This window comes from Dipodomys spectabilis, unplaced genomic scaffold, assembly GCF_019054845.1.
Source record: "Dipodomys spectabilis isolate Male_0828 unplaced genomic scaffold, ASM1905484v1 ptg000069l, whole genome shotgun sequence".
NCBI classification, from domain to species: Eukaryota; Metazoa; Chordata; class Mammalia; order Rodentia; family Heteromyidae; genus Dipodomys; species Dipodomys spectabilis.
The window spans coordinates 12,385,866-12,457,954 of record NW_024870746.1 but is presented as its reverse complement, the minus strand read 5'-3'; the positions used below and the strand labels follow the sequence as shown (position 1 = coordinate 12,457,954).

Sequence of the window (72,089 nt, the reverse complement as noted above, 5' to 3'; positions counted from 1 at the left end):
TGGCTATCAATGTGCAGAAAACTAAAGCTAGATAACCATATATCACCTTGCACCAGAATCAAATCTATATGGATCAAAGACCACAATGTAAAGCAAGATACTATGAAAATATTACAGGAAGGAGTAGGGAAAACCCTAAGCCTTCTAGGCATGGGGAGAAACTTCCTAAACAAAGATCCAGAATCACATCAAATCAAAGAAAGGCTGTATAAATGGGATTATATCAAACTGAAGAGCTTCTGCCTAGCAAAGGACATAGCTAGCATGATAAATAGAAAGCTCACAGAATGGAAGACAATCTTCATTAGCTATGCATCAGATAAGACCCTCATATCTAAAATATACTTAGCACTCAAAAAATTACCCTCCCCAAATAAACCCTCAAAAAACTCAACAACTTAATCAATAAATGGGCAAACGACCTAAAGAGAGACTTTTCAAAGGAAGAAAAAAGAATGGCCAATAGACACATAAAGAAGTGTTCAGAGTTCCGGGAAGATGGCGGAGGAGAAGCTGGAATCTGAACAAGCTCTTGCATAGAAAACAGTTTCAGAGTTCCAGTGAACAGTCCCAAGCCAGAGAATCACACCAAGTGTGCCATCACAGAACAGAGAGTTAGTCAAGAGAGGGGAAGCCAAGCAGACACATCTGAGCAGCTGCCGCTGCGGCGGCAGGGTCGCAGCGGCGACCACCGCCGCGGAGGCATACCTGAGACGCAGTCCGGGACAAAGGAGCCAGACGCAGCGGTCGAGCGGATTCTACTCAACACCAGCAAGAACGGACAAGGAGCGGACAACTTCATCCTGCACTTTGCAGACCAGAGACGACCCGGGATCCAAGACTCCCCGTGAGTAGAAGCCCCGCTTCCTCACTCCTTCTCTGGGAGCAGAGGAGGGAAGGCCACCCCTCCCCCCCCCAGCACCGGTGATCTCCATCTTGGATACCGACAAAGCTCGGAGGAGCGGCTAGCTCCAGCTCAGGCCTTGGAATAGAGCTAGTCATTTGGCAGTTCACGGGAACAGACTCAGTTCCATCCAGGGAGGGGTCGCCCAGCTCAGGCACCAGCCATTGGAGTGGCTCTCCTCGCTGGGTGGCCAGAGCCAGAGGCTGCCCCTCCCTCTAGCAGCCACCACAATCAATTGAAAAACAGAAACCCTGAGAATGGCTCCAGGCTGGGTGCTGTGAGTTTTTTTTTTCACAAAATAGCCCCAGGGAAAAGCTACTGTTCCTTGAAAGACCTCAACTCTACCCAGAACCTAGCCTCATCACTGCATCCCCCTCTTTTGTGATTCTCAAAGCAGATCACCCTCCCAGTAAACTAACCTGGGAGGGGGATCTCAAAATCTTGGGTAAAGCAGAGCATTTTTTCTGCCTGTTCCAACAAACTGACTTAAGAAACCAATCAAGCCACAGGACCTCAAGCTGACCAGAGACTCCAACCAGACTCTGGTTACAGACAAAAGGGAGATACAGGACTCTTCCCACCCCTCCCAAAAAAAAAAAAAAAAAAAAAAATCAAAGAACTTTTTTTTTTTTCTTCTTCTTCTTTTCTTTTTTTCTTTTTCTTGTTTTGTTTTTTTTTTCGTTTTTTGTTACCTTATATATATATAAAAACATTTTTTTTTTGCTTTTCTAAAACTTTTATTAATCTTTAATTTTTGCCTCTTCTGAAAAAATAATTGTTTTCCATTAATTTTTTTTTTCTCCTCTTATAATTTTTATTTTAGGAATACGTGAATGTGTGTTTTCTTTTCTTTTCTTGTCTTCTTTCTCTTTTTCATTCATTCTTAATTATCTTTTTGTTTTTGTTTTTTTTCTAGCTCTACTGAACTTCTGATCTTTTCTTCTCACTTTCCTATCCTTTCCAACTTTTCCTCTTTGTTCACCTTTATGTGACTTAACTCTTGTCCTGCACATCCTCAGATAAACCCGTAGTTAACCAGTAGACCCTATCCCCCATTGAGTACACACTTAATCCACAAACTTATTACTCAATTCAAAACCTCTGAGACTTAAATTCATTAATAACAGTACTACCTCTTTATACCTATATAATATTTTAAGCATTTTTTAAAAGTTTTTCTCATCTCCTCTATGTCCCTCCCTTTCTCTCAACATATTCATATCCCTCTATAAATAGATGGTCTTTTAATCTCTAAAATAACATTAATTTTTACGTCTCTATTTTTTTTCTGGTCTCTTTTCATTCCCCTTTCCCTTTCTTCCCTTTTCTCTCTCTCTCTACTTACATCCTACCCAACCTATTTCCTGCATTGTGGTTAGGACATAGTTAACTCTCCCTGTGCCTTCCCACACCAATCTATTCCTATTTTTTACCCACATCTCTCCCTAACCCTAATAATTTCTGGTTTTCCAAATTCTTCTCTGCGGTTCAAAGTCCTTTAACATATAGTTGTTTGATGTCGAATAGATGTATCTGTTGAACTAGATTGTATCTGTAGACTATTGACTGTACAAATGCAAACTTTGGTTGATGGTTGCCTTAAGATAGTGTTCTAGCACAAAACTGGTGCTATCTTCATCTCAAATGGGCAGAGTAAGCCGGAAAAACACAAGAAAAATGGCAAATTCGGGTATCTCAATTCCCAATCCTGATAATCAGGGGTTAGAACAGATAATGAATAATCCAGAGGAGAGTTCCCAAACAGCTCTACAAACACTGCTGGCAAACATGATAAATGAAAAGTTTGACAACGTACAAAGGACTCTGTATGAGCGTGATAGGGAGAGAGAGGAGGCATCCCAGAAGTTTATACAGGAATATCATAAGCGTGAGGAAGCTACTCAAAAACTGATACAGGATTTGCGTGAACAACTTGAGAATACTCAAAGAGAAAGGGAGGAATGGCGTGAGCAGGCTGAGAACACTCAAAGAGATCTGCAGGAATCCCACGAACGGGAGGAAGCTAATCAAAGAGTAATACAGGAATTGAGAGACCAGGTAGAGAACACACAAAGATCACTAAAGGCATTCATGGAATCCATTAACAAAGAGATGAAGGAAGTCAGGGAGACCACAAAGGGAATGCTGAAGGGAACCCAACAGAAGGAATGGGAGCCCAAAGAAACCATAACCAATCAACTAAGTGATTTGAGGACAAACACTGAACACCAAATTAAGGAAGTAAAGAAATTCATACAAGACCTAAAACAGAGCTTCAACAAAGAACTTGAAGCCATCAAAGCTGACCAACTAGAAGGAAAAGAGATAAAAAACAAAGTAGAGAGTCTTGACAGCAGGTTAGACCATGCAGAAGATCGAATCTCAGGGATTGAAGACAGCCTAGATATTATAGAGAAAGAACATACAACCATCCAAGACAAGTCCAAGAAATATGATAGATCTATCCAACACCTGGAAGACACCATCAGAAGGCCAAATCTAAGGATAATGGGTGTAGAGGAGCACCTAGAAACAGAAGTTAATGGTCTAGGAAATCTGTTTAACAGGATCCTAGCAGAGAACTTCCCAAACATGCAAAAAGATAGGCCAGTCCAGATACAAGAAGCCTTTAGAACCCCAAATAGACCAGACCAGAATAGGACATCCCACCGTCACATAATAATCCACACAGGATCAACTCAGAACAAGGAAAAGATCCTTAAAGCTGTCAGAGAGAAAAGGGTAATCACTTATAAAGGGAAACCAATTAGAATCACCTCAGATTTCTCAGCAGAGACAATCAAAGCAAGAAGAGCCTGGAATGATGTATGCCATGCCCTAAAAACAAACAACTATCAACCAAGAATACTGTACCCAGCTAAACTCTCCTTCATAACTGAAGGCCAAATAAAAACCTTCCATAGCAAAGAAAAATTGAAACAATACATCTCCACCAAACCAGCCCTACAAAAGATTCTTAAAGATGTCCTACACATAGAAAACCAACAAGACCGCAATAAAGGCCAAGAAACTGCACCCAAACTGAGAATCCAAGAACCATAGGAAGAACCCAGTTTTCGCAGCCCCCAAGAAGGTAGATAACATGGCAGGAACTCCCAAATACCTCTCAGTCCTATCTCTTAATGTTAACGGACTGAACTCTCCAATTAAGCGACATAGACTGTCTAGTTGGATTAAAAAACAAGACCCTTCTATCTGCTGCCTGCAGGAGTCACATCTTGCCCGTAAAAACAAACACATTTTCAATGTTAAAGGCTGGAAAAAAATCTACCAAGCAAACGGACCGCATAAACAGGCGGGAGTTGCAATCCTAATATCAGATAAAATAGACTTCAAATTAAAATTCGTGAAAAGAGATAAAGAAGGTCGCTACATACTAATTAAAGGATCTCTCCTTCAGGAGGATATTACAATTCTAAATATCTATTCGCCAAACAATGGAGCACCCAAATTTATCAAAGAAACACTACTTTCCCTCAAATCCCATATAGATCCAAAGACATTAATCGTTGGGGATTTTAACACACCACTCTCCCCACTAGATAGATCAACTCGGCAAAAACTCAACAGAGAAACCGCAGATCTAAACAGCTGCATAGATCAACTAGACTTAACAGACATCTACCGAACATTTCACCCAGCAGCATCAGAATACACGTTTTTCTCAGCAGCACATGGAACGTTTTCTAAAATAGACCACATTTTAGGCCACAAAGCAAACTTGTCTAAATTCAGAAACATTGAAGTTATACCTTGCATTCTCTCTGACCACAAGGGAATAAAGTTAGAACTCAACACCAAAAGCCACCAAAGAAAGTCCGGTATCACATGGAGGCTGAACAACACACTGCTGAATCATGAGTGGGTCATGGAAGAGATTAGAAAGGAAATTCAAATGTTCATGCTATTCAACAAAAATGAACACACAAAATACCAGCTCCTCTGGGACACAGCAAAGGCAGTACTCAGAGGCAAGTTTATAGCTCTGAGCTCCTACATCAACAAATTGGAAAGATCTGAAACTAACAATTTAATGACACATCTAAACCTCCTTGAAAAAGAGCAGCAAGATAAACCCCAATCCAGTAGACGGAAAGAAATAATCAAAATTAAATCAGAATTAAATGAATTAGAATCCAAAAAAACTATAGAAAGAATCAACAAAACAAAGAGTTGGTTCTTCGAAAAACTCAACAAAATTGACAGACCCTTAGCAAATCTTATCAGAAAAAGAAGAGAACACACCCAAATTAATAAACTCAGAGATGAGAATGGAAACATCACCACGGAAACAAGCAAGATTCAGAACATTATAAGGGAATACTTCTCAAAACTTTATGCTAATAAGTTTGAGAACTTGACAGAAATGGACCTCTTCCTAGCAAATATTGACATGCCAAAACTAAACCAAGATGAGGTAAACTATCTTAACAGGCCCATATCAAGCATTGAAATAGAAACAGCAATAAGAGACCTCCCAGCTAAGAAAAGTCCAGGACCAGATGGTTTTACAGCGGAATTTTACAAGGCCTTCAAAGCAGAGCTCACACCAATTCTCCTCCAACTCTTCAATGAAATTGAAAGAGAAAGCTCACTACCGAACACATTCTATGAAGCCATCATAACCCTCATCCCAAAACCAGGCAGGGACTCATCAAAGAAAGAGAACTATAGACCCATTTCTTTGATGAACATTGATGCAAAACTTCTCAACAAAATTTTGGCCAACCGACTTCAACAATTCATCCAAAAAATCATACACCACGATCAAACAGGATTCATTTCAGGGATGCAAAGCTGGTTCAATATACGCAAATCAATTAATATTATTCATCACATCAACAGGAGCAAGAATAAGAACCACATGGTTATCTCAATAGACGCAGAAAAAGCATTCGACAAGATCCAACACCCCTTTATGATGAAGGTTTTGGAAAAATTAGGAATCCATGGAACATTCCTCAATACAATAAAGGCTGTATATGACAAACCTACAGCCAGCATTATACTCAATGGTGAAAAACTAAAGCTATTTCCTCTTAACTCAGGAACAAGACAAGGATGCCCACTCTCTCCACTTCTCTTCAATCTAGTATTAGAATGCCTAGCTACAGCAATAAGACAAGATGCAGACATAAAGGGGATCCAAATAGGGAAAGAAGAAATAAAACTCTCCCTCTTTGCAGATGACATGATCTTGTATTTAAAGAATCCCATAGACTCCACTCCCAAATTACTCAAGCTGATTCAAAACTTTGGCAAAGTAGCAGGTTATAAAATTAACCCACAAAAATCAATGGCTTTTCTGTATGCCAACAATGAGAAAAGTGTGGCTGAAATTAGGAAAGCAACTCCATTTGTAATAGCCCCACAAAAAATAAAATACCTAGGAATTAACTTAACTAAAGAAGTGAAGGACCTATATGATGAAAACTTTAAAATCTTGAAAAAGGAAATCAACACAGAACTTAAAAAATGGCAAAACCTCCCATGCTCCTGGATTGGAAAGATTAACATCGTGAAAATGGCAATACTTCCCAAGGCTATCTACAAATTCAACGCAATACCTATCAAAATTCCACCCTCATTCTTCAAGGAAATAGAAGAGGCAATCCAAAAATTCATATGGAACAATAAAAGACCCCGAATAGCAAAAACGCTCCTCAACGGAAAGAACACTGCTGGAGGAATATCAGTACCAAATTTCAAACTCTACTATAAAGCCATAGTAATCAAAACAGCTTGGTATTGGCATAAGAACAGACCTCAGGACCAATGGAATAGAATTGAAAACCCAGAAATGAACCTACAGACCTATAGCCATCTAATCTTCGATAAGGGAGCTAAAACAATAGAATGGAAGACAGACAGCCTCTTCAGTAAATGGTGCTGGCAAAACTGGTTAACTACATGTAGAAAACTAAAGCTAGATCCTTATATATCACCCTGCACCAGAATCAACTCCAAATGGATCAAAGACCTTGAACTCAAAGCAGACACTCTGAAAACATTACAGGATGGAATAGGAGAAACCCTGGGTCTCCTTGGCACAGGCCGAAATTTTCTGAATAAAGACCCGGAAACACAACAAATCAAAGAAAGGCTGGACAAATGGGATTGTATAAGGTTGCAGAGCTTCTGCAGGGCAAATGACATAGCTAGCAAGATCAATAGAAAGCCCACGGACTGGGAGAAGATCTTTACTAGCCATACAACGGACAAGGGTCTCATATCTAAAATATACTTGGAACTCAAAAAATTAAACCACCCAACAACAAATCCTCAAAGAAACAACTGCCCAATAAGTAAGTGGGCGAAAGACTTAAAGAGAAGCTTCTCTGAAGAAGAAAGAAGGATGGCCAATAGACACATGAAGAAATGTTCAACATCCCTAGCCATAAAAGAAATGCAAATCAAAACAACATTGAGATATCACCTCACTCCAGTTAGAACAGCAAAAATCAAGAACTCTAACAACAACAGATGCTGGAGGGGATGTGGACAGAAAGGAACCTTACTTCATTGTTGGTGGGAATGTAAACTTGTTCAACCACTTTGGAAAGCAGTATGGAGGTTCCTCAAAAGACTCCACATAGAGCTCCCCAATGACCCAGCAATCCCACTTTTGGGCATTTACCCAAATGATCACAAACAAGGCCACACTAAAGCTACCAGCACAACTATGTTTATTGCAGCATTATTTACCATAGCTAAGACATGGAACCAACCCAGATGCCCCTCAGTAGATGAATGGATCAAGAAGATGTGGTATATATACACAATGGAATTCTATGCCTCCATCAGAAAGAATGACATTTCCCCATTTGTTAGGAAATGGAAAGGCTTGGAAAAAATTATATTAAGTGAAGTAAGCCAGGCCCAAAGAAACATAGGTCCCATGGTTTCCCTTATTTGCAATATCTAGTATAGGTATGAGTCAAGCGGAAAAAGTCAAATAATGTGATGTTAGGAAAACGAAACCTCAAATATGTATTTTAATGTTTTTGTTTCTTTCATGCATGTGTTTCTAACGCATTTATAAGATTATCTCTTTGTTGCTTTGTATGTCCCTCCCCCACAGTGTAACCCCCGCTTTCACTATATTTGATGTCAGTATAACATGTGGAGGAGATGGGGACAAACAAGTCGTTTAAGGATTCAGGTGGACCTGTTGCAACAATGAGAAGTACAAAATGTCATGTCAAAACCAGCTTTACAATGTCGGAGTGGGGGGGGAGGGGGGGTATGATTGGGTGGGAGGGAGGGGGGAGGCTGGGAAGGGAGGTGAAGGGTAAACAAAGGAGGAGGCTGCAATGCTTGGTAAGAAATGTATGCATTATCCTGCCCATGTAATTGTAACCCCTCTGTACAGTATGTTCTCAAATAAAATAAAATTAAATTAAATTAAAAAAAAAAAAAAAAAAAGAAGTGTTCAACATCTCTGTCCATAAAAGAAATGTGAATGAAAACAACATTAAGATTCTACCTTACTCTAGTTAGAATGGTCATTATCAGAAAAACTAAGAATCACATATGCTGGTGGGGATGTGGCCAAAAGGGAACCCTATTACACTATTTGTGGGAATGTAAACTTGTTCAACCACTCTGAAAAGCAGTATGGAGGTTCCTTAAAAGACTAAACATAGAGCTTCCCTATGACCAGCAATTCCACTCCTGGGAATTTATCCAATGGACCACAAATCAGGTCAAACTAAAGCCATCAGCACAACCATATATATTGCAGCATTGTTTACCATAGCCAAGTATAGTCTTTTGGTTGGCAGTTTGGGAACCTTCACAAAATAGGGTAGATACATGGATCCTTGGGCCTCATCTACTAAATCAGAACCTACCTTTAGAAATAATCTGAAAGAAGCTCTATTCTATGGGAAGAGAGTGTTGAAAGTAGACTTTTTAGATAAATTCAGTTTTACAATGACATGAGACCATGGGTAGTAATGCCATAGCTATTTATTGTTTGGTTGGGTTTTCTCATACCTGGTGATCAGGGAAAAAAATATTGTATTGTAAAGCAGCAAGTATATTGAAGGCAAAAATAGAGTACAGACTCTCTGTGGAGAGAAGTCTTGAAGTTAGGACTCCTTCCATCAGAAAATTGTGTTAGGCTCCCAAGGTGGCCCTAGATGTCCAGCCAAGAAGGCTTTGATAGTCTACACCTTAACCTATGTTTATAATTCAAGGCCCTAAAGATAAGATTTGGGGCCAAGTCCTGCCCATCACATTTCATAAATGAGGATTCAAAGGTTCTAGACTAAAAAGACATTCCTATCCCATAACTCTGCAAATTGATTTAGGATTTCCATTCGTTTTGGTAGGTGAATGTTCTTGGATTCACACTCGACTTACCTATAGCTGAGTGACTGGCATCTTCAAATTGGAGAAGTGGTTTGGTATGTTCCTGCAGCTGTATGTCTTGTCTCCACTGAAGCCAGATTTCACTCATGGTAATTCTGCCTGGCCCTGCCAAACCTCTGGGTAGTAGTGGGGGTGGGGGCATTCTGTCTTAAGAAGATCCACCTGAGTCTATTTTGGGCAGAAACTGGCTCCTATTGAGGTTAACTGCCTAACATAGGAATGGAAGTCCTCCCCACCCCCGCAAGGAGTTTGTGGGGAAGCTTGTTAGAAGTTTGTTAGGTCACTGTTGGGCTTGATACTCTTAACACCTGAAGGGCATTCACAGATCACTGCAGCCCAGATGTTAAGACATATGTATAATCTTTTCTCTCTCTCTTTTTTTTTTTTTTTGTCGTCATGGGGTTTGAACTCTGGGCCTGGGCGCCGCCCCCTCAGCTTTTCAGCTGAAGGGTAGTGCTGTATCACTTGAGCCTTTGCACCACTTCCAGCTTTTTCTGCTTACGTGGTGCTGAGGAATCAAACCCAGGGCCTCATGCATGCAAGGCAAGCGCTCTACCACTGAGATAACCTTCCCAGCCTATTCTCCATTTTTGATAAGTCATCTGAGTTTTGTTTAGTTCTCTGGGGTAGTTGGTTTATTTTGTTTTCTTATAGAGGAATTGAATCCAGGGCCTTTCCTGCTATACTAGGCAAGTGTTCTACTACTAAAGCCACAATTCCAGTCTATTTCAGAGGCTTTTAAGTTAAATTGTAATATGTATGACAAAAAATGTACAAAATCCTACATATATCAGTTGTTTTAAGCCACCTTTTTGGTAGCATCTACCATCTTACAATTTATTTATTTATGTATATATGCATGTATGTATGTGTGGTATGTATGTGTGTATGTATGTGTGTATGTATTGTGAGGCTTAAACTCAGAGCCTGGGCACTGTCCATGAGTTTTTTCACTCAAGGCTAGCACGCTATTATTTTGAGCCACAGCACCACTTCTGGTTTTCTGGTGGTTAGCTGAAGATAAGAGTCTCACCGACTTTTCTGCCCTGACTAGCTTTGAACTGCAATCTTCAGATCTCAGCCGCCTGAGTAGCTAGTATTACAGACATGAGCCACTAGTGCCCAGCTGCACCTTCTAATTTTTATAGTGTAAATATTTCCACTATGGTTGATTTCAAGCTACCAACTGTTCCTAGCTTACAAAATGCCAGCATATTTTACAACCAGCTTTCTGTAGTCTGTGTGAGCCAACTGCAGCAAACCATTGGCTCCCATAGAAGAACATCCTAAAGTGAGACTGGTCTCAGTGGTAGGAGTCATAGGGTTTACTGATATAGTGGAATGAGAACTGAGCACAGCAGGATCATCAGGAGTCCATGACTAAAAGGATGAGACTTGGATGTTTTCCAAGCAAGAGAATAGCTTGGGAAAAAAAACTGACGTAAAATGGAATACTGTATTTGATATAAAGGGAGAAGATCAGTGTGGTAGAGCTTAGCATGTCTCCAAAGCCAATAAAATAGCAACTTACTATCATTATTGTCATCATTTAGACATAAGAAAACTGAGCTGCAGACAGATTGGGCACAGAAGCAAATTGACAGGGTAGGATATGAATATAGGAAATCTTTCTCCAAAGTCTACTGTCCTTCAGTTGAAACCAAAGGGAAATGTAAGGGCCAATATACCCATGCAGAAAATGGTGAATTTGGGACTGACTGCTAAAAGAAATACCAAATGTACTCTTTAAGGGATCTCTCAGTTGGCAGTTCCTATGCCATTTCACTAAGATAACAGTGGGTAAATTGATGAAAAGTATAGACAATCTCATCATCATGAATGTGCTTAAAAATGGACACAAATTTATATGTGGTATCTGAAAGTTCACAGAAACCTTGACATCCATTTGTATTCTCCTTTGTGCTTCAAAGATCACAGGAAAAGAGCCTCTATGGGCTATAGCTCCTTCACCTGTGTCCTGCCTACTTAGATACTTTCCTGGATGTAGTTCTTACTCACTTGATCATCTTACTAGATTGCAATTTCAAGCTTCCCTTGCAATTGCAGGAACAGAATATTCTGTGTGTTGCCAGGGTCCTGAGACCAGGTCATTTAAAATACTTCCAGTAAGTTGGTTGGCTAAAGTCAGGAGATGATTTTCATTATCCTGACGCTTGCCAACTTTGTTGTGTGTCCCAATACAATATCTGAAAATCTATTAGCATGACATTTTAGAGTTTTCCTCAAAGACCCATGCACTGGTGATACTTTTTCAAAAAATATGCCATTAAAATATCCACCTGTCTTTCACTAATTCACTTTCTTAAATCATTTCTCATGTAGTAAATTATATTTCTAAGTAAAATCCTAATATACTTACTCTGCCTTCTTTATAAATACTTTTGAATTTAAAAGGGGGATTCAGAAAAGTGCTATAAGACCTTTGAAGAGAAATTGCCATTGAAATACACAATATTATAATTATGATAACAATTATTTTACTGCTTGTCTGGCATCGATCCCAGCATTGTCCTTCCTCTCACTCCCAACACTTTCATCTAAAACAAGGAGGGACAACTTTAAGTTAGATGAATAGCAACAAAAAAATAGACCTCTGGGGGTATTGTCTGCTCCAGTAGCCTTATGAGACTTATCATAGCTTTTTTCTAATACCTTACACATATGTACATTGGCTCATTAAAACTCCTGAGAACTTTGTTAAATATTCTGGAGTTCTGTAAGCTAACTTTCAGATATTAGAAACTAATAGTATAAAATGCTTTAAACAAACCATAATAAAATAGTGAGCAACCCTACAAACAGGGTGTTTGTATAGAAGAGCAAATGATTCTAACTGGAAGAGCAAATGCCTCTGCAGCAGAAATATAATCTGAACACTCTTTATAGGAAATTGTGGGGGCTGCCTTCAGGCTACAGACTTGATATGCATTGGACCATTGCAAGGTATAAATGAAGTGTGTGTTGAATAAGTAATGAATGGAGATTGAGGCACAGTGATACCTGGCATTGTAAAAGTCACTTTCAAGAGACATCCAGCCACTTATGCCTAGATTAAGAGAAAGGAAATGTCTTTCTGATGACCTGCTTGAAATAGGCAGATGTAAGGAGCTAAACTAAGTGACAAACACTTAAGGTCTTTTCTTTAAATATCTTCTGTATCTTTAGCTACTTCACCTGGCTCAGTAGACTCTCAGCTACATAAAATATTATTCACTGGAATCCAATGACTCAATAGGTCTGTAAAATGTGATAATGTTTTCACATTAGAAAAAAACACTTACGGGGCTGGGAAGGTGGCTCAGTAGTAGAGAGCTTGCCTTGCGTGCATGAGGCCCTGGGTTTGATTCCTCAGCACCACATAAGCAAAAAGAAAAAAGCCAGAAGTGGCACTGTGGCTCAAGTGGTAGAGCACTAGCCTTGAGCTGAAGAGCTGAGGGACAGCGCCCAGGCCCAGAGTTCAGGCCCCAGGACCGGACCCAAAAAACAAAACAAAACAAAACAAACCACTTACCTGGGAGAAATGATATTGCCAGACTCCTTGTTTTGTATTAGTCACATAATAGGTGATTTGCCCACATTAGCTCCTTCAATCCTCACTACAACTTTTTGATGTCAAATAAGATGCATGGTAGTTAAATGACTTAATCAGTGTCACACAGGACATCCTGGCTATGGCTTTTCATGTTAGGAGAACCCTTAAAGTTGGGCATTCTGATACATTGCCATCAGGAGAATGAAATAGGAAGATAATTGAGCTTAAGTTTAGTCTGGGATACATAAAAGAGAAAAAGGAAAAGAAAATGAACAGGATATTTCAGTTGACATTCATCCAGAGGAGAAATCTTACCCACCACAGTATGAACATAATAATACAAAAAATAATGCTAATTGATTCAACTACTCATGCACTTTGAACTTGAATTTGAATGATTATAATCATTTCTTAACATAAACTGGTGTCTGATATGCATGTGGAATGCTTAGCAGCTTCATGATAACAAACCATAACCTTATTCTGTCACCAAAGACAAGTGACTTTTGCCCTCTCTCAAGATTGGAAGTGTCAGGAGATCAACCCCTCTACTGCTGTCCCTCATCTGATGGTTAGTGATACTTCACAGATATGTAGTGCCTTGACCCTTTGGGGAGATACTTCTGATTTATATATTTTCACTGGAATTAAACTTGATTTTCAACTTTTTGATAACTCATTGTTTATTGACTTCTTTTCCTGAACTTCCATTTGAGTCTTCCTCTCCGTAATCAGTGTTATCAACTCATCAACCAAGGAGCCTTCTACGAAGACCTGATTCTGAGAAAACCAAAGACAAGAGACCCACTGTTGAATAAGAAGTCCCCTTAGAAAGCACAAATCTAAACAAATGGGACCTCCATCCTCTCAGTGGTAGAGTTCGTCCCAGACACTGATGTCAGACTCACATTTTGATCACTGGTTCTTGAGCTATTGCAGCATGGCACATAGAAACAGGCAGATTTGTGGGATGTTCTTTCCTTCAGGAGCACTCGGGCTTGTTTTTAAAATATATTAAGCCAAACTGAGAAAAGGAGGTCCCCAAAAGTAATGATGAGTTATGGAATATAAAACATTTATCAGACATCAGTCACCTAAAAATCAATGCATATTCTACAAAAGTAAGAAAAGTAAGGGAAAGGGGTGGGTTGGGGAAGATGGGTGAGAATGGTGGAAGGTGATATTGATCAAAATGCATTGTATTCATAAATTGCTTTGTTGGATCACAACTGCTTTGTGCAAATACTTATGATAGCAAAAACATTTTTTAAAAATCTACATTGTTGAAGTCTGAGCTGGGTGACATAGATGGACATACTGTGTAGTTATCAGAAAACCAACACTTCCTCAAGACAGAGAATGCAGGCAGCCATTGCATAGTATTCCCCTCAGATTCTTTTCTCCCTTTCCATAGGCTTGGTTTGGAGGCCAGAGAACAGTTCAAATGTGAGTCTTCCATTACACAATATTTGAAGCAATATTTGCAGGAAGTATATGTCATTGTTTCTTCCAGTCACTCCAACATGACTGTCTCCCAGAGGTTATTTTCCATGTATTGACTTTGCTGTGGAAAGTGAACTGTGGTGAATTCTAATTCTTTTTCCCATTGGATCTGAGCTTATATGTGTGATTCACTTAATACACAGACTATTCCAGAAGTGATATAGAACATTAGAGGTTACATGATTTAGAAGACATGAAGCTTTTATCCAGGCTCCTTGGAATACTTGCTTTTGGAAATTAGTTTTCATGTCTTGAGGAAGCCCAGGCTCCTCCATAGAATGGTCTACATGGTGAGGAGCTGCAGTTTCCACCACCTTCAAGTGACTTCCAAGGCAATGATAAGAAATACTTACCAGTCACTTTAGCAAGCCATCTTAGTAGTGTGTTCTCCAGCCCCAGTCACAAGATGTCTATAGCCAGGCACTGGTGGCTTATGCCTGGAGCCCTAGCTACTCAGGAAGCTGAGATCTGAGCTCAAACCAGCATGGGCAGGAAAGTCCATGAGACTCATCTCCAAATAACTACCAGAAAACTGGAAGTGGCTCTGTGGCTAAAAGTGGTAGACCGCTAGCCTTCACCAAAAAGAGCCCAAGGACAGTGCCCAGGCCCTGAGTTCAAACCTTATGACAAAAAAAAGAGGTCTAAGAAAAATATTTCTGCCGGGAGCCGGTGGCTCATGCCTGTAATCCTAGCTATTCAGGAGGCTGAGATCTGAGGATCACGGTTCGAAGTCAACCTGGGCAGGAAAGTCCATGAGACTCTTATCTCCAATAAACCACTAGAAAACTGGAAGTGGCACTGTGGCTCAAGTGGTAGAGCACTCACCTTGTGTTGAAGAGTGCAGGGACAACACCCAAGCCCAGAGTTCAAGCCCCATGACCAACAACAACAACAGAGAGAAAGAGAGAGAGAGAAAAGAAAAATATTTCTTTTTACAGTGGATCTATGACTTGTCATGACTTGCTTCTATTAATGTGCTTGAAACAAACTAATGAGTGAAGCTAATAACTTTTTGTTGTTTTAAGCTACTAAATTCTGTAGCTTGGTATACAGCAACAAGCCACGGGCCAAAATAGTCAATAAAGTGATATTGAGCACCTAAAAATTTGTGAGGATTAGTGCTACTAATGGGGACTGAACCAAAAAACACAAGGACAGGATAATATCCTCATTACCCCTTTCTTTCACTCACTTGTCCTAAGTAGAACACTCAGGAATTCTGAAGGAAGATCTCAGTTGTTGGTTCCAAATGCAGCTGCTGTTCCAGATGTGGCTTGCTTGATGGATCAAATCAATATTACTCCTGCAACCTGGTAAGTAGCTATTGATCTGGCAAATGTTTTTCTCTGTGCCTGTTATGAAGACCAAGACTTGGTAAAGGATAGCTGGTGGACCAAATATACATGACTGGATTTTTTTTTTAAAATAAAGTTTTATTAGAAGTTAGTTAAACTCTATGATTGTTTTTTGTGCCACAGTTGAGTAAATATGATAGAGAACTCTCCTGTAAAGCCTGAGCTATTGATTCTCTGGCTCTTTACGGAAAATCTTTCCTGCCCCTCCTCCTCCAGGAAAGGCCACTAGAAACAATCTGCATTCAGCTGGCAGCACCACTAGTTTGTTCACCTTCTCTCCTGCCTCAGGGCTATTTCAACTTTACCTATATCATAATCTAGCCCACAGGACCATCACCGTCTGCCCATTCTACCAGACATCATAAAGGTTCATTATGTGAATGATACCATGCTGACTGTACCTGGTGGACACCATGAAATAACTAATACAGATACATTGCTAAAAGACACCATGCATTGTAGCAGACTATGGACATCTGAGTCACTTGCTTGTTCACCCTACATGTGTGCATGATCTCATACATTCTGTCATCATATCTGATGATGGAAAAGAAGGAAATAAATCCTCTTAATTGGGAGATGGTAAGGGAGGGGGAGGAACAGAAGTGGTGGAGCCAAGGGTGAACAAATGCAGCAGAGATCCTCACTAGACAGGTTGAAAATAGACTATAAAATGTATAGGGGAAGGGGATCAGGAGGGAAAAACTGTGAGAAAACCAGGGAAGTGGTGACACTTCAAAAAGAGATATACTACTTATGTAACTGTAACCCCTCTGCATATCCCCTTTAAAATAACAATTTAAAAAAATCTCCAAAATGTAGGGGGTTACAACTAGTGCAATTTTCAGAGGCTTTGTGATTTGAAGCATGATAAGATGCTATTTCCTATCCTAGAAATAGTAACAAGTTGTTACATCTGAAGCCCCTTATCACTAAGAGACACAGGAGCCTTTTGGGGTGTGGGGAAGAATGCATATCATCTTGAGCACATTGCTTCGATGTACTTACCAGACAAGATGAAATATTACTTTTGAGTGAGGTCCAGAATAAGGAAAATCTCCACAGTAACTCAAGCCTCACAGCAGCTGTTTTGATGTTTGGATCAGTTGATCTCATGGTACTAAGACTATCTAGATTATACAGGGATCCTGTATGTAGCCATTGATCTACTAAATGGCATATAGAAGAACACACTATCAGGAGCAAAAGCTATGACTTCCTCAGAAAAATTTTCTTCTTCTTTTTGATAGCAGATTGAACCTAAAGCAATTGGATGGTAGACTGTCACATAATGAAACCTGAGTTGCCTGTAATAAACCAACGATTGTCAGCCCAGCAAGGGTCCACAATATGCATGAGTGACAGCATTTCATTGCAAGGGGAAATGGATTAGGAGAACAAGCACTAGCACAATGAACAAGCAAGTGACTCAGAGGCCCATGATCTGCTACAAAACATCTATGGACTCACAGGATATTTCCAATGACGAATGGTCTAAAATAGTATTGGGTTTTATTTAAGGAAAGGTTTACCTAATACCTTCGTATCATCCTCAACTATGTGGCTACATATAATTGCAATCATTCTCTAGAGTGACCAGAGAAATCAGTGAAGGGAAAATTTTTCCAGTGGGCACAACTTCCAACAGCACAGCTAGTGATTTTTTTCTGAGACAGCTAGAGACATGGATCTACATTGCTTCATGGACAGCATTTAAGGTTTGTGTGGCTAGTCAGAAGCTTAGAAGGAACATGGAAGGAATATTGGTTTACAGGAAAGCCTAAGGAAGAAGTAACAAGATACACTTCCTTGAATAGGCACAGAATGTCCCATGTGAATGTCCATCAACACCCAACCTCCACATAAAAGGATCTTAATAAAGGGCAACATGATACATCCTGTCAAGGTCTTTTTCCTTTCCACAATGAGTTCATGATCAAGATAGTCAAGGTGGTAGATATGGAGAGTGTTCATCAATTCACCAACACGAACTCCTACTTACCAAGCCTAGTCCAGCTACAGCAATTTTAAGTTCAACCAACCCAAAGTGAGGCCAACAATGAGACCCTGAAATATCATGCTAGATTCTTAAGAATCAGGTTGCTCTTTGTTGGCGAGGTAGTTAACATTGTACCACTTGCCTTTTCTAGCTACAGTGCTATTTCTAAAATTGGGATTTGTAAACTTCTGGCATTTTTCTTTTATCATCATAGTATTTGACATTACTTCTAAGAAATGGTGTGCAATAAATTAAGAGTGGGAACAGGTTTACGCTCATAAAACTCAATGGTCTTACCATATTATTCATCACCCTGAAGCAGTAGCAAGGTAGAATGCTGCTTTTGACAATTTACTGTCAGATGAATGAAAATGTAATGGTAGTATAATGTTCTGTAAGATGCAGCAAGTTCTCTATATTACACACACACACACACACACACACACACACACACACACACACACACATCGTTCTTTCTCTAGTACCTAGGATTCCTAGGTCCAAGAATCAAAGGATGGAATGGGAGATAATCCTCCACTTTTATCCCTAATGTTCAACTTGCAAAATTTATTCTTTCTACTCAAATTTAGGTTCTGCTGGTCTAGAAATCTTCATCCTTAGGAGAGATTCTTTAGCTGAGATGTAACCATGGGCCCATAGTTGATACTACCTGCTGGCCCCAAGTTGAGACTAGAGTTAGTGAGCAAAGTAGAATTTTACTACGCTAGCTGAACTGACTGCAACTATCAAAAGGAAATTAGGTGACTACTATTACCTTATAGACTAAAAAGTGTGTCTGGAATATTTGGCTATCCCTTACACTGTCGTGTACTGTAAATACTTTGCTCCTTTAACAAGTAAATGGGAAATAACCCAAAATAAGCTCATTTTCCAAGTCTGGGTTTGCTCACCAATGAAGATTCATGTCACCCAAACAACCACAAAAGCCTCATCACCTGACATGCTAAAGAAAGTGATCAGTACTAACTGGCTATGACCACAAAATCAGTTATAGAAATGAAGATGGTGAGTATTATGAATACATTTCTTTTTTTTTTTCTTTTGCCAGCCACTAAGTTTGAACTCAGGACTTACCTCAAGACCTCATGCTTGTTTGCTTAGCTGGTGCATTTCTACTCAATCCATGCCTGCAGCCTAGCTCTTTGATAGTTATTTGGTGAAGTCTCATGGACTTTTTTGCCTGAGCTGGCCTTGAATCTGCAGTTCTCCAGATTTCAGCCTCCCTAGTAGCTAGGAATACATATTTCTTATTTTGATATAAACACATTTCTTTATATATTTTCCAATTCTTTTTTTCCCCCCTCACTCCCTCACTCCTTTGTTTTAGCTTCCTGGGGTTACTATAAAAATAATACCACAAACTGTGAAGCTTATAACACAGAGACTGATACTCTCCCACAGCATGGGAATTAGAAGTTCAAAATCAATGTACCAAATAGGTCACTTCTCTTTGGGGCCATACTGGATTTTGTCTTCAGTATTTGCTAGGGAAGCACTTACCACAGAAGCCATACCTCCATCCTTGAGTTACTTATTCTGTTTTAGAGGATTTAGAGGAAAGCCTGGCCCTTGCACTTCTCTCCTAGTTTTTGGTATTTGCTGGTGCTCCTTGGTGCTCTTTGGTTTATAGATAAATCATTCACTCCACTGTTTCCCCATGATCACATGACATTTTTTTCTTTATGTTGCTGACCAGACCTTTCTGGGCATGCCATGCTGGGCATGCCATGTTGATTATTCATGATGATAGCTATTGGATTAAGCCCATCTTCATCCAATATGACCTGTTCTTGACTACATCTGTAATGATCCTATTTCCAAATAAGATCATATTTATACTAGAACAGCATTTGGGTTTCAACATACCTTTTCAGCAGACACAATTTAACTACCATTTTTATCTCAGTATTTAAAATACATCAAATACTGATCTTAGTTAGAGAAAGATTTAACATCACTCTCAAATACATAAAGTAAAAAGGGGGCTATGTAGTCTATTCTTTGGGGGGACTTAAGTATGTTTTATCTGTAAGCGATCATTGCATCTTATTAGGTAGAAGCTTCACTTTGCTAATACTTCTATTTGGATGTTACACACAGTTAAAAGAAATGCCAATACATGCCAACAATAGATGGCCTCAAGTAATTTGGGAAAGTATACACTAAGTCAAATGAGGACCCTTCCTGTTTCACATTGGATTTCACATTGCTTTAGCTTTTACTGACCATCTTTGTCCAAAAGTAGCTGGTATGCTCTCTTCCTTGACATGTGGTCTTCCAATCCTAATTAATATTCAATGATTAGAAAAGTGTCAGCAACTGAAATGGGTGTATAAAGAGGAGCTGGAGCTGCTGCTTGGATTAAATTAAGGCAACAATACTTACTGTATCTTTTAAAAAATTATTAGATATATTACAGATTCATTTTATTAAATTACTAAGCATGAAATCTTTGTTGGTTCTTGTTGGACAATGCGTATATTAGTCAGAAATTCTGCTTTCTCAGGAATACAATTATTTCCTAGCCCAGCCTTAAAGCTGTCAGGCAACTAGTGAAGGCTAGGAACCTGGGGGATCTGATTTCTAGAACAATGGTTTAGCTAATCCATAGTGTTGTCAGGAAATAGTTAACTTTCCTCATGAAGAAATGGAGGCTAATGATTCAAAGCAGATTAGGAGAAAAGATTTGAGTCCACTTGCAGAATTCTTGGTATGCTGGTTGCCTGGATTCCTGTCTGCCAGAGGACAAACTTTCTCTTAACATCATAAACTTCCAAAAACATAAACAACTTCCGTGTAGCTAAAGAGTAGAAACTAAATTGAGTCTTTTCCTGGCCTTGCAAAGAAGGAAGAAAGGAAGGAAAGAAGGGAGGGAGGGAGGGAGAGAGGGAAGGAGGGAGGGAGGGAGGAAGGAAGGAAGGAAGGAAGGAAGGAAGGAAGGAAGGAAGGAAGGAAGGAAGGAAGGAAGGAAGGAAGGAAGGAAGGGAGGGAAGACAGATGAAAGGAAGAGAGGAAGGAAATTTACTATTAGAAATTTAAGATATGGAAAAATAGAAAAAAATCTGACAAATTATTATTTTATATCAAATTACATTTCAGAACCTAACTCCTTAAATGTGCTACTTCTAAAAGCCCTCAGTTAATTTGCTAACTTTTCTAACAAAAGAAAAAAAGTTTAATCATTTTTGCTAGACAAGCCAGTGAAGTCAAAATATTTTGTTTTAACATTTATAAGCAAGTGTCCACAAACATATTTATGTCAAATGTAGTCACGTAGAACTAGACATGCCTGAATTCTTCAGCTCTTATTCACACCAGGCAAAGTCCACCATGCTGCAAAATTTCCTGGCAGCCAATTCCCTCTAGGCATGTATTTTAATGAAACATAGAAACATTATTGGATTGTATTCTTTCCCTATCCCCAAGTATGTTGCTTGGGGACCTAGCTAGGTATTAACAATGTGTTGTTCTAGGTGGGAGTTTGGCTTGCTGAGGCCATAAAAAAAAGAGGGCAGAGTAAGTTGTTAAAATGTACTGCAATGCTGAGTCATCAAGGATGTCAAAAGAACAGGGGATAATGAAGGTGAATGGCGACTATGAATACCCAAAGACCCATAATGGCCGACTGTGGCAAATGTTTATTAAATAGCCATGGGGGAGCCTACCAAATTCTAATGGCTCAATCTGACAATGATTTGATTGGGAAAGCTCAAAGGTGAACATGAACCCTGTGAGGTCACTTTCCCTGGGTAGAGAGAAAGGCAAATGGGCAGATGAATCCTGGAGCTCTTTTATGCTTTCTTGCATTGTGCTTTCCTATCTCCTCTCCATTTCCTTCCATAAAAATGTGTTCTAATGATGTGACATGTAGATATTACCAGAGTTTAAGAGAAGCTTAATCTTGAGAGTTGAGGTAAAAGAGGGAGCAAAAAAGACACATCCCCAAATGAGTTTCATTTATATAATGAAAATAAATTTTTACACAATCAACAGAAACACAGCAAGGTTTGTTTTTTTTCTTTGCGAAAAATATTTTTAAATAAATTTTTGTCTTTTTTTTTTTTTACATTCTGATATACATATGTAACAAGGTTTATGGCACTGTAACTAGAATCAAATCCAAAAAGGAAAAGGTGGGAAGGAAAGTAATTGATATTGTTGAATTCCTTTCTCTCTCCAAGCTGGCAAATTTGAACTATTTTTCTATCATTGAGTTGCCAGCTCTAACTTATCTGCACACTCAAAACACCATATTATTGCACAAAGAGCCAGTGAAGGCATATGGTATAATGGTCAGTTCCTTGCTATTACCAAAATGAAAACAAAGACAAAAACAAAGATCTCTTAAACACAGAGGAAAAAGAAAATCCAGAGCATGAAACACATCAAATAAAGAGTATCCTCTGTCTTCTGAGAAATGTATTCTTAGACCACTTACTGCCCTGATCTTCTCTTTATATCCATGAGCACAATAGCGCTTGGTTTAGAGGATTTTGTTTCCTGTATGGATGGTCCAGGTGTGTCCCAGGCCTTCTATTACTTTTGGTTCTTTAATTTGTTTAAAGGATGATATCTTCTGTCTATGAACCTGCACAGACTATAGTCTTATAATCATAAACTCTACAAATAGCTTAAAAGGAAAATGGGGAGAAACAAGTTTGATTACATTTTTATTGTTGGCTTAGAAAAGTGAGCTCTTCAGTCTCCCTGCTTTCATCAGTTTACAGGGAGTGAATCTCAATGGCATCAAAAGGTTTATAGTCTTCTCACACTGGTTAAAAATAAAAAGTCTTTAAACAAGTTTGTTGCTATTCACAAACTTCATCCCCCCCAACTAAAAAAAAAAAAAAGAAAGAAACAAACAAACAAAAAGGAAAAGGAAAATAGAAGGAAAAAAAAAAAAAGCAGACTCAATCTTCCTCCGCTTGTCTCCTAGCGGCAATCCTTTCCACACTAATCATGGTCACACAACAGTCTCCACACCCATCAGCTTTGGGGTAAGGATTCGTGGTGTTACACCATTGTTTAGGTCCTCCTCAAACTCCAGCAATTGCCCCATAAAGTTAAGGTTTGGGGAAATAATTGGTCGTTTGCCCTTGACAAATTTGTAAGCATCAGTCATGGTCATTCGAGTGTGTTTCATCAAGTAGGCAATGACGATGGTGGCAGAGCGAGACACGCCAGCCTGGCAGTGGATGAGCAGTCCCTTCCCACACTGGTGAGCTTCCTCTGGAAAGAGAGAGAGAGATGGGAGGTGAAGAGAAGGAGAAAGAGACATGAACAGGTTTAACTTGTAGCTGAGGTTGACAATGCCTTGTGTGGTACAGAATGGGTTAAAATGGTTTCAAAATCAAGTGTCATACATATATTAGTAAGTTCTGTATGCTTAAGTTACAACTCCTAAAATTGGCTACCATCAGTAGTTGCATGAGCAAGTAGCTATATGTCTACATTTAAAGAGAGAATAAAGGAATCAGGCACAGGAGCAGTAGACTCTAGTCCTGGTAGCACTGGACAGAAGCTAGACCTACATTCAGCATGAAGAACTTGTGTGCTAAGTAAGGTACCATTTAAGTAGACTCTTAAAGCACTGGAGCTCTCACTTAAATATCTGGTTCCTACTCTATTTTTCTAAAACAATACTACTGCAAAAAGAAAAGAGAGAGAGACAGAGAGAGATTAATGAAGGGAGAGGAAGTTAAAAAAAGAGGGAATGAGGAAAGAAGAAAAAAGTATGCACGCACAAAGATGTAAGTGTGTACATGTGGATCTGTATAATCCTTCTTCTAATTAGAGATGTTAATATCACTTGTGTTCTTGTGTCACTAACAAGGTCTCTCTTACCTGTAATATGCAAAAAGAAAAGAAAAAAGAAGCAACACAATTGCTCTTTATATTACAGAATAGCTCTATACAGGAAATGTCACCACATAGGGTTTACTAAATCCTGAGCAGAATTAAGGAATAAACGTCAACTAGAGAGCTATGAGATTCAGCTTCTACCAGAAAAGCCAAATGTTGCAAAGTTAACCAAAGACGTGGGGTGTTCTGAGCCAAGCATCGCCCCTCGCCTAAGTGTTCAGCCTCCTCTGTGACCACGAAGTGGCTCCCTTGTGGCAATGATTGGCAGACAAGGGGATTTCTATAATGGCCAAGTCCAGAGCAAAGGACAGAATCAACACTTCCCAAATTCTCATGTTCAATGCTGAAAAGCTCAGGAGACTAGCCCGTGAGCGTTGAACAAAACTTAATGACATTTTTAGACTAGAAGGCATCCTGAGAAAGTCACCCTGAAGGAATACCAATCAGATGAAAAGATCAGAAAGGGGGAGGGTAAAGTGGCAGTGAGTTAGTTCTACCTTTATTACTGGCTACTAACCAGTGAACCAAGAAGTTGGATGTAAATTTTTATCTTAAGCATCTATGGATGAGACTTACTTATGAGAGATCACAGTATTTTAAGATTATAGTACTTTTATAATTTATTCTCTTTAGTACACCCCATAAATGGATCTGAAAGCATGCTATTGAGAATGAGATTCTAAATGCGAAGTCTGACTAACTCTACCACATGAGTGACTATGAGTCCTGTGTATAACTTCTTAGAGCCTAAATCATTCTGTCTGAAAAATGGGAATGTTAGTATCTAACCAGTCTCAGGAAATGTGGGAATAATAACACTTGATTCAGGTTTAACTGAAGTAGTTAAACCCTAAGCTTGGACTCAGCTTAGTTTATATTGAATGTTAAGTGGATGTTTATAAACTCTGCTGTGTTTCCCCTCAAACAATACTATAAGATTTCAGCTCATTCAATAAAATAACAATGAAAACAAAATTGTGCCTATGTACTGTTGTGTGATTCCAAATTGTCCTTCAGACCAAATGTATTTGTTATTGGTTTTGTTTTCCTTGTACAAAATCAGGTAAGCCTGAATAATCTACAAGGAATGTGAGCACTTTAGTTGAAATCCTCTTAGAACCAACGTATCTAATGCCATTCATGAAATGGAAAATGATTTCTCAACTTCCTCCACCTGGAATTAAATCAAGTGGAATCACAGTTCTAATATCATTTATGAACCAGGAAGTTTCTCATCTACTTACTGACAACGATTTCTTCCTCAGGGCTCAGGGCTTGGCTCAGATATTATTAACAAAGGACCTTAGGCATCTTTGTACCCAGGATTGCCAGTGTGGACCAATTAATAAAGCATTGTAAACATATTCCCAGTATCCTATTTTTAAAGAAAAAATGGGGAGAGGGGGCAGGGAAACCCCTCACCTGGAAAATAAGGAACTTTCTCTGATATTACCATTCCTATGACCTTAGAAAAGTCAGTTTAATTTTTAGTCCAGTGACCACTCAGAACTTCCTTCCAGATTAAATCCTCCATGGTTGTATGTTGAAAGTACAATTGGCAAGGAAAATTGGGCAAGGTAACCACAGCTGCCAACGTGCCAGCAAATCCACCAGAGCAGATGGCAATCAAACCTAAGGCATTTTTCTGACAAAGGAGCATCAAAAAAATAAAAATAAAAGAGCATATTCTTCCTGAGGCATAGCCATTAATAAGGAAAAGTACTGGGTCATCTCTTGCTGGAAATAAGGCTAAAATCACTTGAAAAAAGAAATGTTTAGTATCTGTTATATGCTAGTGTTCTCCAAATGATCACTTGAGAGTTACAACAATTTAAAGCTACAGCAATGGCAAAGAATATATATATAGAGAGAGATAATAATAATCATTATTATTAGAATGCTGCTCTGTTCTTGAGGTTAGAGCTGTGAGATTTTGCTCTACAGAAATGACAGGGTAAGCTTACAATGGTGACCTTTCCTACTTTGGTAAGTTTGAGGCAAACTGTTGAAGGGCACCATCTTACACCAGCAGTGATGTTCACTCCTATTGTTACCCAATCTTTAGCAACTGAGAAAAAGGAAGCAGATTGGGAAAACAATTCTCTATACCCTTCTCCTTCTCAGCTGTGATTATGCAATACAGAAAGAGGTTCACTGCAGCCATGGCCTGAGTGTTAAAGTCGTTGTCAGAACCAACCCTTTATCCTATGCTACCTTCCAATTACTCATCAGTGGAACTTAAGGTAGGAAAATGAAATCCTTTCATAGCCTGCATGAAGGTTAAGCAGCATGACAGCAATTCCAAGTAGAATTTTCTTTTCTTTCCCCTTTCTTTTTGTTTTCTTGTGCTCATTACTGGGGCTTGAACTCAGAGCGTCATACTTGTGTTTGGCTTTTTCACTCAAGGTTGGCACTCTACCCCTAAAGCCACACCTTCAGTTCTGGCTTTTTGCTGGTTAACTAGTTTCATGGACTTTAATGCCTGGGCTGGCTTTGAACCATAATCCTGAGGATTACAGGCCCAGCTGCAGGTGAGATTTTCATATTGACTACATTTTCTTTCCCACTAATAAATTATATAGCAGCAGTAGCAACTCTGCCTCCACTTCCTAGTGCCCCCGTGATTCTTCTGGTCACAGAACATGTAAGTGTTCTTTATGCATATAAATATCTGTCATTCTTTCATTGAGAACTTGAGGGATGACAATTGTCTAGTTGAACAACAAAACTCAATGACTATTGTTCCGGTTTGAATATGAAATGCCCCACACAGGCTCATGTGTGGAACACTTGGCCCCAAATGGTGCTGCTGTTTTGGAAGGTTCTGGATACTTTAGGAGGTGAGGTCTACAGCTGAAGTAGATTACCAGGAGAGAGCCCTTGGGGTTGGAATCCCTATTGCTCTCTGTTTCTTTGTCTCTGCTTCCTGTCTACCATGAGATGAGTAGCCTCTGCGACATAATCCCACCATCATGGTGTTCTGTTTCACCACAAGCCCAGAATCAAGAGTTGAAGACATCAGGTTGAAACCACTAACACCATGAGCTAAAGTACATCATACCTGCCTTCAGTTGTACTCTCAGTCACAGACTGGGAAAGCTAACACAACTGGATTTTTATGTCTATCCAGATGGTTCCAAGATATTCTGTGTCTCCATGGGCTATGAATTAGGAAAACACTTAGGCTATATGAGGTAGCAGAGACCAGACCACCTCAGGAGCAGCCTTTGGGTTGTGTTTTGTTATTGTTGTTGGGCTTTGGTTTTTTGTTGTTGTTGTTGTTTTGTACCAGATTGGGGCTTGAACTCAGGGCCTAGACACTGACCCTTAGCTTTGTGCTGAAGACTGGTGCTTTACTGCCTGAAACACACCTCCACTTCCAGTTTTTGCTGGTTAATGTGATAAGAATCTCAGACTTTCCTGCCCAGGCTGGCTTCAAACATGATTCTCAGATCTCAGCCACTTAAGTAGCTGCATTTAAAAAAAAAAAACACACAGGACTAAACTTAGCCTTGCTATCAAAGCAAAAGCTAGAGAGAAAAGGAGACAAAGGTAGTTACCAATGAACTCAAAAGCCTCTTCAAAGTACTGCCGCAGGTTCTGTTTGTTGCTGTCGGTGGCGGGCAGCCTCTTGTAGTTGAACAGGCCTTTCTCATAGTGGTACAGGGGAAGGTGCGTGGTGACGTTGATGATGTAGCCAATGTTCAACCGTTGCATGGTGTCTAGGTCCTGAGCATCCTGCTCATTGCCAAGGAACAGGAAGGGCAGGATGGGTGTCAGCTCTGCGTTCTCAATGTCAGGGGTGGTGGGGACAGACTGAGGTAGCATGCTCGAGATGGCAGACGCTCCGCCTCCCACCTCGCGGCACTCTTGGAGCTGGAGGGAGTTGTCACAGAGGTTTTCATGGTTCTGCTTAAAACTACTGAGTCCACCTGGAGCACAAACACAGAAAACCAGAGTTGACTGCCTCTAATCGGAACTAGCACAGAACAACAACTTCCCAGTTGCAATGAATATGCATTGTTGCTGGTGATGTGAGTGTGTGTGTGTGTGTGTGTGTGTGTGTGTTGTGTATACACACATTTTTTTCCCCAAAATAAAAACTGGAAGCCCATTTAGAGACCAGGACCAGCTTCACAAGTTACTCCATGGCATGCTTTGGAAATGTGCTCCTTAGACAAAAGAGGACTTTTTTTTTGTTGTTTTTGTTTTTTTAATCTTCCATTATATTTTTATAAGTTTTTTTTATTGTGAAAATACCATACAGAGGAGTTACAATTACATGAGCAAGGTAATGAGTACATTTCTGAGGAACAAGTACCAGGCATCAGGCCATTTCAATAGCTGCAGTGTTAATGTTAGTGTTGTTACTGTTACTTCTATGATTGTACAAACTTTAAAAATTAGTAGAGAAATACTTGGGAAATACAAGCTAGGGTCAGATGGAGTAGGAAATCCTTAGGGTCTCCATGTAGATTCTGGCATATAGAGCTTGACTTCCAGTAGAAGGAAATCGAAGGACAGCTAGTCCTTGGCATTTGGTGTTTAGAAGGTTGTGGGTATGTTAACCCACTAAGACCCTAATGGACTCCTGAATATACACTCTGAGCCCAAAGCCCTGTACTGCCTCCCAAATTTTTGGGTCTAAAACATTAAAATGTTTATGTGTTGCCTATTTCATTTTCAAAAGCTAAGTGTCCCCCCGATAAGGGCAGTCTCATTCATGAGAATGAATCTTAGGAAAAGCATTTACCCAAAGACATTCAGTTATATACATAAAGATGTATATAAGAATATCTGACTGATGGAAAATGTTAATAACAAATAAAAAAAAGAGAAAGCTATATTACCTTTATTCCATGGAGTACTACGTGGACTTTAAAAGAATAGTTGTGGAAAGTAAAATGAAAGTCAAATGTTTCTATTTAACATTAAATGAAAAAGGAATTTGTTTAATAATTTGTTTAATGTTTAAGCTAGAAAATTTATGAAGTTTATTGTTCCTTTTTTTCTTTAATATTTGTTACTCCCACATGGATACCCTGGACAGATTATTATGAGGTTCCACTTCTATGGGAAAGGGCTATGAAATCTGGGCTGATATTCTTGCCAGGAAATGAGCTCTACTTCTAATCAAGCTTAACTATATACATTCAGGCCTACTCTTTGTAATAAAGGAGGCATAAGCAACAGCTATTAGCTGAAAGCCACCACAACATTTGCCTAGATAGATAGCTGCCTCACATCTGTTGGATATCCCTAGAGATAAGGGAGGAAACACTATGTGGGAACAGGATATAGTTCTACTGAAAGACGAACAGGAAGTCAACCTGACTGCCAGCTTCTCAACCTAACACATGTCCTTCTCCATCTCAAGGCTCATCTTTGGCAGCCATCATAGGAAGCCCCAGACTGAAACCAACATAGAGTCTCATGACTTTGTTCACACTTAACTGACATAGCACCAGTGGGGCAGAGCAGGTAAGCCATCTTTTCATGTTAAGGAGCCACAGAAAATTCAAAAGGTCAATGCTATTATCAATTTCCTCATTAAAAAAAAAAGTAAACTCAAATCCTGTACCCTTTGAAAAATAAAAGGCAACATCTAATTTTGACTGATTTCTACAATAGAGCTTGATTCCTTACATATTGCTATTTTATTATGTCATAAAATAACAATAAGAAGGTTTGGGACCAGAGAGAATTTGTAAAGAAATGAAAAGAGGAAGAGGAGAAAACAGGAAGAGGAGAGAGAATGAGGAGAAAGAGAAAGAGGAGGAGGAAAAGAAACAGCAGAAAAACTTCCCCAGTGACTACCTGGAAGACATTAGAGTAAAAACTATCTATTGCCATGAACATAAGCTCCACAAACGGACTCAAAGGAATTATTTTAAAATATGCTCAGCCTTCCCTCCACAAAAGCCCCAGTAAACAGTTTCACACTGATTTGATGATAATTCATTCTTTTCTTTTAAAAAATCCATTGTGACTCTTTCCCCCCTATACGTTGAGAGGAAAAAAATGACAAACTCAAAATAAGGGAGTAAAGGAGGACGAGGGACAGTTTTTCTGTTCTTACTTAGGGTACAAAAGCTGTAGTTTATCTTAAAAGCCTAGGGTTTTAAAAAAAAATTTATTAAAAAAAGCAAAAAAAAGTATGTAAGGAAAGCCACACAACACACACACACACACACACACACACACACACACACACACACACAACACACACACACACACAAAACCCCCATCACAGAGCTTTTTAAAATTCTGTCTCCACACCTCCTTTCCCAATGACGTCAGCTGGAGGCTCCCCACCTGCCCAGTTACCATAGCAGTTACACAAAGACACACAATGACATCAGTTGGCATGATATCAGCTCTTTGAGTGCAAACAATGCAAGAAGAACTACTTTGTTTAAGGCCTTTGGTGCAACTGTGTTCTGGGGAGTCAATGACGTAATGCTAACAGGTGGCATGGGCCTTCCATTTGCCTAATGGGGGAAAAAAATCCCATGGGGGATTGCTGGGGGTGGGGGCAGGGGGAGTGGAGGGAATCTGAGACAGACACAGAATGCTTCAAATCACAGGGTGTGTGCTCATGTGCAGAATTATGTGTATACTGTGTCTGAGCCATGTGGGAAGCTCTGCTTATACAAGACTTGGAGGAGGGCAGATAGAAAAGGGGATATTATCATCCAAACTCAATGAGGAAATTCTCATGGAGGGCAGGAAGAAACAATGGCCTGTTCCATTTCCAGTTTCTCATCAATATGAATGTCACTTCAGGGTCATGTGCAGCTCTATATGACAATGTGGTAAATAGCAAAATGAAGCAGCAGTAGCTCACAGTGGTGAGGTTTGTTGCTTGTTTTTAAGAGAACTTTTGAGGAAGAATGCTTTCTCACTCCTGGTTGGGCGAGGGAGGGTTGGAATTTACAGTAAGAGAGAAGGGAGAAGAGTATCGTTAATATGATTGCTTCTTACAACTACTTTTGTCCACCCTACCCTATCAAATACCACCACATTTCACACTGGTGGCTTAATGAAAAGCTTTATGTTTGTGATTAACTATCATAAGAACATGGCACACAGTGTGGTTAAATGTGGTTTAATGATGTGGTTAATGATGGCTAAAAGCAGAGGCAGGCAGACTTTCTGCTTTGTAGGATATGAGACTACCTTTCCTTGTGAAGCCTTAGTGTGCCCATCTACAAAGTGGGCATAGTATCAACCACGCATATGATTCTGGAAGAGGATTCCCTTAGAAAGGGTTTGATATGATATAGAATCACATTACTCCAATATCATCACCATTGCCCTTGCCTACAATTAACCTATGCGTACACGCATGCCTTACAAGCAGTGCAGGGCAGGACAGCAGCAATCCAGAGCAGGGACAGTGATCCACCCCTACCCCTGCCAAATCTCACCCCTGTGAGATCCTGGGCTGCAGTCCCATCTCTTCCTCCCTCCATTTCCCCATACATAAAGCAAGGATTATAGCAGGACATGCCTCAACAACGTACCGTTATAAGCAATACGCTGGTTAATAATACAAAGTATGCTGAAATAATACCTAGCACATAGAAAGCACTTTTTTCATTATTATGGAAAGTTATTTTAAAGACCTAAAATATTACTCAATAATTAAAAGGCTAGATAATAATTAAATTCATGTTTCAGCACTGGTAGTTTAAATTTTTTATTAAAAAAAAAAAAACGAGGGACACACTTAGTTGAGCAGTTTCAACGTCTGAATAATACAATTTTGTCACAAAGGAAACAACAGTCCCTTCTCCTTCCTGTACAAATACATCTGATCTCGTTTTATTTGGCTTAGCTTTCCCAACAAAGACTTGGACTGCCTGAGTTTGCTAGAGGAGGACTGAAATTTTAAAATAGAACTGTTCTTTCTCTTTCTCTCTCCTCTCCTTAATCCTGACCAAACTGGCCCAGCTTCCTGAGCACACCAAGGGCTTACCAATTTGTCAAAGTAAATATTTTTGATAATGCAAATATTTTTGGGCAACAGGCTGGGGATGGGGGCCAAAATTTTCAAACTTTATTTCAGAACGAATGAGTGTGTTCAGCACATTGACTCTGAATGGCCACAAGGAAGAATGCCCAGCCCCCACGAAGGAGGAAGTATGAACACCACTTAGCCAACTAGTTCTAGCAGGTCCGTCCAGTGACAGGGAAGGGAAGCAATGGAGTTCGGTTTTAGTGGAGAAACTTTCTGTACATGCATTTCACCTCTGGCCTATTGTAATCGTAAACACAAAATCTATGAGGAAACCCAGAAGCCATGTTTTGGATGGGAAGGAAGCTAAAAAGGTCCCACATCTACATGCAAAATCTTTAAGCAAGAGATTTCCATATTCTAAAGATGGACCACAGTTCCACACAGAAATTTGTGGCTTTATGCTATGATGGGAAACAACCAATCCCCAGACATTAAAGAGGAAAAAATGTTTCCTAAAAGTCAGCAAACAGAATTAATGTTCAAGGTGGTGGTAGGTATTCTGAACTGGCAAGCAAGTGTATTGATCATCCATTTGTTGCTTTGTTTTTCCTAGTAGGTTATCCATCTTTTAAAGTAAAAAAGTACATTCAAGATAATGTCAAAGGACACAGACTGGAGACACTGAATTAAAATCCTGGTTCCTGTCAGTTACTTTGACTAGCTATTTAACATCTTTGTACCTCAGTTTTTACATCCATAGTTTGAATATAATACTGTTTCGTAGTGGTATTACTATGAACATAAGACCACATACCGATATTACAAATGGGAGAAATATTGGTATAAAATGGATATTATTTGTGGATCCCAAAGTCTTACATTCACAAGGATCCTGGTATAAGACCAAAAAAAAGGGGGAAAGGGGTTTATTGTAGCTGATGTCAGGTTTCTAAGGTTGAAACCATCAGAGAAGGAGATCAGAGCAACTCAAAAATTCACAAGGCAGAATATTAACTACCTTCACAGGAGCAATATTTGGATTCCTGCTAGATCAATAAAAAGTATTCCTATTTTTTTGGGTTTCCTAAGAAGTTGTGTTATTCTGTAGATGTCATTGAGTATCTTACAGTACCAATGATTTCAAGTCCAATACTAGGAAGTGTCAATTAAATTGTCTTATGATCCTGTTCCTAAGGACCTTATTTTTCTTTTACAAGGAGAGAGGCTACATGAAATAGAGCATGAGATTCCTGCCCCATAAGGAGTAAGGGATGAAAGAAAGGGATAAAGAAACATTTCTATTAGCCAGGTAAGGGGGGAATTTAGGGGGCAAGTTGACAAGTCTGTTGGTGGGAATTATGAGTCAGAGTAGAATATTATTATACACAGGCCCTCAGATTGTCACCTCAACCAGTGTGGCCTGGCTCATCGCTAACATGTCCAAAGAGCTAAGTGAGGAAGTGCCACAAACTTAAAACCTGCATAAAAACAATCTCAGAATCTTGAATCCAACAGAGTTACTGATGATTATTGGGCATGGCATATTTGTTACAGCTGCTGGGAAGATAGTACTAGAGATAGGTCAGTCTTGTACCTTATGAGTTTTTCCTGTCTAGCCTCTCCATTAGAAGAAACAAGTTATTTAAAAAGCTAACTCTATGGGGCTGGGAAGGTGGCTCAGTGGTAGAGTGCTTGCCTTGTTTTCATGAGGCCCTGGGTTCGATTGCTCAGCGCCAACATAAGCAGAAAAAGCTGCAAGTGGAGCAGTGGTTCAAGTGGTAGAGCGCTCGCCTTGAGCTGAAGAGCTGAGGGACAGCGCCCAGGCCCAGAGTTCAGACCCCATGACTGACCAAAAAAAAGAAAAGCGAACCCCAGAAGTCAATCTGTGGTATAAAAGGGATTGAGGAGAGAATTTTGACTTGGACTACAGTTGTAGGTCTGCCACACCCACTCTGGGCCTTTCTGAAAGCGAATGCTCTGGGCTAGCTTTAGCTTCTTTTTAACTATAGAATAGGCATGGTACTCCTCAGGTCTATTGCAAGATTTAATGAGATGGTGGACAAAGCACCTGTCCTGGTGTCTTTCGGAAAACATTCAGACCTTGGAGCTATCCAGTTGCATAGCTGACAAGCGCTGGGGGTGGTCAGCCAAGGGAGCACTATCACAGACTAATATGATCAAAGCGGGCTTTGCAATGGAGAGACCTGGAAGGTTGGTGCATATGTTTCAGAGAAGTGGGCAGCAAAAAGCCTTCTACCAGATTCCAGTGCCCAGCAATAGCACCCAAGAGGAAGGATGGTCAGCAGAAGCTAGGAATCGACATGCAATATATATCTGTGAGTACCTCAAGCTACTGAAGAAACAAAAAATTTTACATATAAAATACAAATGTAATATGAAATATAGTTACATAACAATGACTTTCCTCTGCCTCTAGTTTCTCAATAAGTTGAGGTGCTCAAAATTTTTGTTTCACCATGAAGGTATATGAAGGCACACAGACTTGCTCTACAAGGAGAACTCTTGCTGTTTGTGACTTAATTTTTTTAAAATACATTTTCCTTTCTGTACATGCTGACCTTTAAAAGAACCTATGTTCTAGGAGAACAGGACTAGTTTATTTAAGTCCCTTTGTACACAGACTCTGACCATCTGTCCCAGGAAGACAGGTGATTTGCTGATATGGTAAATACCAACATGAGCTCTAGAAAAAGGTTTTGAGCTAACCTGGGCAACTGCTGTATGGAAATAATTTACAAAAACTACAGGATGCTGTTTCTGGCATCTACTTTACTGACAGATTACAGTTTAAAAATACCCCTCACAAAATGATCTTCTCTTATTAGACTAAAGATTACTCTTCATACTTAATATTGGTTCATCTGAGTTGTATTTCAAGTTTTTGAAGGTATAAAAAGAAATGCTCTGTAAAAGATATAAAGCATTTGCTTGAAGGTTAAACTCTTAAAAAATTTTCTGTAGGGTAGAGCTGAATGTAGACTTTTGATGTAGGAAAGAGATGTTGCTTGTATAATCCTGCCTGCTCTTGCATATTTTTCATTTTATATTTGTTGTCTTCATTTTCCATACAATATAGGCTGTATATTGTATCAATAATTTGTTATATCATAAAATCTAGCATTCTAGAAATAAGCTAATAGCTGACTAGAAATACACACTTAGTAAAAACTTTTAGCCCTCAATCTTTCCATAAGTAGCAGCGTGTTTCTTGTAAATGCTTGGTTCTATTTGCTTCTATAACTATTTCTAATCATTAGCTGGAAAATCTCTTGTAATTTTTCCTATGCTTTGCTCCTCTTTTAATAGAATCTTTGTAAAACCTTCAATACTGACCTCCAAATAGAGAAAGATCTATGTCAGAAAGATCCAGTGACTTGAGAAGAATGATGTATAAAATTTGAAAATAAAGCTATAATTGAAAACCTTCCCGGAATCTTTTGTCAGACCTTAAAAGATTCCCTCTGGGGCCCACCACTACAAGCCTCCTAGCTCAGAAGTTGCCTCTGGCTTTTCAGATTCCTTTCTCCTCAGTACTGGTGCCTGTAGAAAATGGCTGGGGATTAAATCTCAGCCTGCTAAGAGGCCCAGGCCTCACAAGAAAGACAGCCTCCAATCAGGACCTCAGAAAAGAGGGTGCACTTCTAATGCCCCTTCCTATGGGGTCTACTTGAAGGCTTTCACCAGTTTGGGAAACCACACATTTAATTTGTGTGTATTTGAATAACCCAGACAGATGGCGGGTGGGAGGGGACACTTCACTAGTATGCAAATACAGCCTGCTCCTTTAAATTGGTTACCTCACTTATTTACATTAGAACAGAAAGCACAGCCAGCAGCAACAGCTGATGACAGTCAAGTCATCTTCCACAAAGACAACAATTAAACAGCTTTGTGCTACTTTAATGAGCAGATGACTTTTATGTGAGTGGGATTCAAACTGTAAGATCTCAGTTTCCAGAAGTCAATGTGACTTTTACACAGGAACAGCTCAGTCTCCTTCCCAGGAGAGCTAGGGTATGGTCTCCTTACCTTCTCTCCTTTGCTCTTCTCTCTACCTCCTTCTCCCAGAAGCCCAACCAGGAGAAGACAGGAAGAAAGTAAGAACGGGAGAGATGCTAACCTGAAATATATTTGATATTTTGTCTTTTCTATTAGTCCAGAAATAGGCCTAACAAGATGGACCTATTTTTCTTAAATGGAGGGCTCCTAAAATGGGAAGAATCTTGAAAATACGCACGCACACACACACAACCATCACCACCACATAATCACACAAACTGAAGGCCCACTTTGTGTTGTGAGTCCCTCTACATCTACCCTTCCCAGTCCTGTCTCAAACAGATTTTAGGAAAAACCTCATGAGGATAAAGGTAGGTACTACCCTTGCCAGAGGGGCCCAAGGTAGTGTGTTGCTCTCCCTGAGTCTTCTCTGGAGAAGAGGGATCAGAGAAGAGGGTTCTAGAAGGTTCACCTGTCCCTTTCAAACTTTACCCCCGGTTCCCAGAGGCTCAAGCCTGTGGAGTCTCATTCTAACAAAGAGTTCACCCACTTCCAAACTGAGCGCTGTACTCACTAATGAAACAATGCTTTGTCAAAGTATTCATTTTTGCCTTTTGGAAAGAGCTTTTGAGGTTCAACAAGGAAGCAGCTGCCTACCATGTGCACCTATGAAAACAAGCAGGGTTTGTGAGGAGTGAGGGCTTAGGGTCTAAAGGAAGAACTGCCAACTCTGGTTTCTCTGATCCTCTGTGTGTCCACTTTACCTAGTTATATCTGTCTAGATGTCTATTTCTGGCAAAAGGCCCACCACAGACACTAGACCCTCAGGTGACATTACTGTCTGCTCTAGTCTGGATATGGTTTGAGTGTGGCCCCAAAGTTTCCTACACTAGAAGCCTGATCCTCAGTCTGGTGACTTAAAGAGATGAGACTAAATCAGATTAATTGGGGGGAGGGAGAGCCTGCCTTTGGAAGGGATGAATGTAGCTCTCCAGAGACACCCATTAATACCCACAAATGTAGGCTCTGAATTTCTCAGAGTTCCTGTCTTGTCATGTGATCTCCTTTGCACCAGTTCCCTGCCAAAGTGATGTCATCCATCCATCATGAATCCTTCTCTAGGGACCCAATGGATGGAGCCATCTAATCTTGGGCTTGGGGATTCTAACATCATGAAATAAATAAAGATCTTTTCCTTTACCAGCCTCAGATATTTTGTTTTAGCAACTGAAATAGACTAATGCATGGATTAAGCAGAACTAATGCATTGATATTTTAAAATTATAATTTTATAATTATATAAATTATAATACATGCTTTTAAAGAATTATACTATGGGCTTCTCAACAACAAAGACCCTGGGAGTCAACCCAAGTTTGTACCATGCATTGATGGTAAACTCATGGAACTTTCCAGAACCTTAGTTCCATGAGCTGGAACAAGCACAGGAGTTCATCCTTTCCCAAAGACACATTCCTCTTCAACTCCTCATGAGGGATGGCTCAAGCCTTCCCTGCAGCATCTTTCTGGGCCCAAGGGTTTCTATCCTAGTTGTAGATTTTCTATGTGTTAGGAAGGCTACTCTACACCATGACAAAGCTCCATTTTCAGTGCTCACTGAAATGCTCAATACTGGTGGAAAGGGAAAAAAAGTCCATTAGATCATCTGGAAAGCTGTGGAGATATGTTAAGAGGTGGAGGAGGATGCTTGTAGAATACAAAGCCATGTTTTTCCCTCAAAGCTAACCAGATTCTCTGCATTACTGTTTAATTCTCTAAAGAGATGAAAAACCTTGTTTGATTTTCAGTACAGAAGAAGTTTAAATAATCCAGCAATTGCTAAACAAACAAACAGAGGAAAGCCCTGCTCAAGCTATTCACTAAGCCAGCCCACAGTACAAAAGGAAAATTGTTGCTTCACAATCTACACCCCTCCCCCTCCCGTGCCCCAGGATGGACATTTATCTTAGATCCAAATTAAACACGTCACAACTTCACAACAAAAATATGTTTCCCAATGGGTTCTAAGTAAAGCCCAATTAAATAAATCTCTAGAAATGTCAAGAGGGAGCCTCCAGGGAGAGCATTCTTCTACCGTGAAACATTCCCCACTGGAAATTAGATTCACAAAGGTCATCATCAAATTATCTGTGATAGAAAGGAGGAAAAGCAAGCCACAAGGCAAGGTAACTTCCACAGGTGAAGCTTGGGTTGGCTTCTATTGCTCTCTTTACCTATGGAGGTGCAGCCTAACACGCTGTATGCATCCTAGTTTGCTTTGCATCAAACCCCCATGTCCAGCAAGCCGCTGTAAGAACCAGGTATTTGGGTGCCATATGGAAATCAGATCCCTGCGGCATACAGAGTTCAGGAAGTGGAAGGGAAAATAATCAATGCCAGTATCAAAATCGAGAGTCTCCAAACCAATGTTTTCTGTACATAAAAAGCATTGCGACAACTTCCTCTAGCTGAATTCCATATTTGGGCAAGAATACCAATCAGGCTGAGCATAAGTGATCAACAGTCAGAAACAGAAGAGGCTAGCTGCCCCCAAAGCCTTACCTCAGACCACCTCAAGGGAACAAAGCACAGGCTGTATCCAATCAAAAGCTCCAAGTCCCTGCCACCTAGCTCTACATAATACTCTTTATAAAAAGGTTAGTAAAAGCAAAGAAAGTCTGTCCCTGAGTTCTGTGACTGTGCTAGAAAATGAATCAAAGCCAAGGAATGAGAACCTTGATTTATAACCAGTTGGTCCAAGGCACAGAAAACTTACCAAGAGAGCTACGACCAGCATCCAAAGTAAGGACAATTTTGTGGGACTGAGTCTTTTGCCTGTGACAGATAACACTATCGCCAAGTAGGTGACATCAGAATAGAGTTAAATGTTAGGGCATTCACTTGGTATCAGCTGGAGAATGAACAGGTAGAAGAAACCCTCCTCTCTATGTGGTGAGAGCCTAGTAATCATCCATTACTATAACAAAATACCAGAGGCTGAGTACTTAGAGAGCTTCCAATTTGGGGGGCTGAAGACCCAAAGAACATGATGGCAGATCTGGTGAGAGTCACCCTGGCTATGTCCTGTCATGGCAGACGGCATCACAACTAAGGGGCACAGGAGAGGAGGAAGGAATCAGAGACGACAGAGGAAGAGGAAGAGGCCAGCCTTACCTTTAAAAAATAATTCTCAAAAATGAACTCGGGGGTCCTATGAGACCATCAAGTCTTTCTAAGGGAAGAACCCTCAGCTGACTCCTCACAAAGTTCCAAATGTGAAAAGTTCTACCACTTGCCAACATTACCACACTGGGGAGGAAATTTCCAGCTCATGAATCCTCAGGAAAGACTGTCCAACCACACTCTAACCATTGTACCTGAACCACAGCAAGTGATGGATAGTAGAGGAAAACAAACAAAACAACTGTACCTTTAGACCTGCAGAGGTGGTTCAGAACTCAGAACCAATACAGTGTCCTCCAAGTTTTATCTCTAACAATGAATTCCAACTCCTCTGCCTTTACTCCTATCATGAAACATTGGCATCTTCCTATCTTCAGAATGCTTACCATTATCTGAGATTACTTCTTCCTTGTTCACTGTTAATAAAATGTGGATCCCAACAAAGCTGAGGTGTTGTCTTAAAGAACACAGCGTGGCTGTTTACTTTGGTGAGAAAGAACCTTGGAAAATTTGCTCAGCTCTTTGTATCTCAGTTTCCTTAATGGGGCAATGGGGCTACCAACGGTACCAGAGGCAGAGGCACTGCAGGAATTAAATGAGCTACTACAAAGTAGTTATTCATAGCGATTGTAAGCATTCACTGCTTGGCATCTGATTTGTACAGCGAGCGCTCATTACATATTTTTAGATTAGATAAACATTGGAATCAGATGGAAAGGGCCATTAATTATGTGTTGTTCAGCATTCTGTGAGAGACTCAGAGATTAAAAATAGTGCTCAACGATAAATCTAATTGGAGAAAAATGAAGGGATGAGGAACATTAGAACAAATTCAGCAGAAAGACTGGTGGCAGAACTGATTCAGGCACACAGTGAGCCTGCCCTGAATGGGACCATCTGGCTGTGACTCATGCAAGCAGGTGCAGGCCAGGCCAGGTGAAGTCAGTGTGAGGACTGAGAAATCCTGCCACTCTCCAGACTAGGAAAGGAGGGCTAAGGAAGAGGCAAGTACAAGAGTGCCAGGCCTTAAATGTGACAAATGGGCACGCTTCAGGGAAGGCTGAGAGCCAAGATAAATCACCCTCTGTGGCCTCTAACCCTTTCCCTCTGTCTGGTCTCACCTCTTTGGACAGTCTAATACATGAGTGATGAATGGCAGTGATAGATGGGAAGCAGTCATGGAAGACGGAAGCTTAGAAGAGGGCATAGGGCCGGTAGGATACAAATGAGAAGGAAAGGGCCCTGGGTTCAGTTCTGCATGCAACTGTGAAGTGCTCGCTGTGAGCTGGGGACCCAGAGCTCCATGCTGGGTGTAAGAAACAGAAAAAGGTCTGGCTTAGCCCTCAGAGCTTGGTGGACCCTCCCACTTAGACAGGGCCAGCAGTAACCCAAAAAGATTAGAAGACAAGAAAGAGTTCCACGATCCCAGCAGCCCTTGTTGCTCCTGCCTTCCTTTTGAAGGACACAACACTGCAGCTGAAACCAGGAATTCTGGGTTCTTCTTATCCTTCCTTCTTAACTGTGCACCTGGGGGCAAGTTACTTGAGATCACTTTAAAACACATGATCATATCATGAGAAATTTTCTTCTTTTCCCCCAAAGTTCTGTTTTAGCCTTAGATCTCTCAGCACTACAGGACATTTTGCTCTTAGAATGTAGAAATGAAGCCTGAGATTCCCCAGGAAGGGAAGACATTCAGGAAGGAAAGTATAGCATGCACAAGCCTCTCTCAGTGGTTCTGATGAATCTGCTCCACCTCTCTTAGCAACTGGTCCAAACACTGTCACCACGGCTGTGTGTGGCAGAAGGTATCTGGTTGAACTATCTCTACCTTATACCTGAGGCCCCCCCCCACCCCCCCCCTTCCCCCCCCCCCCCCCCCCCCCCCCCCCGGTGATGAACAAGCCTGGCATGGTGCCAGATTACACAATGCCCAAGCTTGGCCCAAGCTAGGAAAACCAAGCCACCGTGGGGTGTTATCTTTGACAGCTCTGAAGCTCTACGTGTTATTCCTACTTTCCATGGATGAAGAAAACTTCCCTTGAAGCAAACACAGGCTTTGTATTTATCTTTTCCGCCTTCCAGGGAAGCTTCATATTGTACTCATAGAGAGTCAACTTTCCAGGACCTGGTGACCCTAAGCGGGCTGTTCAAGGGCTAGGCCTGATCCTAAGTTCAAAGGTAATGGGTAGCAAGGCCATGACCCATGACAAGAGACAGTATCTATTTTAGGCAAGGAAGGAGAAAACAAAAGTAGAAATGGGGAGAAAAAAAAAAAACAGATAGGATCATGGCTAAAAAAAAAAAATCCAAACAAAAGCACCCAGAGAAAAGACAATATTTAATTTGAACATCTTTATGAGAGGTGTAGGACACCAACAAAAGCATGTTTCCTCAGAAATGCAGCTAAACAACAACAGCAAAAACAAGACCCCAGGAGCTAGGAATCTCTGGTATCAGAGAGGAGCCAACAAGCACATGCACACACACACACACACACACACACACACACACACACACACACACACACACACACACACACAGGTTACCACCAATAGAAGGATGCTATCTGGACAATGAACTAGCAGAAGCACCATAGGTTGTAGCCCAGAGGGTCCTGTGTGGAAGGGACACAGGTATGTTCCCTCAAGGTTGAGCCCCGTGGCCAAAAGACTGGGCCATTTTATGAGTGTAGAGTACATTGTTAGAGAGATAAGCAAGCAAAGCTACCAAGGGACACGGTACGCTCCCAACACCTAGCACTTATAACAGACATCCGGAGGAAAGGCAGTCTAGTCTCTCAATACCACAATGCAACCTGACACTAACTTGATTCAGCACATGCTCCTTGCTTTAAACCATGATTCCCAATAATTTTGTCTTCCTTTCCACACGCTAGCTGCCATCTCCAGGCTCTTCTACTCACCCACATTTCTAACTAACTGGTTACAAATGCTGAGGTTACCTCAGGTTCATGAATTCACTAGGATAATGCGCAGAAAAGCACTACAGTTTGATTATAGTTTTATTCTAATGCTAGAAGTCATAACCATTCTAATGATGAGATAAAAGAGTAAGTTTGGGAGAGCATTGAACATGGTACTATAACCCATCCCTCTGTGTGTTGGAGAGAGCAAGCTGTGGATTGTCCCAGCAATAGTCTAGTTTTCTGATTGTCATTAGAGTGAGCTGGGCTTCTTAGCCTCCTACCTGGTGGGAATGAAGAGATTCACCTAATAAAGGCAGACAAACACATTTTACATGACAGGCAAAATTAATTACAATAAATTCAATCCAATTCACATGCTTTATCAAGGAAGACATGCTAATTAACTGCCAAGGAATTATCTTCTGTTTAAAGGGCATTTTACCTCAATTTGGCAAAAAAAAAAAAAGAACTAATGGGAATTATCTTTCCATTCTGATTGTGTTCTTGCTGCCTGGGGTTTGCATGAGAGGGTTTGCATTAAAATTCTAAGGTTTCAAAAAGATAAAAATAAAAAAACAGGAAAACAAATATTTATACTCTGCATGTAACTCTTTCTGCTTTTATTGTCCCTTTAAAGTATCTTATCAACATTGTAAAGCAAGAGGTGACTCATATTTATAGAACAAGCTGTTTGGCCCTGCCGGATCTTTCATTTCTATCACAGGTTCTGAGTGCTCAATGTGCTGTGTGTTGTGGCCTGCACACTTCCGTTCCAAACCCACCAAAGGAGAAGCCCAAGATCACCCTGTCTCAAAAGACCTGTACAAGGACCTAAGGTCAAGGTGAAAGAATTCCCTTAAAACTCACTTGGGCAGGCATTTGGAGAGAAAACTAGGAATGAAAATGAAATAGTGAATCAGAAGAATCAAAAAGATATATCCAAACTAGCCGACTGGCCAGCAGCTAGCATCCTCTCCTAAGAGTGGATAGGGTAGATGAGGAGGTTTTCATTCTCTCAATAAATTTCTTATATTAAAAGTAAAAAAAAAAGATCTAAGTTTCCTGTAATAGGCAAGTTAGTTAAATAGAATGTGGTAATACAAGAAATTAGAGCATTAGAGAGAAAAAGGCTATGCTGGCAGTACAAGCAGCAAAAGTACAGGCAGCATAAAGCGAAAATAAAGTTCAGTTTCTATATGAGAAACTGCAAAATATGCACATATATGGTAAAGAATTAAGAGACATATAAAAATGAAACTGGGTTGCTCAGGACAGGATTAGTGTACTATTTGTTTTTCCTTACTAAGTTTTCTTAGTATCCCAACAATGATAAAGGTACATTTGCTAAGACATCATTGTATAAGATTTTCTTACATAGAAACAGCTTATTATTTCCAGTATGGCATCAATTCAGGAAAAAAGAAATACCTATACAGTTATCCATCTATCTCATTATGAATATTGGACTTTGTTTTCCCAAAGTCTGAGAACATAAGGATTTATAGCACATCAAAACATCTTTCCTTATTTTGAACTAGTGGTGACGAATTCATTTTACAGAAATAATACTCAAATTTCCCTTGGATATTATTCAGTAGATGATGAATTCTTATTATTAGTATAATTTTTGAAATTATAAGTATGGGAAACTTTCAATAAATGTCAGCTCTGTTGTTCCCATGTTTACAGCCCTTATACAAGCATTAGCTAATTGAATCTTTCATTGATCCTATAAAAAAAGAGGTCATGATTGTCCCCATTTCACAGACAAGGTAACTGAGGCACAGAAGATCTATTTGGTCCATGTTTATAATTACTGTAAGTGGCAAAAGCAGAATACCAACTCAGCAATATGCTCCACCCAACTCTATTAACCACCCAACTCTACTTCCTCTTTGGGAAAATAGGTAAACTCATAACAAGAAGGCTGAATGTAATGTGTGGGGCACCATAGCACTCATTCTGTGAGAAGCTAGGTCAGAATCCCACAAGAAAAAGAGAAAGGAATCATGAAGTGACACAGTCAAACATCTGAAACCACCAGACTTGTCTATTTAATACCAACTTGGACACACACCAGAGTATTCAATACCCATTGAGACCAGAAGAAAATTCTTAAGAATTAGGGTATGGATCCTTGGCCAGATCTGCTACCACTTACTTACATCTTCATGGGGAAGGTATCCTTTTCCATGTCTATAAAATGGGAATGTTGAACCAAATACTCATTAAGGTTTCTTCTAACTGTATGATACCATGCTTCATAAAAAGAAAATCAACTCCTTTAAAAAAAAATGTTTAACATGTCGTGAGTGAATGCCTGCTATACATATGATGATATTTAATCAACACAATCCTTTAACTCCTCTGAAGTTGTCGTTTGGTTGTGATTCAGAAAATTATCCTTATTGTGTCAATGTAGAGTCCACCATTGATGAAATTAATATCCTTGATTTGTAGGAAATGAACTTAAAATTGACTACTTCTATTTTTCAGACCCAAGCATGCTAAGTTTTAGATTTTCTTCTCCATGGGTTAATTCTACCCCATTGATCACATCCACTCACCTTTCTTTACCCTAACACTGGAAGACCTGAAGAAGTTTGGTGAGTAGAGAGATGAAACTTTATAGTTGACACCTAATAGCACAATCACATAGTCCAGTGTGGGAGGCTGGGCACCCTGTCCAGAGACAGAAATCTGCTGGGAAATAATGCTGCTTTCAACCCAGGGCTTATGAGGCCACTCTACCATCTTTTCTTTTCCATCACATCTCTCCAACTGTGTCTGTAAGCCTTAGACTGCACCATGGAAAAAAGCAGCGATCAGAACAGTGAGGAAAGGAGAAATCAAACTCAAAACATAGTCCACAATTTGGTGAGAACTCTGCTAACTCATCCAGGAGAATTCATTTTCTCAAAGGAAAATAATAATCTAGGAGTTATTCTTTCTTCACAGAATTCTATAAAGAATTATATAGTTAATGTTATCCTCCCACTATCAGGAGAATGACACTAAGCACAAGTGAAGGAACAAGATATTCAGGTCTTTGGGATGGAGTCTTATTCATTATATTGAACTTTGCATCTGATTTTCTTCTCACTCATCTACTGACCACTCTGGAAAGTGAGTAAATATATTAATACATGGCAAAGAAGGGAACATCATTCTTGTATTTATAGGCCACTAAAAAATGTGATGTAAGTAAGGTTCCAGGCATTAAACATACATCAAGTAATTGGGTGTCAGTTGCTTACACCTTAATCCTCAGGAGGCTGAGATCTTAAGATCATGGTTTGAAGCCATCCTGGGCAGGAAAGTCCATCAGACTCTTATCTCCAATTAAACACACACACACACCATACACACACACACACACACACACACACACACACACACACACACACACACACACACACACACACACACCACACAAGCCAGAAGTGGAGCTGTGGCTCAAGTGGTAGAATGCTAGTCTTGAGTTCTAAGGCTCAGGGACAGCTCCCATACCCTCAATTCAAGTCCCAGGACAGGCATACACAAAAGGAAATTCTCCAAGTAGAACTATCAGCTTGCTATGTTCAGACTCCTCCATATATCAACTGAGCAACCTTAGATAAATACCTGGATCTCTTAGAGCCCCAGTCTCTAAATATGTAAAGTAGTACTCTCTCTCTCGATATGACACTGACAATATAGTCTGTTATATAAGAAATACTTCATGAACGCTAGAAACAACTGCAATTCTTAAAAGTTATTTTGATTGGATTGTCATTTTTTTTAAAAAAAAAAAAAAAAGCTCTGTTGTGACCAAATTTAAAGTTTCCAAGGGCTGGGTCGAAATTTTGGTAAGCGTCCTTGAAAAGCCTGTTCTACTCTACAAATAGAATAGGCTAGTCTTAGCACTAGAATTTTCTCTTGAGGATATATAAGAAATGGGGGAAAGGAAGGAGGCATGAGACCTAAAACGCCTTAGAGTAAAGCACGTCTAAAGCAACTATCAGAGACACATGGACTGGAGGCATGGTTCAAGTAGTAGAGTACTTGCCTAGCAAGTATGAAGCCCTGAGTTCAATCCCAAGTACCACACATACACACTCACTCTCTCTCTCTCTCTCTCTCTCACACACACACACACACACACAAGAATGAGATATATAGTTCACTTGTAAATAGACATGTGTCAGCCTAAAAAAGAACTTTGACTTTGAAATAATAACTTCTTGCTTACCTATCTGCCTGCCTGCCTGCCTTCCTTCTTTCCCTCATTCTCTTCATCTGACTCTCTTTCTCTTTCTTTTGTGGTGCCAGGGACAAAACCTAGAACCTCACATGTGCATGGCAAGTGTTCATGCACTGAAGTGTATATTCTCCATACTTTCTTGCTCATTTATCTTTATCTGGTAGTTCTAGGGGCCTCAATCAAGAAGCTAGTACAATCTAAATACTACCAATGGCCTACAACTCTTTCCCAAGAACTGAGATTTGTGTGTGTGTGTGTGTGTGTGTCAGTTGTGAGACTTGAACTCAGGGCCTGGGCACTGTCCCTAAGCTCTTTTACTCAAGGCTAGTGCTCTACCACTTGGGCCATAACATTTCCAGTTTTCTGGTGGTTAATTGGAAATAAGAGTCTCATGGATTTTCCTGCCTACTCTGGCTTCCAACTCTGATCCTTAGACCTCAGCCTCCTGAGTAGCTAGGATTACAAGAGTAAGCAACCCGCACCTGGTTTGGGATTTAATTTTTGTTCTCCCATTCAATAAAAAATAGGAGTGAAAATGTTGAATTTGTTCCACAAATGTCATTATCTCCGAGGTAAAATATGCACCCTCTTTAACAAATTCCCTGGGAACTAAATAAGACACAAAATGATAGCACAATGGCAAGTAACTAGATGGCATTCAGTAGTGGCATTCAATAGCTATGACATTTTTTTCTTCCAAATTATCTGGAAAATATTTCTTTTAAGCTTCAGGCCTAGAGTAGTTACATCTGATTAAATGATGCCTTGCTAGAGATTAAACTATCACTCCATGAAAACCATAAGACCTAGCCTTTCAAAGCACGATTATGAAAGTGTAATATTTTGATACAAATAGAAATATTCAAGAGTCAAGAAAAATGTCTTCTATTCCTCAAAGAAAGGCCCTCTTAGAAGCTGGTATCTTACTATTTGAAGACAGAAGAAAAGATAGATGCAAAGAATCTGTAATGATTAAAGGTAATCACACTGTCTTGAACCCTGGAACTCAGCATTCAAGTCCAGGACTGAAAATTGTGTGTCTATTACTCTGGCAATAATCTCTGCCATCCAAGGTGCTTTCTTCCCTATTCCTCCTGCTCCATCTCCTCTCCTTCCATTTGCTTGTTCTTCATATTTCCCAATCACCATATTTAGTCTGAAGAATGTGAGATTTATTTCTTCCATGTATGGAATGTAAGTTATTGAAGAATTGGATAGTGATGATCCTGGGATTTGTGGCAGTGATTGATTTCTCATTCAGGACACACAATACAATCAGCTGAGGAATTATTTTAAAAGGAAAAGTCACATTTCTCAACAGACAGAAAAAGTCCAACACTAACCCCTGGATGAGGAGTTTCATTGACTGATTTGCTATAGAAGTAGACAGAAGATGCCCCACAAAGGCCCTACTGCAGTGTAAGGCAAGAAGGCAAAACATCTTGCAGAGACACAAGGAAGGATTGGTCTTTGCTTTGGCTTTTGTGAAACTCAGAAGTTGGAAGAGTATAAGCAGGTTCCAATCACAAATAAAACATTACATTTGGCTGGGCACCATGGTGGCTCACACTTGTAATCCTAGGTACTCAGGAGGTTGCAATCTGAGGATTGCGGTTCAAAGCCAGCCCAGGCAGAAAAATCCCCATGAGGCTTTTATCTCCAATTAACCACTCAAAAACCAGAAGTGTTGCTGTAGCTCAAGTGGTAGAGCCCTAGCCTTGAGCACAAAGAGGTCCAGAGACAGCGCCCAGGCACTGAGTTCAAACCCCACAACTGACAAAAAAAAACATTCCTTTTCTTCCTACAAATAAGCTTCTACTTTGCTAGGAGAACATTGATTGGGTAAATGCTATTTTATATGAAAGCAACAGGCCTGCCCAGTTCTATACAAAGAAGGCTCAACCTTCCTTTTCCTTTAAGTCATATGAAATGTAGGTCCTGTTGGAGGCAGGGGATTAATTAAGATTTCCAACTTTTAATAGATGATACAGACATACTCTGGAAACAAAAATGATGAGTTATGAATGAAAGCATCTGAACAGCCAAGTACTTCATAATTAAAAAATGATATCCACTTGAATAAAATGAAATTTTGAAATAAAATCCATACTCACTGTTTTCTTCTCAATTTTTCTGAATTAGTAAGATTATACTCTATGAATAGGGAGTATATGGTATATAGAAACATCACCAAGGAAAGCTTGCCAAAGAGACAGCTTCACCATTTAGGGGAAATAATATAGGCATTAATTCTAGCCTAACCCCTCAGAAGGGACACTGAAAAAAAAAAGTTTAAGCAGGCCAAAGCCTTCTCTCTGAAATATTTACCAGGCTTGTTTGCTCAGCATGCCCTCTTTTCACAAGGAACATGCAGGAAAAATAAACACAGGCCTTGTTCCTATCAGAAACACGTCCAAAATTAAGCGAGTCCAAATGACAAAGTTCTACTCTGATGCTCAGAGGAGGCCGGTCATCCCTGAGCTTCAGAGACAGGGACACCATGCACATTTCCCTTTTCATTAGAAACCAGCCAATCATTTCTTTTCAGATCAAGACACTGGGAAAATATTCTGCTGGATCATTCCATACTCAGTAAAGGCTAGGCTCTTTCTTCCTTTTTCCTTTTCTTTCTTTTCCGTTCCTTTCCTTTCCTTTTCCTCTTTTTTTCCTTTTCCAATTCTTTCTCTTTCCTATCTCTTTCCTTTTTTTCCCCTCTTTGTCCTTCCTTCCTTTGTCTTTTTCTTTCCATCTTTTGTTCCTCCTTCCTTCCTTCCCTGTCTTTCTTCCTTCCCTCTTTTTCTTTCCTTTCTTTCTTCCTTCCTTTTTCTTCCTCTTTTTCTTTCTCTCTCTTTTTCTTTTTCTTTCTTTCTTTTTTTCTTTCTTCCTTTCTCTTTCATTCTTTAAAAGTAGAAATGAGAGAAAAGAACAAGTGTAATTCCCAGGAGAACACATTTTCTGAAGATGATGCTTTGTAAACAAGACTGTGGCAGGATGACGGAGAATTAGGAAGCTGTCTTTATCCTCATGCACACTCAAGCTGGTATTTAGGCTGTCATGATGGCAGGTGCCTCAGTTCATATTACCACCTGGAGTATAGAAAGCATTCAGTTATAGTTATGGAAGAATTGAATAAATTCACTTGTACCTACCAGATTATCCAGCCACAAGGCCACCAATTCATAAGTCACTAACAGCCTGAAATGACTAAGTGCATTTTGATATGTGCTTTTTAGCAATTCCTTAGACCATCCCTTGAAAATGGGGTTAAATTAGTGTTAATACTTGGTTTGTATTTCTAAACCATGCCCTGCTAGTTTCCAAAGTCTTTAGACTTACAGATCTTTTGGGCTCACAATTAAAATTAAATAACCACAATAACAAACAAAAACAAACTGGATTGGTGAATTACATCTGTAATCCTAGCTACTTGGGAGGCTGAGATCTGAGGATCCCAGTTCAAAGCCAGCTGGTTCAGAGAAGTTCATGAGACCCTTACCTCCAATTCATCAGCAAAAGGCTGGCACTGGGGGCATGGCTCAAGTAGTAAGCTTTGAGCAAAACAGCCAAGAGAGAGTGAGAAGCCTTGAGTTCAAACTCCAGAACTGACACAAACAACAAAACAAAAATAGGTAGTAGTACTTCCAATTATTGATTAAATATCTTATATTTTGTTAGATATTAGCTTATTAATAGATCACACAAACACACACACACACACACACACACACACACACACACACACACACACACACGTCCATCAACCTGGCAAACCTATTTTAGCACAATGGATCAAAGCTCTAAACTTAATAACGCATGTGACCTTGGACAAGATGCAAACCTCTCTAAGGGAGCATTTCCATAAATGCATAATGCCAAGAATGGACTAGGTTAACCACTCTCAAATCTTTCTACACATTAGTCTTCTAAAATCTTGATGTGCATGCAGGCTATGTACACCCCAGACCAATTTAGCCAAAATCTTTGGAGATGGGAATGTCAGAGTATGGCTAAACCAGCAGTAATAACTATGGGATTATCCCTCATTTCCAATCCCCAAATTTCCTCCCACTAAAAGAACTGGAACTTTAGATTCAGACAAAGCAAAATCTGAGAATTAGAATGTCCAACATTAATATATAAAGTATCTGGTTCTTCTAGCTGGGATTAAATTGCCTAAAAAGTGCAATTAGATTCATTTTCATATCCCAACCTCTCCCTAGAGAAAGGGGCTATCTAAAGAATTCTGGTTATTGATAATACAGGATCTATGAAAGCAGAATCTGCTACAAAAGCCTCATCAGCAAGGCCCTGGGGTATAATGCTAAAGAAGACCCTGGCAGGAAGATTTTTCTGAGATTTTGTACACTTCGTTCTGGAGGAAGGATCAAGTAGAAAAGTGTACATATGCACCATTTTCCCCTCCCCTTCCTGTATAACATGTTTTAGAAATGGAATTAGGCAAACTGTTTTGCTCATTTAGTTTCTTTCCCCTAGTCTTGTGGGTTTTTTTTTTCCTATTCTATAGTCATTATCTACCACTACTGAGAGAAGAGTTTCTTAAACTTGTCCTTGACAAGCCAGATGGCTAACTCACTCATCTGAATTAGAAAGGATAAGAATATTCATAATTAACATGCTCCCTTAGTCCTCTGTCAAAAACAACATGTCATTTCCCTCTTTCTCTAATGTAAGAGGATCTTAAAGGACACAGGCACATGAATGGAGTCCAGGAGTGTGATTTATAGAGAGTTGTCTAATGTGCCAAGCACTTTATATACATCTTCTCACTTGATCCTATGATGTTGAAATTAACCCCATCTTACCATAGAGAAAACCTGGGCCTCCAAGATGTTACCAGAGTCTGGAGAGAACTGTAGATTTGAAGCCAGGGGTAAGAGAGTAAATTCCACTCTGTTGAGCACACAGTGAAGAACAACAGCTAGATCAGGTCTGGGGTAGGTGAGGGTGGGGATTCACACCCATTGTTTTTCCACATACATTTCAATTAGAAAGCAGGAGAGTAGATGTGGGTGCTCAGAGAGAAGCACTGGGCACTCTTTTAGTGGACATGGCCGGGATTTGGTGGAAGGAAGGAGCGGCATGCAGCTATTCCCCTCTTCCTCCACACTCCAGCTCCTCCTCACAACCCAAGGCTTCAGGAGCCCACACCCCCTCCCATCCATCTACCCTTTTATAGTCAGACTACAACCCTTCTTCTAAAAATAAATCCGACTGAGGAGAGGCCAGGAAAAGCAAAGCCTCAAAGTTTTGTACTTTCATTATTCAGATATGGGACATTAGTTGGACAGATTTATCATCAAGTTTTTATAAATTCCTTTATAAATAAATAATTCTAGGCTATGCCCAAATTACTCTGGCCTCTTGACCCAACATGTTTTTGCAATTACTTGGCACTCCAACTGTATACTACTTAAATTAGGTAATAGTCACCAAGTTATTTTGGGACCATAGCAACACACACACACACACACACACACACACACACACACACACAGAGTTATACTATTTGAACTCCTTGGGAAAAAAAGCCAAAACCACATTTTTATTGACACTATCACTTCTGTTCAATCAGTAGTAATAATTCTATTGATCTACATTTATAGTGTTTACCATAGACAAGCTATTCTGAAACAAGCATTCATTTACTTAATTCCAAAACGAACACTATAGATAGCTAGTATAATTGTATTGTCTTTCTGTAAATGAGGAAAGTGAAGAACTAAGTGTTCAATTTGTCCAAGGTCCCTGGAAAGGGAGAATGAAGACTGGAACTCAGACTGGCTAGATCCAAAGTTCTGCCTTCATTTCTCCATTTTGGGGAACAGAGCTAACGTCTGATGTTTAGCCTTAGGAATTAATCAAAGGCTCTGAATAATTATAGTAATTTGTCAAGTAGATATGTCTTTACTCCAGCTACTTTTTAAAACTCCTCAACAGAATCTTGAAAGACGAAAGTGGAAGATATTTTTATCTCCTCCTTCCAAAAAAAAAAAGCCAAGAAAGAAAGAATATTTTCACGGCATGTCTAGTTCTAGGTAGAGCCATTCAATTGTCACCTAACCCTATGTTGTCTATTTCAGAAGCCTGTTTGTTTAGAGAATAGTATGCAACTGATGCTGTTCATTTCTCAGGAGTTATAAGAGAAAGCTTTACCATGTGGCTCCTGTATTTGACTCCTGCCTGTGTATTGGCCTTATAAACTATTTCCCTGTCTTTCCCTTGTTCCCCCAATTCCCCAAAGTCTCTGGTACAGAGTATGGCTGTGAGAGACCTGTAGCAGTCAGTCAGTGTGTCTGTTTCCTAATAGCACTTAACAAGCTCTGATCTCTCACTGAAGAAAGGGAGAGACAGGAGGCCCAAGGTTGCTTCAATGTGCCCCTTGGAGCTTTCCCGCCCTGAGGGAAGAAAAGTGTCTTCTCAAATCATAGGTCCACCCCAGTGGGATTCTAAATTGTAAAAAAAAAAAAAAAAAAAATTCAGATTTGTTCATGATCTGAAGTATTTAGCAGTGGAAATGTCTATACCATCCTAAAAATAATCCTAAGTTTGTAAAATTTTGAATACTAACTTTAAACATTAAACATACTTAAATGCATCAGAATTGTCAATACGGTAAGATATTTCAACCAAAACAAAAGGTATGAAAAATAGAATACTAGTAATTTTTTCATCTAACAAGTATAAGGGTAGTCATATACTTTTCTACTTGTCCCCAAGCGTCTGAACATTTTTATCATCAGGTTTTAAGGACACAGTTACTTTTAAAGAAGCTCTAGCAATCGACTTATCTCCTCCTACATGGGGATAAGTCAGGGGTAAAGCAAAATTATTTTCCTGAATCCAACTTGGTTGAAGAGAAAAGAGGCCTTTTAAATATTATAGCAAAACAGAGTGGCTTTCATTGCAGAATGTCAAGGACTACCTAATTTTTTTTTTTATTTTGTTTGCCTAAGAAATCAAGTTACAGTTGATTTAAAAACACCTTTAGGTAAAAAGAGATTGTCATTTTACCAAAGACTTTTCATACACCTAAATATGTAATTTTCTGGAATCCTTTACATTGGATTGAACAAAAAAAGCATGCGGAAGGGTACTATTTATTCTTCAGAAGATGAGAAGAAAATGTGGATTCAGACATAAGTCACAAGGGGGGGGGGACTGTAAACTAGAACAGTAACATAATCTCAGGGGCTTCCATGCCTCTCATCAGTTTTTTTTTTTTTCCCCAACCTGACACAGCATTATGAAAATGGCAACCAAGCAGCAGCTCTAGATGACAGGCAGTACCAAAAATGGAGACCATGGCAATGAAACAGGGGGATGTAAAACTTGGACAGGGAGGGTAGCAACCAGTGTTTACAAACAGGAACTAGGGACTCAGAGGGACCAGGCATAAATTACAAACGATTGTACTGAAATCTGAAAATAAATCAGCAAGGCCTTAGATGTTCCTACCACACATTCTCAGCCCTGCCACACACACACACACACACACACACACACACACACACACACATTCATTGCCTTATCTTCCCTGCAAAATTGACTCATTCCAAAATGGCACCACCACTACTTCTTGCTGAAATATAATCTCAGATCGTCAAGGGAGGGGACTCCTAAAATAAACTCAGAAGACAAGCCAGACCAGGATGGGTCTGCTGGACTCACTGAAGAACTTAGGAAAAGTTGCTGACCAAGCCTGTTGAGACAGGTCCACTCCATTCTTTGTGTCAATGGTACTATGGAATTAACCACTGGTTTGAGCAGATGTAATAACAAGGCGTGTCCCAATAATGACCTATCCTTTCTTTCTTCTTCTCTATCTTAGAACGATTCTAAGATTTTAGGCCATCCTCTCCCTCCCCTCACCAAAGATACCAAATTCATAATGATAATCATAAAGTAGATGACAAACCCTTCAGATCCCGAACAACCTATTCTCAACCAAATGCTCAAATACATGAAGAAAAATTACCACCACCACCCCGCAACTACAATGAATCCAACCTCTATCACAGAGAGTCTTCCAAGTCAACAGCCGCGGTGTCTCACCAACCCGAAATGAGGAGCGCTCAGTGCGGCCACCCAGGGCGCCTGGCGGGGTGAGGTCAGTAGCACGTCCGTCCGGCCCCGCCCCACTGAGGCAATCTTATTCTGACATTGAGGAGCCAGTCCAGCCAGCTCTACCCTCAGCTGCATCCACAGGAAAGAGGAAGAGGGAACCTCATCTACATCAGTAGCCCTCGGGAGATTCATTTTTCTCAGTAATTGAGAAGCCAATCTTCGACTCCACAAGGCCCATCGCGAAAGCAGGGCCTTCAGCTCTACTTATATTCAAGTTTCTGGTTTTGTGTCTCTTGATACCTCTCTTCCATCACGCAGAAACAAAAAAAATAAGGACTGTTTTTCATCGAGAATATCTACTCTACCGAAAAAAAGACAGCAGCAAGAACACCAGTCTTTGTTCCCCAAGACAAACTATTATGACAAATGCAAAATTTGTAGGTGGTATTTTCTCATCTGGAAAAGCCCAAGCCAAGAGCTTGGAGAGCCAACAGCTGGGTAAACCTATTGGGAAATTCTCAAAAGTCAACCAAATACAAGTACAGATATAAATCACAGAAAAGAGACCTGAATTTATCTGTCACTCCAAGAAAACCTACTGCCATCCACCCCACCTCAAAAAAGGTGGGAGGGGGAGAATGTTCTGGAGCTTCCAGAACATTCTGCATCCAGTTCTGTGATGTTCTCCTTCCCCTCAGAACCTACCACCCATAAGCAAAGATATGCTATTGTGAAGGCTGAAACCAAGGAGAACAAACCAATGAGGATAGATGGGAGAATGGGAAAGAGGCAACAGCACAGGAATCAAACATGTTTCTGAGAACATGCTTAATGAAAGGCCAAATGCACACTTTGGAAAACATGGTGAATGGTAGACCTGTCCCATAAAGATAAATAACTAATTTGTCCACTTAAATAGCCCACTGCAATTTAAATGTGCAGTGTGTTCAAAGGAACCCAACAATACTTTTGATCAACACATTTTAGGAGACTGGCTGAACATACAACCCAGAAACCCCATATCTGTGCTCAAAGCACAAGAAAAGAGGAGATAGAGGACCAGATCTCACTACCACCACCTAGTAGAGGATGTGGTGTGTAATGTCCCCAAGGCCAGTGTCAAGAGGAAGAGAGATAGAAGTGAGCTTGGTACAGGATCAAGGGCATCCTTGCCAGGTTAGCAATACTATTATTGGTGTCACTGGGGGCCAGCTCCAATAACCTCAGAGTTACTGTGTGTGCATTCATTAGACTGCTGTTTCTTGGGCAGAGTCAGGATGTCAAACATTTTCCAAGTGAAACCACAAAGAACAATGGGTCGGAGAGTGTTTTACACAAATTTCACTCTGGCTTCGAAATTCTGGTAGAGGAAATTGATGTATTTAGTGAAACTACTTTTCATAGCACCTTAAAAATAAAAATCTCTGCCATTCTTGAAGGTCACTTTCTAGACCCCATCAAAGTCAAGATGGTCAGAAAGGCAAGAAAGAAAAAGAATTACCCACACAGAGAAATGGCACTAGGGATTTACTTAGAATTCACAGTACTGCTTCCTCTAGTACTTGTGCATTGTGAGAGACAATAACTTCCCAAGTATTTATGCATTTGAATAAAGCTACCACAGCAGGCATGACCTGACACACCACCTAGATGTACGAAGCCTCTCTCTGGAAAGGTAAGAAAAGTATTAGAAGCCAAGTCAAGGTTAGAACCCAGATCTTCTGATTTCCAAACCAACCATACCAAAATAAAGGTTATAGAAGAGAAGACAAGAAGATGGTTTATTCTGGTCTTTGGTAGCCAGGGTTAAAGAAAAGGCTGTTGTTTCTAAGAAAAACCCAAAGTGAGCCCAATCAATGGAGACTGTGTTTGGCAAAGAAGCAGGGACCATTACCTTTTAATACCAGCGGTTCTTTGCCTTCTCTCTTCAGTGACTCGAGGACTATATGAAGAGGCTGGGAGGGCATCACTCGACTCGGCTCATTGGTATTCTCATCATAAACTATAATTTCTTTGGAAAAGATCCTCTTGAAGGAGTCTTTGCCTTCTCTACAGGAAATCAAGTCTAGGACAGTGATCTTGCCCTGCTGTAATCTCCGCCGGCTGATCTTATCGGCACAGTTAATGTGGACAGCTCCTTGGATGTGACTCTTGTTGTACTCCATGAAGGGCCGGCAGTCAATGATGACCGGGCCCTGGCTGGGCAGGTGACTCTTACTGCATTTGGTCATCTTCTTTGCCAAGTCATTGGGGTATATGATTTTGATGCTGGCTAGCTGCTTGGGGGTCCCTGACACAGGACTGCCCACCCCACCTGATGGACTTAAAGAGCCTGTATTCTCATTGTTGTTGACCATCTGGTTAGCAGGACAGGTGGTAGAGGTTCCAATGGTGGTGGTGGCAGTGCCAGCAGCAATGGCTTGGGTCTGGCCCTGATTGTCCTTGTCGTAGGTTGCCACAGTGCAGCAGCTGGCACTGCTGCATCCACAATTCAGAGAGCGGGCAGAGCCGCTGGATGAGGGCATATACGTCAGATTCGCAGCCTTGAGGGTCACAACTGTAGTGGCGATGACAGGAGGGTAGTTACTACTGCCTGGGGTGGCAGAGTCAAGGTAGCTAGAGTCTAAACAGAGGTTGAGATCCTGAGGTCGGACGGGCCTAGACAATGCCACTACTACCCTGTCGTCTAAAGGAGATGGAGGCATGAGGAGGCTGAAAACTGGCAATTCAAGAAGAACCCAAGAGTCTGTAAAGAAGGGGAGGGGGGAAAAGAAAGAATAAAGTCACATGGCACAAAAGTCAGCAGTCTTACCCCATCCCTAGGAAAGGCCTTTGTTTAGCTCTGTACAAAGTCATCCTGGGAACCCTTTATTATTCTGCCACCAAAGCTTGAAACTCCTTCAGATGTATGAGATGAGTGCAAACCTAAGCGTCCCATCTATTTGACTTCTAAGTCTGGGGTTACATCTAGAGTTGCTGTTGGAAACATTAATGCAAAAATCAACATGAACCTACATCAAAGTTCATCTTTGGAGAAAGACACAGGCACAATGAGTGAGAAAAATCTGAAGATAGACATGAATGTCCTGTAGATATCTATTCTGGGTCTCCTTATGACAGAAGAATATTGCACTTAGACCCATTTGCCCACTCCTGTATACTTTTCATTTAATTCCTTCACCACAAAGGCAGATATGATCAAGAACACTGGCATGGCTCACAGAAATATACAACTGGGATATATATATATATCAGGGGTAATGTCAACATTTTTCTTCCAAATCAGAATGGAAGTAGCCTCCTAAGTGAATCTCTTTAACTTTGAGCTATTTTTGCTTCTCCTTTCTACTGGGTCCTTAGAAAAACACAACATAGTCATATTAAAACCTTTCATATTTTCTGCTAGCTTCTTACAAATCAATCTGCATTCCTCTTATGGCTGGCTCACAAGGTAATCTTCAAGGAACCAGGTCTGGCCATCCCTACCCTGGCAGTTCATCCCTAAGAGACGCGCTTCCATTCCTGCCTCTAAGGAATGGACTTGGACTCTCCTCCCTTTATCTGATACAAAGCACAGACTTTACATCCTTGGGCTGCATAAAAGATGTTCATCACATATGAAGACCTCCTCCCTTTCAGAGAGAGTATGGCTCCCATAAAGAGGACTCCACTGCCCCCATTCAACAGGACAGGTTAGTTGAGAAGTGCTGCCCACCAGGGCTTGCTCTGGTGAGGGCAAAGGCAGGATTCCTTCTTCTCCATCATTAAGTATGGGCCATTCTACAACATGGCCCTAGCTAGCTTCTCTCTACTAGACGTGCTATAGCAAAGAAATCAAACGTCAGGCAAGAGCCTTCCAGACCTAAAGGAACTTTGGGTCGGGGGAGGGGGGAGAGACTGTCATGTACCATCTATCTACACAGGTGACTGGCACCACTCTCTGACAAGACAGAAGCCACACACGCACACACAGAGGCACCTACCCATCAGATCGACTCGGATTTCTCTCACCCACGTTTGGATGCAACGGAAGGATCCAACCTCTTGCTTCTCTCCCTCCCTCTCTCTTTCCCTTGCGTAGTATTTTTTTTAGAGCGAGTACTATTCCACAAGCTGTAACTGCTCCCCAGCCCGGACTAGGCGGTAAAAGATCTTGCTAGTGTTGTTACCTGGCAGGGTAGGTCGGGATCAGCAGTGCACTTCATCGGAGGGAAGACTGTAACAACCGTGCTCCCAAAGACTCATGCTGGGACCCCCCCTCCCCCGCGCGCCCCGCAAGCCTCCACACAGGGTGCGCGGCTCACACGCACACGCTCAGAGTACCAAGATCTGCATTCCTGCAGCAGTGAGGGTCGGGCGTGCAAAGTGTCCGTGAAACCATTCAGCCTAGCCCAGTAAATCTCCCAGAGAAATCCTCAGCTACCTACCCCCCCTCCTCCCCCCCCCCCGCCTTCCCCCCCCCCACACACACCGCCTTCCTCCCTAGTCTCCCTTCCACCATTAGGCAAGGTCTAGAGAGAAAATGAAGTGTGTAGTGCCTACTCCTGGGGCAGTCAACAAGCCTCTTCCTCGTCACACAGCGTACTAACAAGCCCTGGGCATCCAAAACTGCCGCAAAGCATCCCATCAAACCTTATTTTCCCGTTCTTCCTTAACCCAAGTTGACTGCAGAGAGAGTAAACGCACTGGGCAACCCCAGCCAACAGGAGGAACCTTATAACCTTACCTGCTGTAGCTCTTCCATCAGCATCTCTCTCTCTCTCTCTCTCTCTCTCTCTCTCTCTCTCTCTCTCCCTCTCTCCCTCTCTCCCTCTCCCCTCTCTCTCACTCTTACCCTCTCACCGTTCGTTTCTTCTCTCTCCCTTTTTCCTCTTCTCTTTCCCTCTTCCTCTTTCCCCTCTCTCCTCATTCTCTCTCTCATCTCTCCCTCTCATCTCTCTCTCCCCTCTCTCTCTCTCTCATCTCTCCCTCTCTCTCTCTCTCTCTCTCTCTCACACACACACGCACACACACAAAACACACGCGCGCGCGCGCACCACACTCCTGGGCTCTTAGGAGTAGCCGTGAGGACTTCCACTTACTTCATGAAGAAGTGTAATCTTCCACCCTCCGGAGCTCCGCTTCAGCTTTGAACTCGCCACGTCCAGCCCCCATTCACTTAGCTTCATTGATCTCCAGCAGCAACATAGTTACTTTCTCTTTTGCTACACTGTAAATGTAAGGTTCTGAGGGGGCGGGGCACATGACGACCGACGGCTCTTGAGACCAATAAAAATGCGAAGGAAGAAGACCGCTACCTCACAGAGGCCCGCAGCCAATCAGCGGCTTGGAGGGCGGAGCCGAAGGCGTGGTCTCATCTCTTTAAAGGAGGGTCTATCTGACGCGGCTTTGGGCTCTCACTGTTATAACACGGGCGGTGATGTCATTGGCAACCAATCAAAAACTTAAAAGAGCCAGCCGGAGCCCGCGCGGAGCAGCTGCTCTCTATTTACTTGTAAACCGAGCCAGCAGGATGCACTTAACCCTTTCCGGGGCTGAATTGTCAATGGGCTGCGCTCGCCGGCGGGCTAACTCTGGGTTTTCCTCCTTACTGGAACCTGCTACTCTCCTCCACAACGCCCCGTGGGACTGACTACGCTGTGACTTTTATTTTTCCTTCTTACTCAGGATAGATGATCAAAAGCATTGGGCTAACTTTATAAATACTAGGGACAACCAGAAAATCCCCGTCCCTCCGAATATGCGCCGGGTGACTTGGATGAATCCGAACCCATGGTTCGCGGATCTCGCCGGGTCTCTAGCGCTAGGCCGGACGTGGGAGTGTGCAAGCAAGGGGCGTCACTGATCCTCCGGCCGGCTGTCCCCCGGCCTCTAGGCCCTTCAGCCCAGCTGCGGACCTCCAGCCTCGCTTCGGTCCCCGCGACCCTGCAGCACTCCCCCACCCGCCTCCACCCCCGGCCCCGGTCGGTCGGCGGCGCCGCCTTCGCCCGCAGATGTCGCTGCCCCTCCGGCTTCCCAACAGCTCTCCCGCGCCGCGGGTGCGCGAGGTCCTCCGTGCCCCGGTCACGCCTCCACCATCCCCAGTTGCAACCTCAGACGTCAGGCACCAACGAGACTCCTCCGAGGGCTGCTTGTAGGAGGAGGTGGGGGAAGAGACTTGGGTCGGTGCCCCGAGGCGCGACCTGAGCTGCAGCGCCCGCACCACTGTCCAAGGCTGGGCGCCCGCGAGGCCTTCGGGAACCTGCTACGTCCCCAGCTCCTGGCCCCGGGCCGGGCCTCCGGGATGCCCGCCCGCCATCGCGGGCTCGGCCCCGCGCGCAGTGTCCCAGTGCACCGCCCGCATCCCGCAGCCCACTGGTCCTGCGCTGCTCAGCCGGCGCCCCTCCGTCCCGCAGGGCCACAGGCAAGTCGAGGAACGCCAGCCAGTCCTTTCTGAAACAGCCTCCTCGGGCGGAAGAGAGCCACAGCCCAGGCAAAATAGCCGGATTGAATGGACCTGTAGGAGCACCGGGCGCAGGGCGACCCCTACTCCAGTCCCTCTGCATCTGGCCAGTAGAGGGTTCTCTGGCCACTGCACAAGTCCTAGGAAGAAGTGCAGGAAGTTGGTCAAGCTGCCCAGTGGCTCAAAAGACAAATATAAAGAAAATTACAAAAAAATTAGAATACACAAAGGAGTGGAAAGCCCCAGAAGAACGGTGGAGAGTCAACATGAGAGAATTCCAACATAATAACAATAAAATAAATAGAGCATTTTATACTCCCATAAACTCCCACCTCAGAGAGGAAGGGAAAATATGAAGTAATTACAATGGATTAAATCAGTATTATGGTATGTTTGGCTATTTTTTTTTCTTATCGGATAGGACCAAGGCCTAATAAATACACTAAGTGACAGAGATATCTTCATGTAATTACTTTCAAGTGTAGATCCAAAATCCAAAGGGGCCAAAAGATAGTTGGCCAACTCCTTGCAATTAAACTGTTGAAAGAAATCCTAAGTCTTGTTCTGATGGCTCACACCATTAATCTTTAGCTACCCAGGAGGCTGAGATCTAAAGATCACCGTTTTCACCAGCAGATGCAGGAAAGTTCATGAGACTCTTCAATTAACCACCAAAAAGCTAGAAGTAGAGCTGGAGCTCAGTAGGAAAAGCCCCCACTTTGAGGGGAAAATCTAAGGAACAGATACTAGGCCCTGCGTTCAAGTATCAGGATGGACACAAAGAAAAAAAGTAAGAAATCTCTCAATACATACATATTTACAGCCATATTTGATCACACCTCAGACGCACATAGTGTCTTAAAATTTTGTATAACCTTCTCCATTTCACTCACATACCTTTCACATACATTTGCCCCCTTAATGACAACTAATAATATTCTGGACACAATATTTTGTCCTTACACCTTTAATAATCAAAGCAAGTCATGGCCAGGAAAATCAGGTTCTAGGACACGTCATTATAAATCAGGAAAGAAGTTCTTGGAGGGTTTATTCCACATCTATTTGGAGCTGAAAGTTACAAGCCTTTCCCTATGTACAGAAAATTGTTAGGGGTGGGTTGAACTGTTTTGGGTTTTTCTGTTTTGTTTTGTTTTGTTTTTTCACTCAGGGTTTGAGAGGTTGGATTCCTAGTCTATCCATCTGTACAGCCCGAGTCATCAATATACATTGACTATATCTATCTATGTGTAAGGTATATTAAATAGGTAGGTGAAGAGAACACCACACGCTATTCAGGCAGGAGAAGAAGTTTATTTACCGAACTGCTGCCCCCCAACCATGCATGGTGGAGAAGCATGGCTGAAAAGGAAAGGTGGGGGGGGGGGTCAACCTACTCTTGGGCCAGGACCTCTCTAGGCCAGGGACAGGAAGAGATGTGGCCCGGTGGGGGAAAGGTGTGGCCACACTGGATCTGGATGTGACCTCAGGGTCTAGGACCCTCCTAAGGTCAGATAGGAGGCATGTGACCAGAGGTGGCCCAGGGAGTGACCTAGCAGGAGGGGAAGGTGAATGCTGTCAGGTCTGCCAGTTTCCTAGGTCACAGATATTGGGTGGAAACTTAGCCAAGAGGTAGGGAGGTGTCCCTGTGCAGACCTTACACTATGAATCTATAAAATGATATTACCCCAGTTCAGAAGGAAAAAGGATTATGCAAGTGATGGAGGGAAGGGAGCAGATGGTAGGGAAATGGGGGGAATCTCTGTTGAGAATAAAGACCTTCAGTAAGAAATCATTGTCCTTGCTTCAGGAATGGAGAGCCTATACACTGTGACCTTTACACTAACACCTCAATACCTAAGCCCAGACACAGTAGGAATTTAATGCAATTACAGAAGAGCCCTGCTCTTCTCACAAAGCCCCAGAGGGGAAAGTAGCTGGGAGGAAAAAAAAAGAAAGAAATGTAACTCACTTAACAAGATGATTATTTTATTATAGCTTTATACTCGTGAATTATTATAATTCAGTCGACTAAGCATCTAAGTCATCCAGGCTGAAAAATTGGGAATGATGGCAACATTCTTCATCGTTTACCAGCCCCAAAACATGGAATAAGTACCAGATTGTTAGCATATACAAAGATGTAATTTTTGAATTAAACATCTGTGAGGTGTATATCTTCTACTCAGATTACTGAGTCGTAGAAAGCAAAAATCAGGCAAGAGTTTTTTTGGGTTTTTTTCCAGTCACTATATTTCTTCTTTTGCACCAGAAGAGATGATTTTGTTCCTATTTCTGAGTTGTTAAGTGGACACAGTACCTAACTTGAATTTGTAAAATTCATCAGCCAATAGCTATGAATTTAATCTGTATACAAAGAACCAGCAGAACTTTAATACTCAGAGAGAGAAGGAGAAGCATCTTCATTGTTTGGGGATATTCAAATGTGATTTACCAAGTCCTGGCATTATCCTTACAAATGTCCTGGCATTATTCTGACAAGCACTGTAAGAAAATTTATCTTTCAGTGCAAAATTCTATGTGATAAAGCCAAAAAAGTTAAGGATAGCATAAGCAAGATATAAGATAGCATATGGATAGTGTTTAAAGACATATAGATCCAAGAGTTTTCCTTGCTTTATTTTGTTGAAACAAAAGATTTGAAAATACTTAATACCTTTAAAATGGTATCTTTCTTTCTTTTTTTTTTTCTCTTTTTGTCGGTTGTGGGGCCTGAACTCTGGGCCTGGGTGCTGTCCCTCAGCTCTTTAGCTGAAGGCTAGTGCTCTACCACTTGAGCCTCAGCCCCACTTCTGGCTTTTTCTGCTTATGTGATGCTGAGGAATTGAACCCAGGGCCTCATGCACTCAAGGCAAGCACTCTACCACTGAGCCACCTTCCCAGCCCTAAAAATGGAATATTTTTAAGTAGTGATACAATTATTTGTTTATATTCACTCAACTGGTTAAGTTTTGGCAGATTGTGAGGTCTTCAAACTAATCCAAGTTCAAGGAATATTTGGGGGAAATCTAGAATTAAGACAGAAGAAGGTTTAGTAGAATTTTAGTAATAATAAATCCCAAAATGAAGATAGATGTGAAGGTGAGTGGAAGAATAGAAAAGTGAGGTGGTGAGCAACTGAGGTCAATGAGACCCACCTGGGAAAACATCCCATAGCACCTTCCAGGCCTCAGCCAGGACTCAAGAGGAGGGTTCCCTGAAGGAAGTGGATGGATAATCCAATGTTGTGGTGCATGGGTGGTAGCGCGTGCCTATAAGTCCAGCACTCAGAGGCTAAGACAGGAAGATTACAAATTTGAGGCCAGAGAGAAGGGATGGGTTAGGAGAAATGTCAGACACTTTGTACTCATATACTGTTTCGTAAAATGAGAACTTCTTTGTACAACTACTTAAAGATAATAAAAAAACAAAAAACAAATTTGAGGCCAGTGTAGGCCACAATGTAAGAAGCTCTCAAAAACATAACAATGAAAAAAAGTAGAACTTTCTGAGATAATTGAGTCATTAAGATAGAGCTTGCATGGATGAAGCTGGAAAGTGGATTGCTTCCCCTCTGTTCCTTCTGCCATGTGAGGACTCAACATTCAAACCTTCCACAGTAGAGAAAACAGCCAATGTCTTTGTGTTGGAGTTTTCAGCCTCTGGGAAATATGGGAAATAGATTTCTATTCTTTGTAGATTACCCAGGCTTACATATTTGGTGATGGCATTATGAATGGGCTTAGATGACTACTTTTCAGAAATGGAAACAAGCAGTCATGTGTTTCTATCATTGTCTACAAGTCTGGACACAAGGTGTCTGAAGTTCTTCCCTGGGGATTGAGTGAGGAGAAGCATTTGTGACTCAGTAAAGGGCTCTGGGCCATTGAAGTTTCTATGCCTGCATGTTTCAGTAAGGAGGTCACATACCACATATGGCTATTGTACACTTACAAGATGGCTAGCTTGACATGAAATATGTTGTACACTAGATTTAGAAAACATCATGGAAAAATATAAAATAGCTTCATTATAAGTTCATAAGTTGGATGTTTGTGTTTTCTGTTTACTTAGTATTGGGCTATTATAAAGCTTCCTCTTTTTTTTTTTTTTTGTTTTTGGTGCTGGGGCTTGAACTCAGGGCCTTGAACTTGCTAGGAGGCATGCCCACTACACCTTCAGCCAGCATGGATGCTGAGAGCAGGAAACAACACAGCAGGGCTATTCTGGTAGAACTCTGTGTCTACACCCCTCCCCTTTCCTTCATATTTGATGTATGTATGGAGACATGCAGATATATAGACATGATGGTGTATTCATGAGACTCGAGTGGCTTTTTTTTTTTGAAGGAAGGATTTTGATTATTCTTCCTGTTCTGCTTCATTTTATGGTCTTTGTCAATCATTTGAGCTATAAGGCAGTTTGCAGCCCAGAGAACAGAGCTGACATGGGCAAAACCACGTATAACTTCAGAACTTGGCCCTCACAGTCGTTTTTGAAGTCTGGCCTAGCCTCCACCAGCTATCTAGAGGTAACCGCCTGGACAAGGAATTAATGAACTCCTTGTCTTTGCTTATGTAGGCAGATCCCTTTCCTGAGCAGTTTTTTTTTTCCCTTCTCCACTGAACACCCATTTGTGACCTCACAAATACCTGCTAGCTTTTGTCAAGAGAAGGGTCTGGCACAACTCGTATGTAGACCATCGACAAGCCTATTTATCTTATGGTTATAACTAACTTACTGGCCATGGGTTTGTAGCAACATTCTTCTACATGATGGATGGCCTATTATCATTTAGTATGAATTACCACATAAGAAGGTTTTTTTTATATTTTACTGTTATTATATTTAGCTAAGCCATTATTTTTTATCATCATGAAAATCATCAGAACTATAGTCTTTGAACCCTCTGAATCTAATGGGTTGCCTAAATGTGTCAAGGAAAGCAAACATGTACTTTAAATATTCCCAGACCCCTTCAAATCCTGATTCAGGACTAAGAAAATTAAGTATTCTTAATCCAAAACATTCCAAAATCCAAAGTTCCTTGTAGACCAAGATGATGTCACAGTGGAAAATTCCACATCTGTCCTGATGTGAAAGGTCACAGTCAAAGACGTGGTACACAGTTACCTTCATGCTCTGTGTATAGTATGCATATAAATCATAAATGCACCTTGTATTTGTATTTTTCACAGTTCTGGAGACTGGAAATCCAAGATGCAGATGCCAACATGTTGGAGTTTTGCTGAGGGACCTTTTCCTAGTTGTGGACTGACAACTTCTTACGTCTTTATGTGAAGGAAGGTTCCAGACCCACTCGCAGGCTTCTTTTCTATAAGCCCTCTTTCCATTCATGAGGGCTCTGCTCTTATGAGTTGATCACCCCCCAAAGAGCCCATCTTTTAATAATAAATTACCGTCATCCTTAGGTCTTAAACCTATGCACTGGGGGTGGAGAGGGGGATATAAAAGAAAAATGGATGCACCTCTGGGAGCTGCTACTCTGAACTTGAAATTAGATTCCTAGCAATAACTAGTCCAATGAAGTGACTTCCTCTGCTTTATGTGCAGAAGAGAAATGCCAATGGATTTGGGTTTCCATTTCAATGCAGTCTCTACTCTTATGAAATAACTGAGTCCTCCAGCTTATGGACTAGGAGAATTAGGGACTTAGACACTTTATTGTCGAGGTCAGTAAGCATTTCCACTGAGGACTTCCTCTAGCTTTTCTACCAGGTGGGATTACTTTCCTTTAACTTTACACTTCTTCTGTCCCTCTTTCCAACCATCACAATTGTTAAAGACAGCAAAAGCTGAAAGACAGGAAGCAGGAAAGCAAAGGGACAATTGGGATGACTGAATCTGTTTTGCTTTGGATCTTAAATGTCTTCTAAAGGCTCACGTGGTGAAAGCTTGGTCCCCAAGGAAGAAGAATTCAGAAGTTGAGCCTTTGGAAGATGATGAATCATGCAGGCTGTGACCTTATGAATAGATTAGTTCACTTATTGATTTGTAGCTTAATGGGCAATTGGGGAGGTAATGGCCATCTTAAGAGATAGTGTCTAATTATACCCTCTTCCTCTACCTATTTTTGCTCCCTGGTCACCACGAGGTAAGAAGCTTTCTTGCCCATCTGATAGGGTATAAATTAGACTTTGCCAGAGAACCACACAGACATCCAGGTACAGAGAACAAACCGGCAAGACCCCTTCTCACAAGGGAGAAGTGAGAAGAAGCACCGGCTATTGTCTGAGGAGACCTATATAACCTAGGAGGCTGAGGAGGGGCTAGAAGGGACTAGGAGGCGGAGACCCTGGTGTGGACATGAGGACCAGGGGCTTCATCATGGCGGATTAGGATTTATGGCTGCTGTCGAAATAGTAGATAAGGGGTCCTGCAGCTGCCCAGACCTGAAGGTCACTCTAAGGGGCTCTTGTTGCCTTATATGGTGGTAGCTGCCCCAGAGAAGTGACATCCAAAAGTAGAGGGGGTTGGAGGCTGATTATTTACTGCCTTTGCTAAGTGGGCCTAGTGTTGCCTAGGAAGGGAGCATGCTAAGCTGTGGAGAGGGGAATGAATATACTAAGCTATGGGAAGGGAACTCATTTTGCTAACACTGCCATCATTTACCACATCACAGGGTTCTGGAAATACTGGAGCCAACTGGCCATGGATAGAAACCTTCAAAACTAGGAACCAAATATCCTTTTTCTCCTTTACCTTTATGTGGATAGGTATTCTGTCACAGCTGTAGAAAGTGAACAATCACAGAGTTGTTGCTGTTATTTCGTTTCTGTTTATATTTTTGACATTGGGGCTGGGATAGAGTATGTTTGAACAGAGAACAGGCATGGAATAAACAAATAGAGGAAATGTTGCCAAATCTAGAAATTTCTAATTTCATAAGCTAATAGACTAGAACCAGGTCCGTGCTCAGAAAGGGATTGTTAAATACTTTGCAGTCAGGAACTGTGGTTTCAGAAGCTCAGTCTGATTATCTTAGCAGAACTAGACCCTGCCCCCAGGATAGGAAGGAAGGGACAGGGCTGTCATTCTTGATGAGCTGGTAAGGAGAGTTGCTCAGACTCAGAGTAACCCAGCTCTTGTAGGCAGCCCTGAGGGCTTCAAAGTTTAAAGAAAACAAACCCAGCCCTTTAGCAAAGCTCAGTGGGGTGACATTTGGCCTCGTTCAAGCACAGGCTCAAAAGACACTGGTTCAACTCCCAGACAACTCCAAGGTCAAACTCCTCAGAATTTGTAACTGGAGGGGAGAGTGCCTATCTCATCCCTAAATCATCCCTAAACCAGTGCAATCTTCAACTGGGAAGGTCAATCTCATGAGTCACTTGATGAACTGCAGGACCTTGATATGAGATTATTCTGGTTGAGTCTGTGAATGTTTGGGAGATAAGATTAACTTTCATATTTGAGCACTTTGAGTAGAGTGATGGTCTCCCTAAAGTGGCAGGTTTCCCCCTCTCAGCTGAATGTCTGACTCAAACAAACTTAAGATCCTTAGCAAGAAGAAATTCTGTTGGATGGCCTTTGAACATCAACAGCAGCATTGCTCTTTTCTCTGGACAGAACAAAGCAAAGCCCTGAAGGATGAGTGTTGTTCTGAGGGTCCTGCATTCATAAAGATGAGTTTACCATCATTTCTAAGTATCTAGGAATTTTAAAACTACTCTGGTAATGAAGACACATGTAATAAACTTAAGACAGGATTGCTAGTGCAAAAGAAAACCAAATTTTTCTCTACCATTTATTAGGGGAAAGTAGAAAATCAAAGTGAGTTTTCTGGCTTTGGGGAGTTTAAAACAGTCTGAAGAATAGAAAGATAAAACATGAATTCATTCCACTTTTGTAGATGATGTCTTTGGTTTCTCTGCCTCTCTGTTAAAAAGGAGTGACATGCTTAACTAGGAAAATACAACTCTCTGTTATACTTCTTCCTTTCTTCTGGTAAAGTGGAAACTCCTTTCCTGCTACCTGGACTGGCGTTTCTCCATTGTAAACACACAGATCATCTGAGGATCGACCAAGTAGGTGCAAGGGTGAATGAGCCAAAGATTCTACATTTTGATGCAGCTGATCTATATACCACACTTGGCCTATCTAAATCTATAAAGTTCAGTTAGGTAGTCAGAAGCCACCTGTGGCCAATCAAGCACCAATGTTGTAGCTAATGAAATAAAATCTAGTAGAAAAATGAAACATATAATTTCTATATGTTTAATAAGAGAAAAGAACCCTAATGATATTTGTGTGGCTATTTACATACTGCCTCACTCTACCAAGTGTTTACAGTGGCCCGTTAGGTTATTATCTCTTTAATTGTTATGTAATTCACACTTTGACTACATTTCCTAGCACTACTTTTAGCACCTATAAAGCATTCTATCCATTCTATTCTTTTAATCAGACCATATCTGGAATAGAATTTGAAAGGGGCCTAAAACAAGCCTCATCATTTTTCCAAAGAAAAGATTTGCTGGAGTGCTTTACCCAGGAACATAGTTCCAAAGATAGTTCCAGAAAAGATACACCCTTGCCATGTCTACCAGATACTTATGGAAGAAGAATTTGGGGTTCAGAGAAACATGAGGAGGACTAGGAGAAAAAGACTGGGCAATCTACTAGAAGACAGAGTGCTAGATGTTTGACTAAGGAAGTGTCCATTGATTAAGAGAATTGTAGTTGGATGACAACTAATGAAAGACTTAAGAATGGCATGTGGGAATCTTGCCCAGAGCAAGCTGAGAGTGGCAGGAAGGAGGCAGCCACACGGAAACAAGCAATGAGGACATAGAAACCGAGTGACAGATTCGTCCTTCAAGAGGTGGTGTGATGATGATGAAGAGAGTTTGATAGAGAAGAGCCCACGCGATCTTTTGTGTGTACGGTGTTGTTTCAGAATCCAAGTCTTGAGCTTATTGGAGGGTGTCAAGGAGCTAGTCGAAATGAGGTGAGAGGAAATACCCAAAGGAAGGAAGAGGCTAAACAGATGCATAACAGGACTGTGGGGTGTATTAGCCTTGGAAAGAGAGATTGCTTTCACTTCAAGATGGAAAGGAAAGGTGGGTATGCATTCAATTACATGCTGAGGAAAGAAAGGCAGTTGAAGAAATGAAGAAGGAAGCAAGACCATCTAGAAGAGTGCCATGTGTTGAGTAGCTATCTGTAATTCTGGTCTCAAATCTCTGGATTTCTAACCTAGACTCAAGGTCCTTCCATTGCAGTCCTAGGATCCATGTAGGACCATAGATTGTGTTTGAATGCATGTTTTTCATTCAGCTGAGTTTGCTCCTTTCTGAGACAAGTAGAACATTAATTTACCTTCCGTCACAGTATTCAGAGCAGGTACTTTGGGGGTAACACTAATCTATACCATTTCCTGTCATATCTACCTCAATATCCTGTAGATCTTCCTTACTAACCTGAGTTCATTCTCTTATTGCCCACGGGCTTCTGCTTCTTCACTTCTTCTTAGATGATTTCTGGCCCCTTCCCACTTCAGCAACAAGCCAGAAATGTGGAGGAGGAGAATTTGTCCTATATTTTCTCCTTCACCTGTCTTTACCAATTGCTTCCCATCAGAGTTGATACTCATCTCCATCTAGCCTCAAGCCCACCTTCTTTTCTCTGTCCTCATTTTACCATTTTAATCTAAGCTACTTTGAGATCTTACCTGGATATTTCCACAGGCCACAGGCAAGACGTTCCACACTGCTGGCCCAGTGAACTGTCAAAAGTCCAAATCAAATACTCCACTCCCTTGACAACCCTGTTCAAGGCTTCTCATGGTTGCTGTAATCACCTGGGAGGGCTTGCATTCCACCTCCCACAAGCCTGCATTCGGGATTTTACTCAGCTTTGCCCTGTCCTTATTTCCTTTGCATTTTCATGACTCCCTTCACATGTAAGTTTTAGTTTACAATTTGATTGCCTCGGTTCTTTATTCTTAACACTAAAATAGTGGTTATCCCAACACCCATCATAGTAGTTGGAAAACTTCATAAATGAAGTCGAGGCAGAAAAAGACAATTCTGTTAACTTTATATTGACCAGAGCTAGGAAAAGTAGAACTACTAAAATGCTGACTACAAAGAAGTCAGGTCAGAACCTTAGAGCTAGATTACTCCTGTAGATGGAATCACAGAACTCCAGCAATAGAGGAGGAGCTTATGGAAGCTAGAAGATATACAGACCATTATTGAACTGATTCCATCACTTACGACTTTGTTTTAAGGTACTAGAGTTTGAACTCAGGACCTCTCACTTGCCAGACAGGTACTCTACAACTTGAGCCATGCCTCTATCCTTTTTGCTTTAGTTATTTTTTTTTTTTTTGTCCAGGACAACACAGACTATAATCTTGCTATTTTTGCTTCCTGAATAGTTGTGGTGATAGACACAGGACTCAATGCTTAGCTTTTAATTGAATGAGATGGATATTTTGGGAGGGGGGGATCTAGGATGTCTTCAAACTGCAGTCCTCCCATTCACAGCCTCCCAACTAGCTATACAATCATGATGCTTGACTTCACTTGTGGATAGTATCTAGGACATTTGTCCAACCTCTCTTGGGTCATATCACAAAGAGCCATGACTGGGATCATCTTTCCAAATAAGATCCTGCCTGCCTTTTGTACACCTTGTCAGCTACTCTTCATTCTTAAGCTTCATTGCTTTTTCTCACTTTCAATGCTAACATTACCATCTTCCCAGCGTCTCTGTCAACGCCACCTCTCTTTTGCCTTCTCTCCTTGATTTTGATCCAATTTCCTCACCATCTCATTTTTTTGCTTTTGCATACCCCTAAGATACCAAACATAGAATTTGGCCACAGAAGCCAACACAATTATAATGACAAATTAGATGTGATTGTAGCATCCTGTGTGCTCTTTAGGAGCCCCCTCACTATAGGAGTGGAGGTGGGGGAAACTGGCATAATCCTTTGGGGCCAAATACCAGATGATGGCTGGAAACTCCCAACTCCATTTGGCCCAGGGGCCACAGATATATTTGGCTGGCCCTTGACTGACATAATTATTATTGCCAGAAAGTAATTTTAGGAAGAACTTAAAAGGAGGACATGGGTGATTAAAGTTCTAATAATAACATTTCTAAAAAGTCTGGGTTAATGAATCTGTAACTTGGGTAGAAAAAAAAAAGAGGCTTCAAGTGTTTAGGGACTAGTTCCTGGAACTATGCTTGGAAAAAGATATTCTACTGGGGAGTCAAGTAGGACAGGGCTGGATCACATGCCCCTAAGAAATCGTGAGGAGGGAGAGAGGGAGAGCAGGAGAGAGGAGCAGTGAAAGAGAGAAGGAGAAAGAAAGAGAGATTGAGATTATTTTACATTGGAAGTTCCACCAAAAACATTGTGCATAGACTAACACTTTCCAAAACAGATAGTGATTTATATTCACTCAGTGAGTATTCTTTACGTGTAAGGCACTGCAGTAGCAGGGCTGCTGTAAACACTAGGTTAGACCTTCTGGCTATTAAGAGTGAGTATCTGCTTTGAATAGACTAGGGTACAGTCTGACAGCAGATAAAGCCTAAATGAGTTGTAATTTAAAGGATGAGATCTGCTCACAAATAACTATGATGCAATGCTGTAT

At 41.0% G+C, this 72,089-nt stretch overlaps 2 protein-coding genes across 2 annotated transcripts; one reads left to right on the top strand and one right to left on the bottom strand.

Annotated features, from left to right (window-relative positions):
* Positions 1 to 21,719: 21,719 nt before the first annotated feature.
* Dusp10 (dual specificity phosphatase 10) lies at positions 21,720 to 59,213 on the bottom strand. The gene is made up of 4 exons (XM_042681850.1): positions 59,099 to 59,213; positions 55,912 to 56,763; positions 27,155 to 27,526; positions 21,720 to 22,961 (listed from the first exon to the last, which is right to left on the bottom strand). Exons 2-4 carry the CDS (start codon positions 56,720 to 56,722, stop codon positions 22,696 to 22,698), a joined length of 1,449 nt encoding a protein of 482 aa, XP_042537784.1. The 5' UTR covers positions 56,723 to 56,763; positions 59,099 to 59,213; the 3' UTR covers positions 21,720 to 22,695.
* A 797-nt stretch (positions 59,214 to 60,010) lies between these two features.
* LOC122109282 (synapsin-1-like) lies at positions 60,011 to 60,759 on the top strand. The gene is made up of 2 exons (XM_042681529.1): positions 60,011 to 60,115; positions 60,155 to 60,759. Exons 1-2 carry the CDS (start codon positions 60,011 to 60,013, stop codon positions 60,743 to 60,745), a joined length of 696 nt encoding a protein of 231 aa, XP_042537463.1. The 3' UTR covers positions 60,746 to 60,759.
* Positions 60,760 to 72,089: the final 11,330 nt, after the last annotated feature.

What these genes read in the sequence shown, in the direction of transcription:
- Dusp10 (XM_042681850.1), bottom strand. Translation starts at nt 56,722, where the DNA reads ATGCCTCCATCTCCTTTAGACGACAGGGTAGTAGTGGCATTGTCTAGG. An exon ending in AGAACCGCTGGTATTAAAAG is followed by an intron (nt 27,527 to 55,911) that starts GTAATGGTCCCT and finishes TTTGTGCTCCAG; the next exon opens with GTGGACTCAGTAGTTTTAAG. An exon ending in AGAGGCTTTTGAGTTCATTG is followed by an intron (nt 22,962 to 27,154) that starts GTAACTACCTTT and finishes CTCTCTTTCCAG; the next exon opens with AGGAAGCTCACCAGTGTGGG.
- LOC122109282 (XM_042681529.1), top strand. Translation starts at nt 60,011, where the DNA reads ATGTCGCTGCCCCTCCGGCTTCCCAACAGCTCTCCCGCGCCGCGGGTG. An exon ending in CCCCAGTTGCAACCTCAGAC is followed by an intron (nt 60,116 to 60,154) that starts GTCAGGCACCAA and finishes GGCTGCTTGTAG; the next exon opens with GAGGAGGTGGGGGAAGAGAC.